This window comes from Nicotiana tabacum, chromosome 13 (assembly GCF_000715075.1).
Source record: "Nicotiana tabacum cultivar K326 chromosome 13, ASM71507v2, whole genome shotgun sequence".
NCBI classification, from domain to species: Eukaryota; Viridiplantae; Streptophyta; class Magnoliopsida; order Solanales; family Solanaceae; genus Nicotiana; species Nicotiana tabacum.
The window spans coordinates 26,955,516-27,027,604 of record NC_134092.1 but is presented as its reverse complement, the minus strand read 5'-3'; the positions used below and the strand labels follow the sequence as shown (position 1 = coordinate 27,027,604).

At 37.5% G+C, this 72,089-nt stretch overlaps 4 protein-coding genes across 11 annotated transcripts; 2 read left to right on the top strand and 2 right to left on the bottom strand.

The window, feature by feature from the left end:
* Positions 1-21,367: 21,367 nt before the first annotated feature.
* On the top strand, positions 21,368-22,413 carry LOC142168039 (uncharacterized). Its single transcript, XM_075228692.1, has 2 exons — positions 21,368-21,414; positions 21,960-22,413. Exons 1-2 carry the CDS (start codon positions 21,368-21,370, stop codon positions 22,411-22,413), a joined length of 501 nt encoding a protein of 166 aa, XP_075084793.1.
* A 5,465-nt stretch (positions 22,414-27,878) lies between these two features.
* On the top strand, positions 27,879-31,429 carry LOC107826480 (UDP-glycosyltransferase 86A1). 2 transcript variants are annotated; one of them, XM_016653467.2, is made up of 3 exons: positions 27,879-28,090; positions 29,089-29,635; positions 30,295-31,429. In XM_016653467.2, the coding sequence occupies exons 2-3, from the start codon at positions 29,098-29,100 to the stop codon at positions 31,218-31,220; spliced, it is 1,464 nt and encodes a 487-aa protein (XP_016508953.1). In that variant the 5' UTR covers positions 27,879-28,090; positions 29,089-29,097; the 3' UTR covers positions 31,221-31,429. The 2 variants fall into 2 exon arrangements, with proteins under 2 accessions (XP_016508953.1, XP_075083942.1); XM_075227841.1 differs by lacking the exon at positions 27,879-28,090 and having other exon boundaries at positions 28,981-29,635.
* A 267-nt stretch (positions 31,430-31,696) lies between these two features.
* On the bottom strand, positions 31,697-32,056 carry LOC107826475 (agamous-like MADS-box protein AGL29). The gene has a single exon (XM_016653463.1). The coding sequence runs from the start codon at positions 32,054-32,056 to the stop codon at positions 31,697-31,699; it is 360 nt and encodes a 119-aa protein (XP_016508949.1).
* A 9,865-nt stretch (positions 32,057-41,921) lies between these two features.
* Positions 41,922-45,234, bottom strand: LOC107826481 (cyclin-dependent kinase G-2). Of its 7 annotated transcripts, XR_012697964.1 has the most exons (8): positions 43,521-45,234; positions 43,212-43,347; positions 43,016-43,104; positions 42,911-42,933; positions 42,719-42,827; positions 42,520-42,626; positions 42,231-42,395; positions 41,922-42,102 (listed from the first exon to the last, which is right to left on the bottom strand). XR_012697964.1 is itself a non-coding variant. In XM_016653468.2 (6 exons), exons 1-6 carry the CDS (start codon positions 44,987-44,989, stop codon positions 42,296-42,298), a joined length of 2,010 nt encoding a protein of 669 aa, XP_016508954.1. In that variant the 5' UTR covers positions 44,990-45,234; the 3' UTR covers positions 41,922-42,295. The 7 variants fall into 7 exon arrangements, 1 of the variants encoding a protein (XP_016508954.1); XR_001657287.2 differs by having other exon boundaries at positions 41,922-42,395; positions 42,520-42,639; XR_012697963.1 differs by having other exon boundaries at positions 41,922-42,395.
* Between the last annotated feature and the right edge of the window lie 26,855 nt (positions 45,235-72,089).

Sequence of the window (72,089 nt, the reverse complement as noted above, 5' to 3'; positions counted from 1 at the left end):
TGCTTTCAATAATTTCAATCATGCACATTGAAAAAAGTTATACTTTGCCTACATTTTTTGAATATTGTATGTCATTAGTAACTTTTTCCGACTATTTTTATAGCACGACTTAGTGGCTAATTATTGGGTATTAATGTTTATTTGTAGCTTATTTATGTAATTTTTTATTTATTTTTTGTTTATGCGTATGTGCCTACATCGTTAGAAAAAATAAATTCATAACAGAACTAATTGATTATGAAAAATATATAATTCGGCAGCTTTCTAGGCGTTACATGTAAGTAAAGCTTCATCAAAATTAGAGCAAATGAGGTCACACTAAGGGTGTGTTTGGTATAACGGAAAATATTTTTCGTAAAAAATATTTTTCAAGAAAAGATTTTCTTGAAAAATAAGTAGTAATCTTACTCATTTTTCGGTGTTTGGTATGCAAATTAAGGAAAATAACTTCTCAAGAATATTCATAAATAATTTAGATACAACAAACATGAAACCATAAACTTTCGAACTAACAACTTTTCGAACCCACAAATTTCATAAACTTCTCAACCGCGAAACTTTCGAACCCGAAAACTCTATAATTTCTAAACCCACAAACTTCCAAACACATAAACCTCCGAACTCATAACCTTGGAACTCGCAAAAAATCACAAAAAATGGCAGATAACACTATTAACGGCACACGCAACCCTGAAATTCAAGGGGAACATCATCATATCGAGGATTCAATTAGTGACACTCGCAATGAGGGGAACGACGCCACACCGGTACATGACAGGAGGTACCCTCGGCAGGTTCGGGAGGCAACTCTTGATGATGCTAATGAGGAACATGTAATGGATGCAGTAAGGGTCCTGCAAGAGCAACAAACAGTCATTCTAGGCCATCTCACGCGGCATGATCAGGTTATGACGGAATTGAAACATGCGCTATCAGGTGCCTCAAATAATGCAAACAAGCGAGATCCAATTCCTCTTGATGTTCTCGCGAACCAGACGACGCAGAGAGTTGATAATAACACTCCTAGGGGCGAAGTTGGCTCCGACGGGGCTGGGTGAGTAGATACGGCCTCAACAACGAGAATAATTCGTTCAAGGATGAACTTTTGTTGTTCATGAACGAAGTAAACACCCGCATGGATAAAATCCGGGGTACACCACCAGTATTAAAAAGCACAAACTCGAAGAAGTATATTCAATTACCGTATAAACCAAGCGCAGCCCCAGAATTAATCCTGAAGCGGTTCAAAATGCCTGAAGTGCTGAAGTATGACAGAACTTCAGATTCACAGGAGCACATTACTACTTACACAACAGCGGTGAAAGGAAATGATTTGGATCCTCACGAAATTGAATCTATGTTGTTAAAGTAATTTGGTGAGACTCTCGTGAAGGGAGCTTTAACGTGGTATTCATTATTTCCCAAGCATTCCATAGATTCCTTTAAGATGCTCGCGGATTCCTTCATCAAGGCTCACGCCGGTGCCAGAAAGGTATAAGCCCGAAAGGGCGACATATTTAGGATCGCGCAGGGAGAATCTGAGTTATTACGAGAGTTCGTTACCCGATTCTAGAAGGAAAGGATGTTACTACCGGCAGTCCCGGATGAATGGGCAGCTGAAGCATTCACCAAAGATTTAAATCCGAGAAGTTCGGACGCTTTCCGGAAGTTGAAGGAAAGTCTTCTCGAGTTTCAAGCAACGATTTGGGCGTATGTCCACAATCGGTACGAGTCGAAAATAAGGATCGAAGACGATCAGGTTGGCTTTCCATCGTTAGCCAAAAGACGGGAGAAGAACAGAGAAAAAATGAAAGATGATATTGACACGGATAAATGGACTTCGAGGGGCCGGTTTTTGCCCTACGAGCGGATCGAAGGCCGTGGCAGGAGTTTTCGGATAGCAGACAAATTCACCATTGATAGAAGGACCAATCGTGGCCGGAACAACAGATCGCTGCAAGATAAAGAGATCTGGGGGTCGCGAGATTCTTCTTACCCAAAGTTATCAGGGTATAACTTCAATGTCAGTGTAGTAGAGTTGGTGTCGGCCATGAGGAATATCAAAGAGGCACGATTCCCAAGACCTATGAAATCTGATCCCAGTTAGAGGGATCCCAATTTATGGTGTGAATACCACGGCACTAACGACCACCGGACTGGGGACTGCCGACACCTCCGGGAAGAAGTGGAAACACTGTTAAAGAATGGTCACCTCAGAGAATTCTTGAGTGACCGAGCTAAAACAAATATGGTCGGAATAGGGGCGACGCAGAAACCTCGAAAGCAGGAGAAGAACCCCCGCGCCAAACGATCAACATGATCTTCGGAGGAAATAAAATTAACGGGGTCACTTTTTAGCGGCGAAGAAGACAAAAGTATCGATAACTCATAGTAAAAGGCTCTGGGAAGACGATATCACATTTACGGATGAAGATGCAAACGGATTAATGCTATCGCACAATGACGCACTGGTAATTTCTTAAAATGTGTTAGATTTTAAAATTAAACGTGTTTTAGTGGATCCAGGAAGTTCAGATAATATCATACAATGGAGAGTACTGGAGCAAGCTAAACTCACCGGAAGCATTATCCCGGCAACAAAACTCCGTGCTGGATTCAACCTCACAAGCGTGACAACTCGGGGAGAAATTTTGCTGCTCACGAATGCTGAGGGAGTAATGAAGACAACTCTCTTCGAAGTGGTAGATAAAGACATGGGGTATAACATCATCTTAGAAAGACCATGGTTGCAAGAGATGAAAGTCGTGCCTTCAACATATCACCAATTGTTAAAGTTTCCAACACCCGAGAGGATCAAACAAATAAGGAGTGATCAACCGGCAACAAGGGAGATGAATGCAATTTTGGTCTCCAGTAGCAAAGGAAAGGAACGTGCGGCATAGAAATTACCGAAACCGGCACATGCCCCCGAACCAGATGAAGTTAGCTCGGGGAAAGAAGAGTCGGAACAATACTAGGTTCCAAGGTATTTTCAAGTACCAGAAGACATGGACGCGACAAAGTCCACGACAGAAGAGTTGGAGCAAGTTGCGTTGTTCGAAGAATTCCTAGAAAGGAAATTCCATTTGGGAACAGGATTGCACCTAGAGCACATGTCTGCTTTTATTGAATTCCTTAAAATTAACGCCGATTGTTTTGCATGATCGCACGAGGATATGACAGGAATCCAGATGGAGATAGTCGTACACAAGTTAAGCTTGGATACCAACATGCCTCCGGTAAGGCAAAAGAAGCGCCTTATTGCTGAAGCAAGAAATAAATTCGTCAAAGAAGAGGTAACTCGTTTGCTTAATATTGGTTCAATCTGAGAGGTAAGATATTCGGACTGGTTAGCCAATGTAGTAGTAGTTCCTAAGAAAAATAATAAATTTTGCATGTGCGCAGATTATAAGGATCTTAATAAGGCGTTCCCGAAAGACTCATTCTCATTGCCAAATATCGATAAAATGATTGATGCCACGGTCGGGCACGAGTTAATGAGTTTCCTCGATGCTTATTCTGGGTACAATCAAATCAAGATACACCCAGAAGACTAGGAAAAGACTTCGTTTATAATGAATTTTGGTACATATTGTTACAATGTGATGCCCTTCGGGTTAAAAAATGTCGGAGCCACTTATCAACGGCTCTTGAATAAGATGTTCGAAAAATAAATTGGAAAGGCTATGGAAGTATATATAGACGATATGCTCGTTAAGTCTTTGAATGCAGGTGACCACCTGAAGTATTTGCAAGAAAAATTCGACATCCTGAGGGAGCATAATATGAAGCTTAACCCCGAGAAATGTATTTTCGGGGTCAGTTCGGGTAAGTTCCTAGGATTCCTAGTCTCACAAAGGGGAATTAAGGTAAACCCTGATAACATCAAGGGCATAGAGGATATCCCAGATCAATTGTATAACGTAAAAGAAGTCCAGAGGCTCACAGGGAGATTGGCAGCTTTGAGCAGGTTCATTTCTCGATCATCGGAAAAATGTCATCGCTTCTTCGCACTACTCAAAAAGAAAAACAATTTCGACTGGACACCGTAGTGTCAGCAAGCCCTGAAGGAGTTGAAGAAATATTTGTCAAGCCCTCCGTTGCTCTCAAAACCAAAAGAATAAGAAACGTTGATAAGCTACTTCGCGGTTTCAGAAATTGCGGTAAGTGCAATTTTAGTCTGAGAGGACGAAGGTACGCAATCTCCCATTTATTAAGTTAGTAAATTTAACAGGAACATAAACTAGCTACCTACATCTTGAAAAGTTGGTCTTAGCTCTCGTAGTCGCCGCTCGGAAGCTGAGGCCCTACTTCCAATGTCATTTGAAAGTTGTGGTGACTACTTTCACTATGATAAATATCCTCCATAAACCCGAGCTCTCGGGTAGATTGGCCAAATGGGCCGTCGAAATGAGCGAATTCGATATAGAGTATAAATCGAGGACTGCAATTAAGTCGCAAGTCTTAGCTGACTTCGTGGCCGATTTCAGTCGGGGACTATTGCCTCTGGCAACCAAGGAGGCAATAATGATGTCGGAATCGACATCGGGAGTTTGGACCTTATTTACGGGCGGAGCTTCAAACGTAAAAGGGTCCGGGCTTGGAATAGTTTTGATCATGCCTTCGGGGGAAACCTTAAGGCAAGCCATCAGAAAGATTCCCTTAACTAACAATTAAGCAGAGTATGAAGCTTTGATTACAGGGTTCGAATTGGCCCGGAGTCTTGACTCCAAAATCATCGAAAGCAAATATGATTCGCAGTTGATGGTGAATTAGGTTTACGTAATTTTTGACACCAAAGAAGAACGTATGCAACAATACGTGGTAACAATTCAGGCTTTATTGGCACGATTCTGAGAGTGGTCAATTACTCATATCCCGAGGGAAGATAACGCAGAAGCAGATACATTGGCAAATTTAGGCTCATCGATAGAAGTCCAGGGATCGGAATCAGGAACGGTCGTACAACCAATGAACTCATTCTTTGACACAGATGGTTACTATGAGGTGAATTCTACTAGTTTGGTCTGGGACTGTAGAAACGAAATAATCGATTATCTCGAGCATGGAAAGTTGCCCGAAGACCCCAAAGCATCAAGAGCATTACGCGTCAAAGCTGCACGTTATAGCTTTAAGAAAGGCCAATTGTACAGAAAATCCTTTCAAGGCCCGCTGACCCGGTACTTAGGAGCATCATAAGCTAACTATGTCATGAGAAAAGTCCACGAAGGGATATACGGTAACCACTCAGGTGCAGATTCTTTGGTACTAAAATTAGTTCGGGCAGGCTATTGCTGGCCCAATATGGAACAAGATGCCAAAGACTTCGTACAAAAATGTGATAAGTGCCAACTCTACGCACCACTAGTACATCAACCGGAAGAACCCCTACATTTGGTTATGCCCCCATGGTCGTTCATGAAATGGGGGATGGACATTGTCGGACCACTACCACCGGCCCGGAAAGGTAAGGTTTCTTTTATTTTTGATTGACTATTTTTCTAAATGGGTGGAAGAAGGTCCTTATCAGAAGATCGGAGAACACAAAGTGGTCGATTTCCTGTGGAAAAACATAATTTGCAGGTTTGAATACCAAAAGAGATTGCATACGCCAATGGGCCGCAGTTTATCGGCGCAAAAGTTACAAAGTTCCTTGAAGATGTGAAGATAAAGAGGATTACCTCTTCACCTTACCATCCGAGCACAAATGGTCAAGTAGAGTCAACAAACAAAGTGATCATACAAAATCTAAAGAAAAGGTTGGAAGCAGCAAAAGGCAACTGGCCCGACTTATTACCTGGGGTTCTATGGGCCTACCGAACAACGGCCAAGTCAAGCATAGGAGAAACTCTTTTTTCTCTTGTGTACAACGCAAAAGCTTTGATACCGGTGGAAGTAAGGGAACCAACCTTAAGGTATATCCAGGCAAATGAAGAATCGAACAACGAAGCAATGCTAATCAACTTGGAGCTGCTCGAGGAACGTAGGGACTTGGCGCATGTCAGAATGGCGGCTCAAAAGCAGAGAATGGAGCGATATTATAATCGAAGAGCCAACCTCCATTATTTCAAAGAAGGAGACTTGGTCTTAATAAAGGTAACTTAAAATACCTGGGAACTCAACGCGGGAAAGTTAGGCCCAACATGGTAAGGCCTTTACCGGGTTTCAGCTATCACTAGAAAATAATCATACGAGTTGGAGAACCAGAACAGAGACAAGTTTCCCAACAACTAGAACGTGACTCACCTCAAAAGATATTACTGCTGATAAACAACAGTCAAACGGAAAGTATGTGCTGCACTCTTTTTCCCTTCGTTCAGTTTTTGTCCCAATTGGGTTTTTCTGGCAAGGTTTTTAATGAGGCAGTGATGGAAAGCATACTACGAATACAGCAGTGATAATACCTTTCATAACAAGGCAAACGAACAAGTTTCCACTCGGGGATGATTAGATAATCTTTGCTTCGATAGCAAATTCCCACCGGAAAGTTAAGTTTGCTACCGAATGGAGGTTACGTGACCGTTCACGAGCACAAACCACTAGAGGACTGTTAGGTATTCTTTCGCTCGATAGCATGGGTTCCTAAGGGGAAACAAGATATGTTCCCGAGTGAAAGATTACCTAGCAATTCATTGGTGGGATCTTCGAAGATACAAGACTTCCAGTGTTCCAATTCGCATTCAAACACTTGGGCTGATATGAGAATATGGAAACATTGAATGCCACGTCAACCATGGAACAACAATCCGGGAACAAAATACATCATCGGGACCGGGGACTGCGAAGCCTGCCCCATAGAAACAAGTTTTACAAGACAACCACAAGTCACGACAATTTCTTTTCAGCATAGCAAAATATTTATGTACTTTTAAAAATAGAAGGAATTAAATAAAATGAAATTCTTTTGTTTTTATCTTGTTTCTTGTCTGAACGATGAGTTAATTTTGCCATTTGAAAGTTAAAAAAGTACTTCAAATATTAGTGTCGTAATGAATTGTTACACCTTGTGCGTCCCAAGGTGACGTAATGAATATTATACTTTTTAATCATGATTTAAATGATTTTAAAGTCATGATATGACTATATATGATGTTTGGATATAATATATAAGTTTTGGAAAAATCGGATTTAAGTTGCGGAAAAAGAACCGACTAAGGATTTTCCTTGTAATAAAGCTTTTTGAGAAATGCCTTCCGTATGCTATATGAGGTCTTTTTGGGACATATTATATACCAAATTGCAGGTCTACGAGTCTAGTTTCCAACGCATTAAACTGTTTGTCGATAAGACATCGGAGAAGTGAGATATCCACGTTTTTGTGAGACTGCACAAGCAGTTCGATTGGGACCCACTTGAGACGACCTTCGACTTTACGTTTTTTTTAAAGGTGTTTCAGACTCATTGCGGGTCATTTTTCACCCAAACTTCATCTAACAGCTCTCCAAAACCCTCCCTAACATATCCCAAGATCTCAAGAACCAAATGCAAGGGAAATCAACTCAAATCATCTTCAAAGTTGTTAAGGACTATACGAGGATGCTTCTATGATATTGTGGTGTGATTGAGGGCTATTATGAGCTAAGGTGAGATAGGTTTTCGAGTTGTAGATATTTTCAAAGGTATGTATAACATCTTCTTGATTGTTCCTAAGGTTAATCTTGTGTTGGTTGTGTTGTTTGAGTGAGAAACCATAAGATAGCACTTGAAAGAACATGGGATGTAGTTGTCTTTGGTTGGACTGTTTTGTGTCTAATTAGATGGTTTGTGGTGACTGAAAATTGTAATAAATAATTTGATAATGTTGCGTCTGCTGTTGTTAAGTTTTTCTATTTGTTAATTAAGTTTATTGAAGAAGAAATGATAAAAAAAAAAATAAGTGATTGGCGATAAAAATTAAGGTACTGGACGTATGGAGCTGTTTTGGAAGGCATTTTTTGGGATGTTTTGAACTAGAAATAATATAGTACATATAAGTATGATGTTCTGAAGGTTATAAACTAATTTATGGAATAAGATATGGATTCAATTTATATCTTGTTGTGAGTAAAAACGAGTTTGCCGCTCAATTTAGTTGTTAAGATAATCGGAGAAACTCATGTTGGATTATATTGTTACTGTTGCTATTGTTAGTTATAGTTGTTGTTGGGCTGTTGATGACCCTTAGTGGTCTTTGGAATATATTAAAAATAGGGGACGACTAGCCAAATACGATGGTATGACATTATATGTTAACGACAATATCATTTCACTTGTTGTAGATGAAAGAAGTTATGTTGAGCTTGGTTCAGTAATAAGGAAGAGATCATACTGGTATGTTAAAGCTATCCCGTCTTTCTTTTGGCATGATCCAAATGATACAAACGAAACGAGCAAAATACGCAACTTTCATAAATGACTCTATTCATAGAAATACTAGGGATGTCTATATTCTTGATTCCTCATGTGAATTATTATTATATCTTCTATTCATGGGTCTCAGAAAAATACATATTTGATAAAGTTTGTCCGAAAGGCATATTGATTTTATGATATTCGATAAATCTTATTAACGTATTTCTTATGTACTTCATGCATTTATACATGTACATTGATCCATGACCAGAAGACGTTATATACGCGTATATTATATGTATATGGGATGTGGGAAAAGGTTACGGCACTATATACACACCACCACCTGAGCAGCTGGTATACGTTGATGATTTTGCCCACAGTGGCTGAGATGATATGATGGGATGCCCTCAGAGGCTTGATGATGTTATGTATGAATATACCTATGCATGGTATGACATTTATACGCACATGCATGACATTATAAATTTTCATGATTCATAGAGCTATTCAGAATTACAGGTTGAGTTCTTTACCCCATATTTCTTTCATGTCTTTTATATGCTACCGTCATGCCTTACATACTCGGTACTTTATTTGTACTGACATCCCTTTTGCCTGGGGATGCTGCATTTCATGCCCGTAGGTCCCGATAGATAGGTTGAGAGTTCTCCTAATAGGCTATCAGCTCAGCAGAAGGGTTTTGTACACTCCACTTGCTCCGGAGTTGCCTATTTGATCAGTATGATTTGAATATGTATTGATTGGTATGGCGGGGCTCTGTCTCGAATTTTATGATATTTATGTACTCTTAGAGGCTTGTAGACATATGTCATGTATACGGATACTAGTATGGCATTATAGGCAGTACGTCATATTTATAAGTTAGTATATCGAGTTGGGTCACCCTATATTGAGTATTTCCTCATGTTTTATTCTACTTATCTCACGACAGCCTCTCGGGCTCATTTACCTATGATAGTATGATACGAAAGATATGTTATATTGGTATTCGGTTGAGTAAGGTACCGGGTGCCCGTCGCGGCCCATCGGTTTGGGTCGTGACAGAAGTGGTATCAGAGCAGTTCTGTCCTAGGGAGTCTACAAGCCGTGTCTAGTAGAGTCTTGTTTATGGGTGTGTTATGCACCACACTTATAAGCATGAGGCTACAAGGCATTTAGGATTGTCACTCTTTCTTTTTACTCTAGATCGTGTGGTAGAGCTCAGTTATAAGAAATTCAAATTCCTAAATTCTATTTTATTCATTATACAACAATATCTACATCGAGAAAGATAATTGGTAAGAGATTGAATATGGTTGTGGAAGAGTTGAGTAAGAGGAACTCGATTTTGCATCATGCTTAGGATGAGTAAATGTAAGGCCTTCAGTAGATTATGTGTATACTACGACGTGCGAGCTTGTTGATAAGGAGTCCTAAGGCATGAATATCTATCTACCCCTATGGTAAAAAGCAACAAGAGAATCAGAAGGTAGATACAAGTTTCAACAAGTAAAAGAAGCTAGGTGAAGAAGGATACGAGGTACCTAGTTAATGAAGATTATCAGCATTTACAATCTAGACAGAGAAATATAAGCTTTTTGAGTTACCTTCAACAATAACAGAGATATGTACAATTAGCCACACTCATCTTAATTATGCCCTATGGGAGCTAACAGATATAATTTAAGAGAAGGATGGGATATCAACATCCAAATAGGGTTAAAGTAATCCAAAATTGTGGATGAATTGTTATCATTAGCTCACATTTTCGAGGGATATTGCAAACGTATTAATGGTTCTCCTTGTGAGATACCCAGATGGCGCACTCTAGAATAGTACAATCAGATATGAATACTAGAATGTTCAGAAATTTTAGAAGATTGGTATTGTAATCTTAGAAGGGATAAATATTTACCTTTGTATGGCTCTCGTCCCTAGTAAAGAAAGAGTGTTAGGCGACCCGAAGAGCCAGTGAGTTGAATCAAGGGGGGATAAAAGTGAGAGAATATTTTGAAGAAGTTTTCATAATAAGGTGATAGACAGAAATATTAGCAGGAGAATAAGAATAAATTAAATGAAGCATTATATAAGATGTAAAAAATGGATGATAACGGTAAATCAAAATATGACAGGACTACAGATTCTATAGTCAAGTGAAGGAAAAGACAAGAAGCTACATGCCTTGAGACAATAAAAGAGTATAAGCCATAAAGTCATGTCCCCATTTCGAGAAATGAGTTGGTGACTCATACGTGATTACCAGAAGAAAAAGTTAGACCCCCGGAGTAATAATAAATAGTATGGGCTAGTGAATAAGATAAACTGAACATGAATTCGGGACCGAAGGATTTGATAATAGTTGACATCGTGAGAATCTCAGAGATCGCGTTCCGACGATAATTGAATGGACAATATAAGAATAACCTTTAAAGGTCATTCAGGAAGACGCTTCCCTAAAGCAAGCGTTGTGAGCGGAGTTAAGCTTAAGGGACTAAGTGTGCCAGTTACACTAGGTGTCACCTTTGTATGTAAGAAATTAAATTATCCCTGGTATAGAAGAGTTACCTCAAGGCAAGTAAGAGTCCGTGAAGATGTGAAAAGATGCCAAATATGAAGAGGTGAAACATTTATAGGTAAATCTTCATAGCAATAAATGTTGGTACTCCCCTAAAAGGGGGGAAGATGGTGTGATATGGTATTAAGTCGGAGTTATGTGGTTAGGGTAACTATGGAATAGTAAAGGAAGAATGTGATAGAAAGGTGAAAGGAATGAGATTGAATTTATTCAGATCCTACGGATATGATATAACTTCAGAACATTATGTAAGCATGACGACGGGGAGAGGCAGAAAGGGTTCTATCACTAGATGTTATTGATAAATAAGTGCAAATGAATACGGGATACATAAGGAGCCAGTGTGCGGGGTAAGTTAAGACAAATGATATAACCCAAGAGATATGACACAGAATATAGATATGAGAATGGACTGACGTGTAGTTAGTAGTTGATTCAAGAAGAGCCTAGCCATGGCTAAACAAGAGGATAGAACCAAATCAACAGGTTGTGCAAGATAAACATAGTGAAACCCAACATAGGGAATTCAGTCTCGCAAATATGATGACATTGTAATCCTTGAGAAATATTCAGATAAGAGTTGGGGTTGTTAAAGGTACCGTATAAGTCTTACAAAAAAAATGGTGCCACTGAGAAGACATTTAAAACCTTCAGTTCAGAATCAACCTTACGAGCACAAGGGCGCGGAGGTAAGTAATTACGGATAATTATACGCGAGTAAGAACATCAAAAAATAATTCTTTCGGGTATGCAATGTAATAAGCTCGAAGCTTTACAGGAGTCAAAGGGTCCCCCCCTAAGTCTACAAAGAAAGACTAGTTGAGGAAATAAGAAAGAAGGCTTCAACTTAAGCATACATAAAGAAGAAATGATCTTGTAACAACAGTCTCACAATAACATTGTATGCACTCCATAAGAAAGTGGCACCTATCGTGGCTAATGAGCGAAAAAAATAAAATCAAAAGATGATATTTGAGATCATATGAGTTACAGGAAATTCCAATTTTTGTGGGCAATGAGATAAGCCATGTATACATGCAACAAGTGGCAGAACGACCATGAAAAGTAATCACTTATGTTTAAAGACAACTAAGAAAGCACAAGAAGAATTATCCGGACCACAATTTAGAGTTAGCCGCGGTGATTCATGCACTAAAGATGTGGAGGCACTATTTGTATGGCATTCATGTTGATATCTATACGGACCATAATAACCTTCAGTATATATTCAAGTAAAAGGAATTGAATTTACATCAGTGGCGATGGTTGGAGCTACTAAAAGATTATGATGTTGATATTTTATGCCATCCAGGAAAGGCGAATGTCGTAGCCGATGCCCTCAGCCGTAGATCTATGGGTAGCTTATAATATTTACAGCCAGAGAAGTGTGGGATAGCCTATGAGATTCATCATCTAGCTAGCCTTGGAGTTCGATTACTGGACTCAGGTGATACCGGAGTCTATTCAGGACACGACAACATCTTCTTTAGTAACTGAAGGGAATGAACACTAGTATGAGGATCATGTGCTAGCTCATTACAGAGATACATCCCCTCAAAAGGAGAATACACCATTTGAGATTACAGGAAATGGAGTCCTCATATATCGAGTTCGATTATGTGTTCTAATGTGGCAGGGTTGCGCCAACAGGTTATGGGAGAAGCTCACTATTCTCGTTATTCTATTTATCCAGGAGCGACAAAGATGTATCATGATATTAAGGGAATATATCGGTGGGACGGAATGAAGAAGGATATAGCAGAGTTTGTTGCTCAGCGCCCTAATTGTCAGCAGGTTAAGATTGAGCATCAGAAACTCGGTGGATTATTATAGGATATAAAGATTTCAACTTGGAAATGGGAAGTGATTAATATGAATTTCATCATAGGCTCACCTCGTAACCAACGTAAGTTCGATGCTATATGGGTTATTGTCGATAAACTTACAAAAGCAGCCCATTTTTTGTCTGTCAGGACTACTTACTCAGCAGAGGATTATGCAAGGCTTTACATTAGGGAGATAGTACGACTTCATGGTGTCCCTATATCTATTATCTCTGATAGAGGTGCTCATTTTACAACTAATTTCTGGAGGTCCTTTCAAAAGGATTGGGGACTCAGGTAAGTCTTAGTACAACATTTCATCCCAATACAGATAGTCAGGCTGAACGTACTTTTCAAACACTGGAGGATATGCTACAGGCTTGTGTGATGGACCTCAGGGTTAACCCCTGATGATCATCTTCCACTTATTGAGTTTGCATATAATAATAGTTATCATTCTAGCATTCAGATAGCTCCATACGAAGCTCTTTACAGACGGAAGTGTAGGTAACCTATCGGATGGTTCGAGGTTGGGGAAACTAAGTTAGTAGGACCAGAGTTGGTACAATAGGCAGTTGAGAAGATTAAGCTTATACGGGAAAGGCTATTAGCAACTCAAAGTTGTCAGAAGTCCTATGCAGATAATCGACGACGAGACTTGGAGTTTTAGGTAGATGACTAGGTATTCCTAAAGGTATCACCGATGAAAGGTGTTATGAGATTTGGTAAGAAAGGAAAGCTTAGCCCTCGGTACATTGGACCTTATAAGATTATACGCATAGTAGGCCAAGTAGCATATGAGTTAGACTTGCCTTCCAAATTGGAATTCTGTACATCCAGTATTTCATGTGTCTATACTCCGTAGGTGTATTGGAGATCCCTCTAAAGTCATTCCAGTTGATGATGTTCAGGTTACAAAGCAGCTATCATATGAGGAAGCTTCCATTGCTATACTAGATAGACAAGTTCAGAAATTAAGAACTAAGGATGTAGCTTAGGTTAAAGTACTTTGGATTAACAATAATGTGGAGGAGATGACTTGGGAAGCTGAAGAAGAAATGAAGACTAGGTATCCTCACTTGTTTCCACTTCCGTAGGAGGATCAGACTGATACATCACAGCCTTTAGGTACGTATATGGTACTTGATTCTTATGTTAGATATCGTTATTGGTCATGTGAGGCCAATGGTGTTATTGATGATTGTGGCCCAAGGCTATATATTGTTGGGTTTGCTGTAAGACAGGTTGGTAGTAGTACCGTTATAGATGAGACTCTGCCAAAATTTCTATAGATTTCTGGGAGTTTAACATTCGAGGACGAATGTTTCTAAGGGGGGAAGATTGTTACACCCTGTGCGTCTCAAGGTGATGTAATGAATATGATACTTGTTAATCATGATTTAAATGAGTTTAAAGTCATTATATAACTATATATGACGTTTGGATATAATATATAAAGTTTTGGAAAAATCGGATTTAAGTTGCGGAAAAAGAACCGACTAAGGATTTTCCTTATAATAGAGCTTTTTGAGAAATAACTTTCATGTGCTATTTTAGGTCTTTTTGGGACATATTATATACCAAATTGAAGGTCTACGAGTCTAGTTTCCAACGCATTAAACCGTTCATTGATACGACATTGGAGTAGTGCGATATCCACATTTTCGTGAGACTGCACAAGCAGTTCGGTTGGGACCCACTTGAGACGACCTTCGACCTTACGTTTTTTTTAAAGGTGTTTCAGACTCATTGCGGGTAATTTTTCACCCAAACTTCATCTAACAGCTCTCCAAAACCCTCCCTAACATATCCCAAGATCTCAAGAACCAAACTCAAGGGAAATCAACTCAAATCATCATCAAAGGTGTTAAGGACTACAAGAGGATGCTTCTATGATGTTGTAGTGTGATTGAGGGCTATTGTGAGCTAAGCTGAGACAGGGTTTCGAGTTGTAGCTATTGTACAAGGTATGTATAACATCTTCTTGATTGTGCCTAAGGTTAATCTTGTGTTGGTTGTATTGTTTGAGTGAGAAACCATAAGATAGTACTTGAAAGAACATGGGATGTAGTTGTCTTTGGTTGGACTGTTTTGTCGCTAATTAGATGGTTTGTGGTGGCTGGAAATTGTAAGAAATAATATGATAATTTTGTGTCTATTGTTGTTAAGTTTTTCTATTTGTTAATTAAGTTTATTGAAGAAGAAATGATGAAAAACAAGTGATTGGCAATAAAAATTAAGGTTCTGGACGTATGGAGCTGTTTTGGAAGGCATTTTGGGGATGTTTTGAACTAGAAATAATATAGTACATATAAGTATGATGTTATGAAGGTTATAAACTAATTTATGGAATAATATTTGGATTCAATTTATATCTTGTTGTGAGTAAAAACGAGTTTGCCGCTCAATTTGGTTGTTAAGATAATCGGAGAAACTCATATTGGATTATATTGTTGTTGTTGCTATTGTTGGTTATAGTTGTTGTTGGGCTGTTGATGACCCTTAGTGGTCTTTGGGATATATTAAAAATAGGGGAGTTGTTGTCCGATTTTTTCTTAAGTCATACGACTAGACAAATACGATGATATGACATTATATGTTAACGGCAATATCATTTCACTTGTTGTAGATGAAAGAAGTTATGTTGAGCTTGGTTCAGTAATAAGGAAGAGATCATACTGGTATGTTAAGGCTATCCCTTCTTTCTTTTGGCATGATCCAAATGATACAAACGAAATGAGCAAAATACGCAACTTTCATAAATGACTCTATTCATAAAAATACTAGGGGTGTGTATATTCTTGATTCCCCATGTGAATTATTATTATATCTTCTATTCATGGGTCTCAGAAAAATACATATTTGATAAAGTTTATCCGAAAGGCATATTGATTTTATGATATTCGATAAATCTTATTAACGTATTTCTTATGCACTTCATGCATTTATACATGTACATTGATCCATGACCAGAAGGCGTTATATATGCGTATATTATTTGTATATGGGATGTGAAAAAAGGTTACGGCGTTATATACGCACCACCACCTAAGCAGCTGGTATACGTTGATGATTTTACCCACAGTGGCTGAGATGATATGATAGGATGCCCTCAGAGGCTTGATGATATTATGTATGAATATACCTATGCATGGTATGACATTTATATGCACATGCATGACATTATAAATTTTCATGATTCACAGAGCTATTTAGAATTACAGGTTGAGTTCTTAACCCCATGTTTCTTTCACGTCTTTTATATGCTACTGCCATGCCTTACATACTCGGTACTTTATTTGTACTGACGTCCCTTTTGCCTGGGGATACTGCTTTTTATGCCCGCAGGTCCCGATAGACAGGTTGAGAGTTCTCCTAGTAGGCTATCAGCTCAGCAGAAGGTGTTTGTGCACTTCACTTGCTCCGGAGTGGCCTATTTGGTCAGTATGATTTGAATATGTATTGATTGGTATGGCGGGACTCTGTCCCGAACTTTATGATATTTATGTACTCTTAGAGGCTTGTAGACAGATGTCATGTATACGGATACTGGTATGGCCTTATAGGCCAGTACGTCATATGTATAAGTCGGTATATCAAGTTGGGTCACCCTATATTGAGTATTTCCTCATGTTTTATTCTACTTATCTCACAACAGCCTCTCCGGCTCATTTACCTATGATAGTATGATACGAAAGATATGTTTCGTTGGTACTCAGTTGAGTAAGGTACCGGGTGCCCGTCGCGGCCCATCGGTTTGGGTCGTGACATGAACAGGAGACGTCCTCTTCAAGAGCACCATAAAAATAAGAGGGCCCTCTCTTATAAAAACCCTCATGTTAAAGGGTTGGTTCTGGAAGAATCAATGCCCGAAATCTATAATGCCATCGGGTAAAAATACACCCGAAGCCACATACGAAAAAGACACAAAAAGCAAACATACGCAAATATTCATGGAAACCCTCACGAAAAAGGGATAATACTCAGAACCAAAATTCCTCTAAGGAAAGGCATCCGAGATTACTCATAATAAAGCACGGACAGAACAACATGCTCAGAATACTTGAGCAAGTACGAAAGTTAAAGTCTTACATAAACATTCAAGCGAAAGTAAGACTCAAATGATACTTGAGCAAAAAATATATTTTTTTACAAAGACGCAACAACATGATAAAGGTACAAAAGAAAAAGAAGGAAAAATCTAAACTACAACGTCTTCGGAATCAGGAGGAAGAGAAGTATCTGCACCCCCAGGAGTAGTAGATGGTTCCACTGATGGCTCAACGTTTTCCCCAGCTTGGTCTTCGGCATCATCACCTTCCGATCCCTCTTCAGTTTTTGAAAACTCATAACCGGAATCAGAAGAACCCGGAGCGTCAGATTGCTCGGGAGTCCATATTTTATAGCCAACTCAAGCTCTCGGACCTTAGCAATTTCAGCATCAATGCCAATAATACCAGTGTTGAACTCTTCCAAGGTTTTTCTCCTCATACTATACATGGAATAAATTTTTTCAACAATGAGGGAAGCCGCTCGGCGCTTGAGTTCTTCTTTGAGCTGAGTACTTTCGGCAAAAAGGTTTTCCCGGGCGGACCTAGCCGACTTGAGACTGACGTCGAGCTCACATACAGTTGAACTAAAGAGCCTATTATTCTCGATAGTTTTTCGGTACTTCTCTTCTAGCTGGGCATGTTTCACCACCACAGCAGCAAGCTTTTCACTTTTGGAGTTTAAGGTTGCTTCCAAATTAATCACTCTTTCAGCGGAGGCAGACTCGCGCTCGGTTGCATCAAGAATGGAGTCCTGGACTTCAGACCATTTAGCCTTGGCTTCATCAAATCTAACCCTCAGCGGGCCAACTTCTTGGCTGAGGGTTATCACTTCTTGCTCGCTTTGCTGCAAACGAGCTTCCAAAACATCGGCCTTGGTGGCTCTGGTTTCCAGTTCCAAGAGGCGGAGAATAGTCTGGTCCTGTTCCACCAAAAGATGATCCCGTTCAGAAGTAAGTTCTTCCTTCTCACGAATCAGTCTTTGAAGGCCATCAGAAGCAAGAAAATTGGCTTGTAAAATAAGAAGAGGTAAAACTCAAAATGCATTCATTCAAAAGTAGGGGAAATGACAGAGGAAGAAAGAAACATACCGCTGCGGCGTTATGCATAACATTGTTCAACAAACACTCCCCCGAGAGTGTCTAAATCTTCTCCCAGTCTTTTTCTGAAGCCAAAGTCTTCAGATAGTTAGCAAGCTCCACCGTCTCGCAAGTTGAACCCGGTGGAGATCGAAAGGGTAACACTCCTCCTCATACCCCCGCAGAAGATTTTGGGGGAATATAGATTCATCATATGAGTTAGGGTTAGTTCCTCTCCAGTTTCTTGGCACAAGCGTCGAAGGCAGGCAACCGTCCTCCACACTGAAGGGCTTACTTGTGCCAAGCACACTTGGTAGCGAAGGAAAAATTCCACAATCGCGGAATCAAGCTCTCCACTCAAAGAAAACGTACCCAAAGTAAAGGGATACGTGTAAAAGTATGTAAAACCTTCCTTAGGAAGGGTCACTCGCTCCGATAAATCGGGAGCGATGATATCCAATTCATGGAAACGGCAATCTTCCTTCACAGAAGGAATACTGAAAGGGCGAATGGAAGAAGGGTACCTGCTAACAACCCATGTACGAGGGTTAGCAGAAGGAAATTTCTCCTCAAAATCCTTTGCAGTATTGAGTCTTTTTGGTATGATGGAATCTACGGTTGGAGCGACAAAGTCGTCGGTTTTATTTTTGCCTTTCGAAAAACTAGTACATTTTGAGGAGGAAGCCATCGAAAAAGAGAAAAGGTTTTTTGTTGGAAGAAGATAAAGACTCGGTATGTGAAATGAGATGAAAAAAGTTGGAATGCAAGGGGGGAAGTTGATAAGTATAAGTAAAAGTTTTGGCGGCTAAATCCTTGGCTAAGATTACCTCGATAATCGGTAAAAGGCGTGCTAAATCATGGGAAGACACGTGTTTGGGGCATTAAATGCGGAGATACAGGCGTCTAATCAACCGCCAGTGGCCTTCAAAAGGAATTATAGTAATTCCCGCCAAAAGAGTATTTCTACCAACTTCTCGGTAATACAAAGTTGTGTCATCGGAAAGCAGGGGGACTATCTGTATAGAGAAAAATACGACATGACACGTGGTCACTTAAAGGAAGGACACGTGGAACACAAGATGGAGGTGTCCACCGAACATAGCTATTCCACTTGTCACCGGAAGGAATAACGATCAAAAAAGGGGTATTAAATGCTTTGCGCCGGTAACATTTAATACAAAATATTTTACAGCATTAAGGATAATGGCCCATTACAAAGAATTTGACATTTATGTCTAGCGTTACGTCTTCATCAATGACCCTCATAATTGACATTAAAGAAAGACATGATCCTAAGACTTGCTTCCCTAAACATAACTATAAATAGAGAGCTCAGTTATCATTATAAGAGGAGGAATTTTCTGGCTAACTTACACTATATTCTATACAATATTTTAATATAATTTTATTCTCTCGCTTTTGATCTCATCATTGTTGTGCCTGAAAACTCTGTTCCCGGACTCATCAGCTCTGTCATTTCATCTACGTTCTAAGGCTAAGTATTTCATATCTCATCAGTTGTTTCGTTATTTTTTGGATCAAATTAATTCACTTATCTAGAAACCACGAACAAATTCAGTTGTACCGTTTTATGGATAAACAATTATATTAGTAAAGGTTAGATCAGGTTAATAAAATATTAGTCATGTATTTGCAATATATTACCTTGGATGTTGTTCTAGAAAATTTTACTTGCTAATTTTAAGACTTAAATAGTTTAACTCTAAAAATTTTAAAATATTTTTACTGCTCAAAAAGACAGTCTTTCTTTCTTTTGTTTTTTTATAAAGATTTCGTACTTTTTTTCTTTTTCCTACAAATTTTAATATTATCTAAGCAAAAAAAAAATCAAAAAATTCACTATTAAAAATTTTTGGGGTCTAAGCTTTACTAGCCTCCTTGAGCCACCTCTGCTCGTGGTTCTGGTACTTAGAATTTACTTGCACTATTAGTTCTTACTTTTTTTGAGTACTTTACCATTCCTCTCTATTGCGCCGTGTTGTAGGAGTTTTGCATTGTATGCAAATTAGAGCCGTTACGTTGTTTGCTTGGTTGTGCGTTTCTTGACTTGGTGGTACTAGTGATTTGCTGGTGTGTATGTGCAAGCAGTGGCGAAACCAGAAAATTCAATAAGGGTGTTCAAAGTCTATTTTTAATTAATAACAAGTAATATTTTACCTTATACGTAGTATAATTTTTCGGCAAAGACTGATCACCCTTCGGCCAACATAACTTCGTCCATGTGTGCAAATTACTCTTGTGTGGCCTTTATCGTACAGATACAGTATAGCCCGAAATATTTGCTATTTTGAGACTAACCCAATTGATAATAACACGCAAGAAAACAAGAATCACATAATCATGAATGGACAATGTTTTACCATTAGAAAACATAACCCCATTTTGTTGCTCTTTCATTTTTTCATTTAGTTTTCGTAGAGTGTTTTTCTTATTTTTTTTATTTTTTTTATCAAGACACTCAAGATCATTCCTTTTATGTGAAGGATGTTAAAATGGACATTATTTTGTCATACAACTGTGTTTTACCATTATAAGAACATATCATTAATGGTGCTTCTGCACAAGTTTTCTGCTTTTTGTTGTATGTGGAGAGTGAGCACTTGTTTCCTGTGAGGTGAGGACGTGAGGTTGGGGAAGGAGTTGCACACGAATTCAAGATTTAAGCTCTTTGGTTCAATTTTTAAAATTCTTAACATTGACCTATTGTATTTTTAAAGTTATAGGTTCATACGTATAATTTAATAAATTTTTACACAAAAATTTGCTTCGCATTAAAAGTAATGGGTTCAGATAAATCCAACACCAATACATGTGCATCTGCCTCTAGTTGCAACGTTTCAGAATCTTGGTGCTGCTGTGCAAATTTGGTGTTTTTTGCTACCGTATAAATTTGGTTTGCATGTATTTGCCTTTTATTTTATGTTTTGACTCACAATTTGAGTTCTTAATATGTATTACAGGTCTGAATATCAACAAAGCTTCTAGTGCTGTCTTTTATTTCTGTAATTTGTTTCAAGATTGAGCTCTTGAAATAATTATGCATGGAAGCCAGTTTTTACAGTGGTATATTTTTAAAACATTTGTGCATTTGTGGCATGTATAGGCAAACATATCTTCTTCTTATCAAGGTCAAACTTTAGATAAAATGTCAGAAGTTTTCAAATGTGAATTTTTGGAACTTTGGTCATATATGCCCGAAATTGTTCCAAATGGCTAAATTTGTAAATTTTTATACACTGCGACTATGATTTAAACAATGCCCCCAAAATCAGGGGAGAAATTCAAAAATAGTCAGATTTACAACTGGTAATTGAAAAATAGCCACAGTTTCAAAAGTAATCGAAATTTAGCCACTTTTTATGTAAAGATAAATCTAAACGAAAAACATCTTTTGGTACTTGGAAAAGAAAATGTAGAGGAACTTCACACAAACCGCTTCTGAAGGTATGCTTCTCTCTCGGCGTAGGTAACTAACGTGCGCCAACCATGGGAAGGAGAGCTCGTGTACCATCTCAGAAGGCACTAATGGCAATGTCAGCGTCGACGCAAGGGAGGAATTATGGAGGAAAAGTGCGAGCACTGGAATAGAATTGGGAAAAAATAGATCTGAGTTGGAAACCAATGAAATAATAACAAATAAGGCGACGGACGGGAAATTACAACAGAAACAAGCTGTGAAGCAATGGAATGAAGTAATTCAAGCAACTGCGAGCTATGAGAAATCAAATCCATCGAGTAGTGGTACGAAATCATAGGCAGATGAGGTGGAAGAGGAACTAGGGTTACCGTAGCAGAAAAACTCAATTTGGGATGACTTCGATACAGGATTTAAGTTGGAGTATGTTCCCCCTAAATTGCATGGTGAGTCTCCTGTGAGTACAATTGAATTGGAAGATATCTCTAGTGAACTTGAGTACTGGAAAAATGCAATAGTGTATTATGTACTAGGTGCATATCCCCCCTCACCCCCCTGCTGTGATTAAGGGCTACATACAAAGGATTTGGACTACACAAGGGATCAATAAGATTTCAATGCTTAAAAATGGAGTAATTCTAGTAAGGTTTGAAACTGAGACAGGAAAAATGAAGTTGTGAATGGTGGAATATATCATTTTGATAACAAACCGTTTATTGTGAAGGCATGGACTCCAGATATGGAGTTTACGAGGGAGGAGCTACTCACAGTTCTGATTTGGGTGAAGCTTCCAGGCCTTGATTTTAAATACCAGAGCTCTAAAGGTTTGAGTAAAATAGGCAGCCTAGTTGGGAAGCCATTGATGGTTGATCAAAACACACAGAACAAGGTTGGTTTGCAGTTTGCTAGACTCTTGGTAGAAGTGGCAATGAATGCTATATTGCCAGACAAAGTATTTTATAGGAATGAAAAAGGGCAACTGATTGAACAAAAAGTGGCTTATGACTGGAAACCTACGTTATGTAAATTTTGTCAGGCTTATGGACATGCAGAGAAGAATTGCAGGAAGAAGAAAGCACCTAAACCTGCTGTTCAAAAGGAGAAAGAGGAACAGTAGGTGAACAGGCAGCAAGACAAACAACCAGAGGAAACATGTGATAAGTTAATGCAGAACAATGACAAACAGCAAGTTGGAAACAAGGAGGCAACACCAAATGTTGCTTGGATAACACCTTCAAGAGTGAGCAAAAACACTCAAATACAAGGCCAACAGATTGTGAGGGCAAACACATTTCAGGTGCTAGATAAACTTGGAAAAAACAGACAAGGGGAGAAAGAAGTAGGTGGAAAAGAGGGAGGTGAGACCATACCCCATTCTCGGGATGGTTAACATGTTATGCTAGAATACAAGGGGCTTGAATGCCCCTAATAAGCAAAAGGAGGTGAAACTCCTTTGCAATGCTGAACAAGTTGGGTTAATATGTATGTTGGAAACAAAAATAAAGGAAGCAAAAATGGACCAAGTGGTCCAAACAATGTTTGGGATATGGAAGTATATTACAAACTTAGAATCTCATTATAATGGTAGGATTCTGATTACATGGAGGCAGGATTATTACAAGGTGATACCTGTGCAAATAACTGCCCAAAAGGTAACATGTGAGGTGCAATTCATTTGAGAAAAGCTTATGATATGGTGGATTAGACGTTCTTGGAGGAAGTAATGAAAGGCTTTGGTTCCCCGAGAGGTTCCTACAACTGATCATGACTTTTGTGACATCAACAAAGTTTTCTATTAAGATCAATGGTGAAGGCCATGGATATTTTGAAGGAAGAAAGGTACTTAGGCAAGTCTCCTCTATTTTTTATTTTAGTGATGGAATACTTATCTAGAACTTTGAAGTTCATGAGTGGTTTACCAGACTTCCAGTTTCATCCTATGTGTAAACAACTTAAACTAACTCATTTGATCTTTGCAGATGATCTTATGATCTTCTGTAAAGGTAACATTGCCTCAGTAACAAGAGTCGTAGAAGCACCGTCACACTTCAGCAAAACATCAAGCCTGATTGCAAACTTAGAGAAGTCAAATATTTTTATAGTAGGGGTTGATGAAGTGACTAAGGAGTAGCAGCTAAATAGGACAGGATTCACACAAGGTACATTTTCTGTAAGATACCTTGGGGTGCCTCTGTCATCCAAGAAATGGAGCAAATTGGAAAGCTATCAATTGGTGGATAAAATAACAAGTAGGATGAAAACCACATGTGCCAAGCAACTGTCCTATGCAGGAAGACTTCAAATAATCAATTCAGTGTTATTCTCCATCTATAATTTTTGGGGGGCAGTTTTCATAGGGGAGGGAGTTTTCATATTACCCCAGAGTGTGGTTAAGGAAGTTGATAAAATTTGCAGGGAATATCTATGGGAGAGTTCAGAGGAAAAGGAAAAAGTTTCCCTTATGTCTTGGGAAAAAAATTGCTTTTCAAAGAAATATGGAGGATTAAATGTGAAAGGAAGCAGACTTTGGAATGTAGCATCTGTTGGAAAATTGCTATAGCAACTGATTGATAAACAAGACTCCTTGTGGGTGAAGTGGGTGCATAGAATCTATATGAAGACTAATGCTAATATTTGGAGCCATAAGCCACCTTTGTATAGTAGATGTTACTGGAGGAAACTCAACTCCTTAAAGGATGAAATGAAGGCATGATATAAGTGCGGCCACTATTCTCTAACTTCTGGAGGAGTATACTCAATAACTAGAAGTTATACAGCTCTACTGGAAGATATGCCCAGATTGAACATAGCAGACTTATATGTAGTGTAATTGCACAACCAAAGTACAGGTTCTTTTGTGGTTAGGAGTACAGGGAAGACTATTAACAAAGGATATGCTTCGAAAACTGCATATCCAGGTTAAAGATGGAAGTTATTATTTATGTGATGCAGGAGCAGAAGAAGACATCAATCATTGGTTTGTTACATGTAGCTAGATCACAACACTTAGAGGAGCAGTTACAGTTTGGGCTGGTGTTTAAATACATGAGGGAGACATCAGGAAGACTTTGGAGAGAATAAAGATGAAGAATTGGAAGCATACCAAGAAAAAAATAGTAGCAACAATATTTGGATCAATGTTCTACCATATATGGAGGGCTAGAAACTGGAGAATGTTCAAAGGTGTCAATATAAATATAGAGGATATAGTAAGACAGATTAAGCAAGATGTTATAGAAAGAATAGATACAAAAGATAGATCAAAAAAGGCCCATACATGTAGAGAATTTCTGCAAAGGATCACTATATAATTGTAAGTAGTATTTCCTAGAGGCTTAGTTTCCACTACACCCTTCCTAGAAGGTGGTTGTGGTATTGACTGCTCTTTAGGTGTAATGATTTTGTTATAAATGATAATATTCACATTTGTTACCAAAAATAAATCCGGAAAATATTTCAGCATAATATACTGGAGTTCCAGTATAATATACCGGTCCAACATAATATGCTGGAAGTTAATACACAAGTGCTCCAATCTCCAGTATATTATGCTAGAACTTTTCGCGTATTGGAATTCCAGCATAATATGCTGGATGTTTATACACAGGTGCACCAATCTCTAGTATATTATGTTAGACCGGTCCGTGTTGCAGTAAAATAGTGGCTATTTTTTAATGACTTTGTAAACGGTGGCTATTTTTGAATTACCAGTCCGAAACCTGACTAGCCCGTGCTATTTTTACCAAAATCAGCTACATGTGCAGTACTCTATATGGACTCCAGTTGGTACGAATTTAAATTAATCGGGCGAGTGAGTTCTTAATACTAAGCTAGCGTTTCGCCATAGATTCCCAATTTTATTTTTAAAAATCTGATTTGGATGAAGTTTGGTTTGAAGATGGAAATCTGTTTGGACATAATTTTTTAAAACATATTTCACTTTTTAAAAAAAATATATATGAAATGTGACTACCCATAAGTTTTAAAAACTATCAAAATACCCAACAACTCTGAAGAAAATTCATACAAAACAAGCGAAACAAATCTGAAAAAAATTTATACAAACATTAGCAGATTTTAGCAAATTACCTTCAAATTTTGTCTTTGCGGTGGATTGCCACAGATTGGCACAACAACTTTGCCGAATGTTTTCTTCTGTTTATAGATAAGGGCAAAGCCGCATGAGTTTAATGAGGAAAAAATGGGTAGATATGAATTAGTTTGGTCATAATAACAGAAAGTGAATTTTTTTATAAAATACAAAAGTTTGGGGCAATTTTTAATTTTATTTTTTAAAACCAAACGGTAATATTTTGGGCCGAAAACATCTCTTGAGCTGGTTTTGAGATTTGTGATTTGAATTTTTTTTCAAAATAAGGATAAAATCTATAAACAAACATGTATTTGTCAAAAAAAAATTAAATTTTTTTTGTCCAAATCTATGACCAAACGAGTGCTAAATGGTTATGGCAAAAAAGAAAAAACCAATCCAAGAGCCAAGCGAAAAGGGCAAAGGCACTCGAATATCATTTTAAGTTCACCACATATCTATTTTATTTTTAAAGCACATTCGAATAGACACTTTCTTAACTGAAAAAATAAAAGGCATTGGCAGAATACATAGGCGGCCCCCTAAACTTGGCAATATTTATCACATGAACACTTAAACTAACAATAGTACCTATTGAACACTTGAGTCAATCCAAATTGTGTCAATTAGACACAAATTGCTGACATGGCATAATGTATGTAACACCTCACTGTTGAGGCGCGTGAGAGACATTATCTTCTGTTTTTCCAATTATTTCTCCTATCTCCTTCTTCCTCCTTTCTATTTCCACCATAGTCGCTGCTTACCACTGTGCAACCACCTCTACCTTCCAAATTCATTTTCAGTGACCAAAAACTTTACAGACAACACTAAAAAAAAATTAATTAAAAATCACTTAAACATTCAATAGAAAGAGGGCACCACAAAATTACATTCATCTTCCTCTATTATTCTCCGTCCCAACTCCTGCCATACTCTACCGCATCGACACCACCGCGAACCCCAAGCCCAAATCTGTCCGCTCTTTTACTTCCATCACTTCTAAGTCTCACCTTTTACCTGCACTGCCATGGATTTTGCTCACAAAAATCATCACACAGTCTCAAATAACCCGCCACCACATAAAAAAAGATCCATCAGTTCAACCCAAAACATCGGTATTATTAGATTTAAAAAAATAGCACGAAGAAGGAGATGGGTTCTCTCTGAAAATTTGAGCTTTGATTTTTCTTTTTCCTTTTTCTCTTTTTTATGCGTGAATTTGTATTACTGGTCTACTCAGGTTTCTAATCAATGTTGTCAATGGAAAATGCACAGAAAAGTATAGAGGTTACTGGAAAATGGGGGAAGGATGAGTTTAAGAGAGAAGAAGGGGTCTGATTTCCCGTCAACATTTTTCTTTGCTTTTCTTATTTTTTCGATTTTGCCATATTTTTTCCTTTTTTACGTGTTCTCTTCTCATTGGTCTGATGTGCCACGTCACGAGCAAGTGATTTACACGCATTTTGTTTGTTTGGAGCTGCAAAATTTGTGTCTAATTGACACAATTTGCATTCACTTAAGTGTTCAATATGTACTATTATTAGTTTTAAGTGTTCAAGTGAAAAATATTGCCAAGTTTGGGGGCTGCCTATGTATTCTGCCAAAATAAAATAAGCAAAAGCACAAGTAAAAGAGCCAAGTCATGTAATATTATTTATTTATTTTTACGGAAAACAGCCAAATATATTATTGTACTATCGGAAATAGTTTTAAAATATGTGAAGGAAAACTGTAACTTCACCAACCTCAATAACAATCCTACCCTACTGATCAGAATTGATAGTTTATAATCACAAAGAAGATCCACTAAAGAAAAGCAGAAAACAGTTACTACTATTATAAGGAAGAAAAAATGAGCGAGTAAAAAGAATGGTTTCCATTGACGGAGGTTAGATGGCTGAGAAAATAAGAAGAAAGGGAAAACAAATGAAGTAATGGCAATGGGTCGGGTGAGGGATGGATTTTAATTGGATCCGGATATTAAAATTGGGGATGAGTTTATATTCTTGTGATGTCATATGTCAGTTTAAATTAGATGTATATTTGGACAAAAATATAAAGGTAATATCTCAATTGAATTGATATTTAAACGGAAGGTATTTTTAAATTATTTCTAATAATATAAGGATAAAAAAGGACAGTGCGATGCATTAAGTTATTAAGTTTTCGTTATGTGTGACGTCCGAAAAAATCGGATCATAAGAATCTATTGTACACCGCTTGCTGTAAGAGTATATTTGATTATTTTCCCTATTTTTTATCGTTCTTTCGATATAACATAAAGCCAATTCCACTAGAGAAATTGGGTTGCAGATAGACTATAACACTTTTGTAGTTTACTTCCCATGTGGATGGACACATTTCCAAGCACCAATTTTCCCCTAATATAATAAAATTGATTAAGAAAACTATATATTTATCTATTTTTATATCAGGGAAGATTCCAATAGAAATCTTAAATTACAAATTCCCAAAAAAAAGAATCAGTAGTGGCTCTAATTTTTTATTGCACACACTACACACCAACACCAGAAAAGAATTACTGGTAAAGACCGAGAAGTCCTCAAAAGTCCTTTTTTTTAAGCATAGAAAGGCCTCTTCTTTCTCTCTTTTTATCTTCAGCTAACCCATCCAAGAATCTTATTTGGAAACTGCCATTTCTGCACAAAATCCTCTTTGCCGAGTTGAAAAGAGCTTACAGGTATGAAATGTCTAGTTACAGAACAAATATTTACTGGATATACTTATTTGTTTCTTATTTAGAAGACATTTCTGAGACTTGTTAAAACTTATATGAAATGTTATTTATGTCACAGAATAGATATCTCTTGAATTAAGTTTTAGTCATATTAACACGTTTTACCTTATCTATGTTGTCCAGAAGTCTTTATTTGTAAGCGGAGTGACATCGATAGCCGAGGATTCATATAGCCGACCCCAAATTGTTTAGAACTGAGGCATTATTGATGTTTGTATTTGTTTCTTGGGAGGTTTGAGTACTGTGTTACAAGTTCAAAGGCTCAGAGTACTCACCTTCTATGAGTGTTGTGAACCTGTTTTTTTCAATATGCTTTTGGATCTTAATGCCATCCCACTTGGCTTCCTTTCACTACAAAATTGCTTGAAACTTTGAAGCATCTTTTGTGTTGAGTTGAAATGACTTCTAGACACTGGTTAATCCAAGAAACACAAGAGATCTCGTAGTCAGTTGGAGGAGAAATGAGGAAAACTGAACTTGTCAAATCTTGACTAGCTTCCTACTAATCATGTTTAGTTCCCTTTAGATTTTAATTTTTACCCCTGAAAACTAACCCCTCGACGAGGGTCTACTAAAACAGTATTCACTATAGGGGTAAGATCTGCGTACTCACTACCCTTCCCAGATCTCACTTGTGGGATTATACTAAGTTTGCTATTGTTACCCCTGAAAACTAACCATATCCAAGAACAAGAAGCCAATCATTTGAATGAGGTTACTGGCATGTTGGTTTTTGGGGCCTGTTATGTCATGAGTTTAAATTCTACGCACCGACAGTACAGAAAATTTAAACAATCTTGTCAATTAAAAGATAATTACTTGTAAAATGGTAACTAACATGTTATCAAATGTTTAAACTCACTGATAGTTTCAAAAAAATTATACTGTCAGCGTATATAACATCATTTGGCTTGAGGACTAACGCTTTCCGATCACTGCAGGCACAAAAAATGGAACCAGAAGAAAACATAAAGCCACATGCCATAATGATACCAGCGCCTCTTCAAGGTCACATTGTACCATTCACTCATCTTGCAATAAATCTTGCATCCAAAGGTCTCACCATAACTTTTGTCAATACACAATCAACTCATCAAAGGTTGATGAAAGCTCAATCACTATCTGGCAGCTTTCTGGATTATGACATTTTCTCTGAGGCACGAAAATTTGGCCTTGATATTCGATACACAACGATATGTGATGGTTTCCCACTGAACTTCGATCGAGCAGGGAACCACAATCAGTTCATGGAAGGGTTATTACATGTTTTCTCAGCACATGTGGATGATCTTGTGGGAAATCTTGTCAATTCGAACCATAATCCTCCAGTTTCTTGCCTAATAGCTGATAGTTTCTATGTTTGGCCATCAGAGATTGCCAAGAAGTACAATCTTGTTAACATATCATTCTGGACTGAACCAGCTCTGGCATTCACAAGTTACTATCATATGGACCTATTAAAAAGAAATGGTCACTTTGGTTCTCAAGGTATGATTTCTTGCCGCTCTTAATAAAGCAAAATATTTCATTAATGTACATCAAAAAGGTGTCAACTATACAAAAGTGGCATAATATAAGCAGTGGCGGAGGCACAAACTTAAACAAGGAGATTCAAAGAAATACTAGATTGTTAAAATTTAGATTTGAATCTATGACCTAAACAAACTTTTGAGCCTCCTTTACCACTACACTAGAATATTTCTATACGTTAAGGGGATTCAACAGTTATATATGACGAAAAAAAGTTCCCTATTTGCGTAGTATAATTTTTAGATGAAGGGGATTCAATCGAACCCCCTTGCCTCCACCTAGCTCTACCCCTAACTACAAATATGTATTAGGGCTCAAAATAATCTCGCCATCTGTCTATATAAAATGGGATCTCCTCTCTGCGCCAAAAATGCAAGTAACCAAAGAGGTAGTTTTTGGTTCTTATTATTGAGTTCTCAATTCCTTTACATATTCTTCTTAGAGTTCAAGTTCTATGCACTGGCAGTGATAAAAAATTTACACTATCAGGTTAAGTTACCTGTCATAACACGTAATTGTTTATAGCAAAATTTGATCTGATAACCCCAAAAACAAAGTACAGTCTGCTATAACAAGTTAAATTACACGGATAGCATAAAATTTTAATTCTTTAACAGATAACCGTGAAGACACGATATGTTACATACCGGGCATTCAGGCTATTGAACCAGGAGATCTTCCTTCATACATTCAAGATCCCGAGCCATGGAGTATAATGCACCACTACATATTCAACTCACTTGAAGATGCAAAGAAAGCAGATATGATCATCTGCAACACAGTACAAGAACTAGAGTCTTCAACAATCTCAGCTTTACAAGAGAAGAAGCCATTTTATGCAGTAGGACCAATTCTCCCAAATGGCTTTACCAAAAGTGTTATACCAACAAACCTATGGGTGGAATCAGACTGCATCCAGTGGCTAAATGCCAAGCCAAAAGGTTCAGTTATGTACATATCATTTGGAAGTCTTGCAAATATTAGTAGACAAGATGTTCTTGAAATAGCTCATGGACTTCTTCTAAGCAGAGTGAGCTTTATTTGGGTAGTTCGTCCCGACATCACATGGTCTAAGGAAACTGATATTTTCCCATCAAGATTTGAGGACGACGTAAAAGACAGAGGATTAGTTGTGCCATGGTGTAGCCAAATTGATGTAATTTCACATCCAGCTATAGGAGGATTCTTGACACATTGTGGGTGGAATTCAGTTTTGGAGAGTATTTGGTGCAAAGTTCCAATGTTGTGTTTTCCTATATTCACTGATCAATTTACTAACAGAAAACTGGTGGTTAGTGAGTGGAAAGTTGGTTTTGATCTTTGCAGTGGCAGAATCCTCAGAAGACAGGAAATTGCACAGAAAATAGACTGTTTCAGTTCTGAAGCCAATAAATTAAGGATCAACTTAGAGAAAACCAGGAGGAAGCTCGAAGATGCATTATCCGAAAATGGAACTTCAGGAAGAAATTACAAACAATTAATCTGTGACCTCAAGTCCAAAATTCTGCAGAAAAGCAAGATTAACAACACAAGCTTACTTTAGTATGGGATGATCATATATAGCATATTTAGGATCTCAAATGTCATTACACACCTATTTTATTACTAGATTTAAGCTTCATTCACTTACGGTTAAAAAGAAATTTAAACATCTTGGTGTAAATCGGCCAGTATCAAACATGTTACCTACCATCTTTGCTAGTCACAAACCATGTTCAGTTTAAACATTGACATGCATTTAGCTTTTCAATGATCTGATTGTGTACATAAAACTCTTTTTTAATCTTTTCTCCTATCTTATTAAAACAATCATAGATGCATTCCTTTGAGGGATATAAGAATGTTAGATATTTGATTCGTGTTTGAGCCCGCGAAATGAAAAAAAAACATGGTCGGAAGTGGCTCCCCCTTTAATGGCCCTTACGAGGTATGAATCTGGATTAATTGGGGCTCCTATTTAGGTATCAGACATCGAGTGGGAAATCAAAAAAGACTATAAGGGCCCATATATACATATATCTATGACATAAACAAAGCTAGAAAGGACTCAGAATCCTCCATGCAAGCAAGTTTCTCTCTTGTTCCTTCCAATTGCTCCTTCAACAACAAAAGTTCTTCAACGTCGATATTTTCTAACCAATTCCGGAGACCGTTTCTCGAGGTCGTTGATCTCGAGCCGCTTATACAAACATCACCAGAACCAGATAATGGATCTATAGAACTAGAAAAGTGCCTGTCAATGGCAGAACTAACATCGCCGCAAGTGTAAGGTTTTCCAGTGGGTGAGAAAACAATAGCAGCAACACGAGCACCAGTCATGGATTCGAGTTGTAAAGTTTTCTTGAAAAGACCTTTGCGTCTCTTGGAGAATGTCACCATTCTTGATGCTTCCTTTATGATTTGCTTTATTTCTATCTTCTTCTTTCCCGTCCCATCTCGTGTTCTCCTTCTTTTTCTTTCTCTAGAAGTTTTATGCACTAATATAATATTGTAAAAAAATATAGGAATCACAACAGTTATAAAGATCGAATAATTTGCTTCAGTACTATCTAAACTGTACTCAACTGCTATTATACCGTCTGTGCATGTAATTTTAGGCCTTCTTCAAAGTATGGGTTATGCTTGAAAGTTGATAGATTTGACTTAAAGGGTTGTTATGTATGTATATTTATAGAGAGAGATGGAAAGTGGAAACAAATGCTATTTATGTAAGGATTCCTAAAGCTGGAAAACGTAGGTAGTTTCCTATTAGGAATGTTCCTCTTTTCCATATCCGTTTCCTATTGGTTAAACTTTCTTTTTAAGGATTAATATGGAAAAGGAAAAGTCAGTTTCGTTTTCATCGAAATAAGATTTCCTACAGGTCAAGGTAATTTGAAAAAAATAGGAGAGCTGCGTAATGATGGGGTGATTTGCATTGAACCTCCAATTAGCAAAACGGTGATCTCTACTCCAGAGTTATAGAGCCCGTTTGGATTAGCTGATTGTAAATAGCTAATAAGCTTCTAGTGCTGAAAAAAAATTTAAAGTGTTGAAACTGATTTTTAAAATAAGCATTTACGTGTTTGGATAGAAGTGCTGAAACTGATAATAAGCAGTTGATGTCTTTGATTAAAAAGTGCTGATAAGCTATTTTTTTGTTTAAATGACTAAAATACCCTTGAATTTTTTTCAAAAGATTATAAATTAAAAAAAATTTTGTAATGAAAATAATTAATAACGAATATGGAATGAAGAGAAAGTGAAGAAATTTATTTTGGGAAAAGTATAAAATACTTATAAGCAGAAAAGCCATAAGTTGGGGGTTACCAACTTATGACTTATGACTGATTTTAGCTTATAAGCACTTTGAGTGTTTACCAAACGCGTAGATAAGTCAAAAGGTGCTTATAAGCCAGTTGGACCAGCTTATAAGCTTAACCAAACACCCTCATAGTAGTCTCAAGACTTGAAATATAACTTCTTTAGGAAAATAAATTATCACGGCTTACACCAAGATGTTGAGATGAGCTTTATTAGTCAACACAATATGGCCTTGTGCTATGAGTGTTTTGAGAATAAGCCCAATTATGATACGAAGCAACCTACTTCCACACTCACATAGGTGAAATCTGTCAAGGGTGCTCCTGTAATTCTAACACCCCACTCATATGAGCTATAGATTTTCGTTAAGAGTTAATAAAACTCAACCTCGCAAATCATTACAGGATAAATGCACTCACACCATAGGGATGGATTAATAATAAATATAATAGTGCATATCAAAACAAGTCATTATATGATTCGTTCTTGTCATTGAACCTAGTTATAGGATCTCTAGTCCCCAGGTTGGATTTTCTCATATATGACTTATGAGTTTATGGGCTTCAAATCCCATCTCCCTCGATGTGCTCCAAACCTATTCTCTTGTTAAGGCCTTAGTCAATGGATCTGCAAGATTATCAGAAGATTTAACATAATCAACATTAATGGTACCACTTATCAAATATGATCTCACAATATTGTATTTTCTTCTTATAGGTCTGAATTTACCGTTATAATAACGATTTTGTACTCTTCCAATAGCAGTGGTGCTATCACAATGAACTAAAATAGGAGAAATTAATTTTTCAAAATAAGGAATTTGAAATAATAAATCTCTCAACCTATTCGCTTCCTCGCTAGCTGAAGCTAAAGCAATTAGTTCAGCCTTCATGGTAGAGTCAAAGGATCGTTGTTAATATTAAAAATATAAAAAACAGGATCAACATATTTTTCTATTCTAGCTCTTTCACTTCTTCTTAACTCAAAAGCATCATTTTCTTCATTTTGCAAAATAGAAGTAGAAGAACTAGGCAGATACAAAAAATATCTTTATATTTTTGAACCCCGCTATATTTATACTCAAATGAAAATTTATTTTCATGAAAATAGTATCACCTAATTCTAAAATTATATTCTCTTCAAGATTTAAAAATCTATAGGTTATACTATTAGAAGTATAATCAAGAAAAGTACAATTGGTAATTTATTTTACCCAATTTGATAACTTTATGACCCTTTAGTCTAACATAGGCTAAACAATCCCCAAACTCTAAGATAACCCAAATTTGGCTTGTGATTTTTTCATAATTCAAATGTTGTCAATTTTATTTTCTTATGAGGCACCCTATCCAACATATAACATGCAGTCAAAATAGCTTTCATCTCATAAATTTAAAGGTGCATTTGACTCAATAAGCATGGCATTAGTTAACTCTAGCAAAGTTCTATTTTTTCTTTCCGCCACACCATTAGATTCAGATGAAAAAGATGGAGTAATTTCATTAATTATTTTCAATGATCTAACAAAAGAATTAAATTTATTAGACTCATATTCACGGTATATATCACTTCTAATTCTTTTTTATTTTCTAACGAATTGATTTTCACTCAGGGAGATAATTTTTAAATTTTTTAAATGTATCACTTTTATTTTTCATTAAGTAAACATATGTATACTTAGATAAATCATCAATAAAAGTGATAAAATATCTTTTTTCTCTATGAGTTAAAATTCCTCCAAGTTTACAAATATCGGTGTGAACCAATTCTAACAATTTAATTTTTCTTTCAACTTGTGAACGAGGCCTTTTAATTATTTTGGTTTTACTACAATCCTCATACTTTTTAAAATTCTTTTTAATTATTGGAATTAATCCTAAACTACTCATAACTACCACATAATGATTATTAATATGACACAAACAGGCATGCCAAAAATTAGTAGAAGAAAACAGAACTAGAAGAAATTTTACTCATCTCAACATCCAACTTGAACATCCCATCACATGTAGGGGTGGCAAATGGGCTGTTTGGGATGTCTTTGGGCTAGTCATGATGGGCTGGCTCATTAAATGGGTTTTTGCCCAACCCTGCCCAAAGTTCACTTGGGTTAAGATGAGTTGGGTCAAGATAGCTTTAACAATGAGTTTTAACCCAACCTCGCCCAAATTGACCCAAATCTTAGCAATCTTCTCAACTTTTAAACAAGCATATATAAAAATTATCTTATGTTTTGGAATAAATGTCAATTCATGCCAAATGATTTCGTTCCTCAATTTGAATTTAGAATTTTATTTGATAGTTCTTCATCTTATAATAATAATAATAACAAAGATCAGAATAATAAAAAAGTAGCAAAATTAGAACTTTCCACCCACCCCAACCCCAAGCTTACCCCCGCGGACCCCCACCTCCACCCTAAATAAAAATATTATTTAGAGTACTTTATTTTAATGTTATAGATAAAGTATTTTCTTTTTTTATTTCAAAAAAATGAATTTTTTCTTATCATGTTGGAAAAAATATTTTCTTTTATTTCAATAAAATAAGTACTTTCTTTTCATGATGTAGAAAAAATATTTTCTTTTTCACAAAAGGAGTACATTCTTTTCATGTTGTAGAAAAAATATTTTCTTTTAATATTGTAGATAGAGTATTTTATTTTTCATTTCAACAAAATGAAAATTTTCTTTCTATGATATAGAGAAACACATTATCACAACAAAAAAAATAATAAAAAAAATTATATCAAAAAAAATAAAGGACGATATTGAGCTATTTTGTAGGTATCACAATAAAATAAAAGAAAGCACTTATTTTGTTGAAATGAAAGAAAATACATTTTCTATATCATGAAAAAAAATATTTGTTGATATGTATGAAAGAAAATATATTTTCTACATCATGAAAATAATGTACTCTAAATAATATTTTCATATATTTAGGGTGGGGGTCGGGGGTTGGGTGGTGCAAAGTACTATTAATAATATTTCTATTTAAGGTGGAGGTGGGGATGGGAGTGGGGTAGGGTGGGGGTTGGTGGGGTGGAGAAGGTTGAAAAAAAGTTTTGAAAAATATTTTTCCTTCTTTTGATACGAAAAATATTTTTCACCAATTGGAGAAAAATGAATTCATAAAGAAAATATTTTTCAAACATTTAAACTACCAAACATGGGAAAATTAGAAAATATTTTTCAGAATATGACTTAAGGTAGAACTTTAAGATTGATCATTTCAATGAGTCAAGGTTGGGCATCATCATGGGTTCATTTGGGCTGATAATTTTTGATGGGTTAACTTCGGCTAGCCCAAAACAGCCCATCTTCAAAACTGTTCCAGCCCAAATCCATTAAAACTTGGGCGGGTCAAATAGGTTTGGGCTAGTTTTGCCACCCCTAATCACATGTATACCCCTTACCCACAAAAATACCCTTTCTCACTATTACACATTGATCACTCTCAATAATTTGTTTGAAGTCTGCCTTATTAAGAAGAAAACTAGACATCAATTTTTTTTTCTCATTGAGGGAGTATAAAGTACGTCTTTCAATGTTAATACTCTTTCTGAAGTAAACTTCAACTCAACCTCTCTCGTTTCAAGCACTTGAGTTGTGTGAGAATCACCAAGCATGATGATTTTAGGTACTCCTCAAATGGAGTATATACTTTAAACCAATCTCTATCATAGCAATTGACTGTTTGCTCTAGAATAAGCCACTCATCCATCAACATTTTCTACCATGTTAATGTTTGTTATTACCGCCACAAGTGGCTCTTTGGTAACATTCGCCTGTGGTGTGGGACAACAATTTTAAAATTTGCAAAATCGAGCAATATGTCCACGCTTGCCACAGACAAAGCATGGTCTCGCAATTTGAATTTGTTGATTTTGTGCTTGGTTGTTTGCACCATTATTCTTATTGGAAGGTCTACCATAACTTTTCTTTAAAAAAATTTCTTCGGCCTCAAAGAAGTAGTTTTGTGAGTTTCAGGAGTAATATTATTTGAGGTAACTAAATTTACCTTTATAGTGACAGGTTGCAGAGTACTCTCTTCCGGTTGCATAAGTGTATCATGGCCTCTTGCCTCTTCTTCCATGCGAATCCGCATTATCAACGTCTCAAGTGAAGTTTTCTTTTGTTTGTGGCGCATAGTTTTTTGAAATTTCTTACATGAAGGTGGACGTTTATCTATTAAACCACAAACCATAAAGTTGTCTCCAATTTTAATATCCTCTAACCTGAGCTCTCCAATGATTATTATAAAGTTTTGAGCTTGGTCTACTATGTACTGATTTGTTATCCACCATTTGGAAACGAAACAATCTGCTAGCAGCATATTTTTTCACGCCTACCTCCTCGGTATCATAGTTATTCTGCAATGCTTTCCAAATTGTCTTTACAGTGGAGTAAAATCTATCATAATAATCATAAAAATTATCAGATAGACAATTAAGAAGAGAATACCGACACTTGTATGAACCATCATTATATTTTTCAATTTTCTCTTGTAGGGCAATTAGCTCATCATCATTCATGGAGGAATTATTCACTTTGCTTGGATTCTTCTCATTTAAAGCGTAAGAAATATTGAGAAGACTCAAATAAAAAAGTACTTTACCCTTCCATCTCTTGAAATGAGTACCGTTGAAATGGAATAACTTGTTGAGATCTCCCATCTTGATATTCGCGAATTTTTCAACTGTAGTCATTTGAATCTCCTTAAAATTGTTGGTGAAAATACAATTACAATTGAGAAATAAAATGAAGAAAATAAAATATTTTCAGGTTGGGGCGCGGATATCTCGTTCTCTTTAAGGAGATTCAAGCCCACTGCAGCAAAGTCTTTACTGGTCCAGCAGTAATTCTCTTTACTTGTCTCCCCATGATACAACAGCCCGATCACGTCGTATGACTCGAACAAACTCTGAACGAGTGTGGAATTTCATTCCATGGAAAAAAATAATTCATTAACCGTCGTATCCTACTTTGTGATATTTTTCATCACCAATTTTCCCTTTTAAAGTGTTGAGTTTTAATAGCTTTATTGAGCAAAATAGCATGGAATTTCATTCGTCCATGGAGATCCCTGAAGATTCAAACATTTTGGTTGTTGATTATATTACTAATTTGGCATTTGATAGTGCAAGTGACGTATAATTCAGTACTGAAGAGGATTAATGCAATCATTATCTAACATTTTGCTCATTTTGCATTTGTTGATTTATAACATTATGGTTGTTGATTATAACATTTTGCATTATCTAACAAACATTATGGTTGTTGATTATATTACTAATTTGGCATTTGTTGATTATATTGCTCATTTTGTTCACTGTTTTCAAACGTTAGAATAATTACGTGGTAACCAATCCAGTTTTAAATTTTGGCTAGCAACAAATTAATCAAAAAATCGATATGACAAAATTTTAATTAAAACTACTGATTGAACAGAACTATATACACAATAATTTGATCGAAAAATTGGTATGCATGATATTAATTTCTGAAATAACCATCGAACGGAACTATTAACGGTATACATATATCATCACATAAACAAAGCCAGAAAAGACTCAGAATCCTCTATGAACGCAAGCTTCTCTCTTGTTCCTTCCAATTGCTCCTTCAACAACAACAGTTCATTCAAGTTTTCACATTCTTGAACGTCAATATTTTCTAACCAATTCCGGAGACCATTCCTCGAGGGCGGCGTTGATCTCGAGCCGCTTATACAAACATCACCAGAACCAGATAATGGATCTATAGAACTAGAAAAGTGTCTGTCAATGGCAGAATAAACATCGCCGTAAGTGTAAGGTTTTCCAGTGGGTGAGAAAACAATAGCAGCAACACGAGCACCAGTCATGGATTCGAGTTCTAAAGCTTTCTTGAAAAGACCTTTGCGTCTCTTGGAGAATGTCACCATTCTTGATGTTTCCTTCATTATTTGCTTGATTTCTATCTTCTTCTTTCCCGTCCCCATCTCCTTTTTCTTCCTCGAGTTTAACTTCTATACACTAACATTGATTTTTTAAAAACAAATAGATAAGAAAATAGGAAAATTTGTCAATTTTGTACATGTACTATCTAAAGTTATCCTCGTTTCGTATTTGCCCTTGTTCACGTTCCGAGATCAAATTTAAAATTTCACTCCCACGGTGTGGATAATATTAGACCAAGAGTCTAACAGACGCAGAGGAGTTGCTCAATTTCGACTAGTATAAGAGGAAATTCAGCTTCAAATAAACAAGGAGAGTAAACCCTTTTCTCTAAAGTAATTATAGATAAATTTGTAATAAGCATAAATCAGTAACCTGATAAGAATAATAACTAACCTTGTCTGTGAAAGTAACTTAAAATACTCCTTTTCTCTTCTCGTCTTCTTCAAGTATGGGAGGTGCTTGACTACTCCAATTTAGAATTCTTGAAGGTCTATTGACTATTGTACATGTATATGTATATGTATATTTATAGAGAGAGATATAAAAAAAAATGCTGTTTGTGTAAGGATTCCTAAAGCTGTAAAAGAAACCGACACATTTTTTACTTGATTTTATTTGATTTTGAATTTAAGAAAGAATCGAGCCAAACCAATTACATATATACACTATTAATTTATAGTCTTTATGACCATAAATATTTTCTTAATTATTTTAATAATCTTCATATTATTAATTAATGCATTACCAATCCACACATGCATAACTTGCTTCTAAAGCAAAGAATCTCTAATTATATAAAATTACTAGATACCCCTGGCTGATAGTGCAAGTAAGGGAAATCCTGGGAAAAGTGCAGCCAAAGCTAAGGAGATCCATGAAAATTCAAACGTTGTAGCTGAGCCAATTGCGATTAAGGAGGCTTTAAGTTATCGTTTCAATCATCGAGTGCTGCCAATTATCATTGAGTCTTAACGAAGATCTTGGATGGAAAATTGCTATTATGGTTGATGATACTCAAGATTAGATTTCGACAAAATTTCCATGTTCCTATTCATCACAATTTGCGGTTGCTTATTATATTATTTCCTCCCGTCCATGACATTTTGGCCTTATTATTTTGGTTCAAAATAAGTTTTTTTTTTTTTTACATTATCAGCTTTTCAAGTTTGCCCCAATTTACATATCCCAACCATTATGCAAATTTTAATTAAGAATAATTTAGTCAAAACACTTATTTTTTTCTAGGAGTTAGTATTTTTTAACAAGTGTACCAAATGCTAAAAAGTCGCCTATTGTGGACACGGGAGTACTAGTTTGGTATTGGACAGTGCCGGAGTTGTTCTAATTCAATGCTTTGATGAGCTGCCATCGAGAGGAAAGTAAATGTAAACCTGCTCATTAGAGTTTTGAAGAGATGGCCAGGTCAAATAATCTTGAATTCTATTATTTGAGATTTATTAATATATTAGCCCCTAGGTATCCTACCTTAAGAAAAACAAATCATCATTTTTGAGTCATGACGCTTTCTCTAAACAGGTAGAATTCGAAGTGCGACTATTCAAATAGCACTGGAACATTCAATTAACCAATTCATATACTGCAACACGTTTGATTTGTAGTCTTTACATTCCGTTTCTATGTATGCCTATGCCATAGAAATAAAAGGTTTAACTAATCAGCTGGTGTTCAGATATAAGAATAAAACTAGTAGTCATACATTCCAATAACATTTTCTTTAGCTAAATCAAAAAAGAAAAATATTTAATAAAGCGGATAAACCATGATTTGCATTCTCTGATACAATCCAGTAAGGAAAAATATCCACAAATTAATTAGTCTGCCTGCACAAAATTCTACCTTATGCACAAAACAGAACACCTCCTTAAAGGATGCAAAGGATATCAAAACATGCATTACACGACTCTTACACGAGGTAAGTAAAGTACCTTTACTGCACTTGCAGATAAAATGAGAATCTGAACGGAAAATAAATTTGAAGTTTTACATATGCCAGGTCGTAGCTAGGCTCCCTCAACCTGCTTGCCTTGGCACAGCACTGACATTTCCATTTTTAATTTTACTGTAAATTGAAAATCTTGTAGACACCATTTTTTTAAAATAAAAGAGAAACAAGAAAAAGTAGATGACTAAATTGGTTATCTGGCAACCAGCCAAGACGGATAATTAGATAGCTGCCATACTTTCAAGGGCACTAAATAAAAAACAAAGTTCAAGAAAAATTGCGAACTGAACACACAAAAGGGATCCAGGAACGAGTTAACGGATGACTAATCAACCTAAATAGTGTAGGTTAACAGCTACTGAAAGTATGTTTTTTTATCGCCATTTACATTTTCACGATCTGGTGTAGAAAAATAGCGATAACAGTAGCAGTCCCTACAAGAAGGAAATCATTGCAACAGAAGCTTCTCTACACCACAAAATCACCATCAGATTTGGATACTTAAGCATCCCAAGTCACCAACATCAATATCTTTTAATTTTAAGAAACTTCACCACGATTGTCATCACATTCGACAGTGAAATTTATCAAGACCCGCACAGAATTTTGACTTCTCATATCTACCCATTCTGCCATTATTATGTCGTCTGAGATGCTAAGGGTACATGGCCTCTAAAAAGACAATTTTTGCATGCATCATATCGAATTCGTTGCAGACAGTGGTTGTGCAACTTCACCAAAGAATGCAAGTAAAAAGAACCAAAAGAACGCATGAGAAGTAAACATCACTGAAGGGCCAGGAGATAAGTGATCATATATGACATCTTCTATCACTATCCATGTATTCAGATCCAATTTTTGCTGTTCTGTTTTATATTAAGGATATACAGATCTAATAGTTACCTTTAAATGAGCAATACTTTTCTGTGAAATTCTTCGTCAATGAAAAAGCTATGTAGTGCCTTCTTCTTTACACCACCGTCTCTTGCAAACAGAATATAAAGATCAAAACATATGTAGCTAAATATACGATATAATCCAAAATACTCAGGTATCCAAATCAATTGCGAGAAAATTGTTTAATCGAAATATGTTACATACACGAGTTTCCTTGGAAACAGTTCCTTAATAGATAAACTGACTACGCCACCCAGCCATGCAAGCAGTTACATGATAAGGTTCCAGCGCCCAGTGATAGTCAACCTGCAACAAAATCTGAGACATGTACAATAGTCAAAGCATTTTTTCCGCGATATACTGTCAAAAGTGCCCTGCTAAAAGAACAACACAAGTGATCGTCAAAACAAGTTTTGCATCTTCCTTTCAACGCATGGCTCTCTAACCTTAACCACATCGACCCTGAGTATTAGACAAAACACCAACAGTTACTGCATGCTATTCAATTATCTTAGCAAAACAAGCCACCAGTCCCCAACTCCCCCTGCTGCAATTCCTTTCTTCGCTGCTCCTCTAGCGGATCTGGACTCTTCACTACTCTTCGCGTACGCCTAAAAGCAGAATAAGGTAGGGATAAGATCACCTTAAGAGATTAACAAATTCTCAAATATTTGATAATAGACAACTTTTTCCTAATCAAGTATGACTGACAATTGAAGTTCACGGGATTAACACCTGTCTTGCGCATGCTGTGCAGGGAAGGTAGGCATGAATTCTTTGGACTTGGGAAGAGGAACTTCACGAAACCACTCATGGTTCAACGCAGCTTCAGCAGTTATCCTCTGCAGTTTGTCACTACAAACAATAAGCTTTTGAGAAGGAAAGATTAGCTTAGAGCAAACTTACAAGTTCACATATGTTTGGTTATCAGTACCTGATCCGGATCATAAGTGAGTAGCTTGTTCAACAGGTCAAAACCAGCATCAGATAGTCCAGGTTCCATGAAGGATGTGGCCGGAAATTCCTTTCTTAGCAAGTTATACCTGAAACGAATAATCATGGGTTAACAGAAACATGGGAATATTTGCTGTCAAACTGAAATCGTAGCCAAGCCGGACAGCCAGACCAGAATCACTCAAAGCTGGAAGCCTGGGAAAACAGTAGCAAAATAAAGACATGAATCTCCAGTTGTCTATTGTAGGGATAAAATACAGAAGAAAATAATACTTACTTATGCTTTACAAAGTTGACTTTCACCCCAGGGAGTTTGGAAAATCCCGGCCATATCGTCTCATTTGGGGTGCCAAGGATTCTGAAAATCTGGAAAGGGAAAAACCCACAAATACATTAATGATGTTAGAAATTACATCGCCGAAGCTGTAAGTAACTCTCCACTAACTACAAAATAAAGCAGCTGGAAGAGAGACCTTGTTAAGTTGATCAACTTCTGATTTCCCATTGAAAAGCGGTTCTTTCCTCAGCAATTCAGCCATGATACAACCCAATGACCACATGTCAATAGCAGTGGAATATTGTTTCGCTCCCAAAAGAAGTTCAGGTGCCCTGTAAGAATATTAATTTTTCAATCCTTGTCACCAAAAGATCAGATAGAGAAAGAATTTAACAGAAATCTTTTTTGGCAACATACACAACTCAACAATAATATGTCCATGTACTTAAAAAAAAATCGAATAAATTAAAATCAAAACAAGTAAAAGCATTGAACTGAAACTCACCTGTACCACAAAGTAACCACCAATTGAGTATACGTTTTCAGGGGGCTCCCATATTGACGAGCCAATCCAAAGTCACAAATCTTCAACTCACCTTGGTTATTTAAAAGTAAATTTGAAGTCTTCAGATCTCGGTGAAGCACCCAGTTATCATGAAGATACTTGACACCCTCCAAAAGCTGGAGCATAAGGCATTTGACTTCACTTTGGGTAAATCGTTGTTTCATTGTCTCCATTAACGCCTTCAGGTCATGCTCCATGTATTCCATCACCATGAAAATGTTGTCAAGTTTGCTCCCTACAACTACTTCTTTAACATCTACAACTGCGGGATGGTAGAAAGAGAGGAGAATGTTTATCTCCCTTAGAGATGTCAAAGGAAACCCTTCTCGTTCCTTTTCCATTTTAACCTTCTTTAGAGCAACAATTTCTCCTGTCTTCTTATCTCTAGCTCTGTAAACAACTCCATATGTACCTTCATCTATCTTGTTAAGCCTCTCGTATTCATCCACGCTTCTACACCCCTGAAGCATGTTTACACTCCTTTGAGGAGGGAACGAAGCTTCTAGTACACCACAAGAATCATGCTCGTGTTCGTATTCTGTATCTGATTGGCTAACACTAGTATCATCATAATTACGGTCCTTATCCACATCCATGGAGTCATTCTTGTCTAAATTATTTTCCTGGTAACTATCTCTACTAGAAGACCTAATATGATCATCAGATTCTGAGGACTGCGCCCTATTTTTCTTGGGGTTCCCAAGTTCAGGGGTCAGTGATTTCCTACGCCCACCTGTTTCAGTCAACCATGACCCTAGTTTCCTACTCTTTAATCGAGGAATTTTATTGTCGTCAACTGGGAAATCATCAACATCAGTCACCCATCGAGACGCTCGTATATGCACATATTCATCATGTTCAAGTATTTTCGCTTCTTGTTCATTGCTCGATCGCACCTCAACAGGAGGCGTCAAAGATATGTGGTCAGGAAATTCAGAAGTAACTTGGTGGGAAACAGGTATAGCCTTCACCCTAAGCTGGGACTGCTCTGTATTATTATTAGTCATAGAATAGTTCTGCACCTTAGCAGCTACCAGTGAAATTGTACTAATATTTGACATTCTATTCACTTTCTTAGCATCTTTATTATCCCAAATAACGGGTGAAAATTTTCTTATTTTGCTCTGTACAGGTAGCTGGTCTCCATTGTCCGAATTGCTGGCCTGGTCATCAGAAACACTCTCGCTGGACGATGATAATTCCCCGGGCTCACGGTCACTTCTACCTGAATTACTCATCATCTCTCTTTCTTTTAAATTCATTCGTCTTAACCTAACCCCGCTATCGCCGTTACGAAATCCATCATAATTTCTCTTTGAGTAACCAACTTCCCTCCTTGAAACCTCAAATTCCAAACCCTGGCCCCTAAATTCGTCGTCTCTATATCCACCATGTCTTCCGGCAGCCATATAAATCCCCAATTCTCCTCTAAAGATAAAACCCTAACCCTTAATTCACCCAAACAAGACCAATACACCGATTCTAGTGGAAACACAACTTATATTCGAGAAAATAAGGGAATTGGAAGGCTTACTAATTGTAGAAACGGATGAAAGGCGGCGACGGTGTCTTCTTCCGAAAGGGAGGGCAACCAAGTTCCGGCCGCATAAAGGGACTTTACAGATTAGCTCCTCCTATGTTTTATACTGTAATTGAGATTGCCTCCAGATTTTTGTCAATTGTTATTTGGTTTTCCGTAATTGAAAGAAACGACCACAATGTTTCATCTATCCTCGTTTTGCTCCCCTGAATTTACAATAATAGAATATCTCCCCCACAAGAAAAAGCTCATGATTCGTTTACACTAAAAGGAACAAATTGTTATAAATTAAAGACTAAAAAGTAAATAAACTGAAAACAAGTATAGAGGGAGATTGATATTTTATTTCAACTTCAAACTGATATACATAATGAACTGAAAACTCATATATTTATAGAAGAAATGAAGCAGTTGCGAGGCTTTTCTTGAGCTGCTTGTAAGATGTCTGCATGAGTTGCTCGCAACCTGCCTGTTTAATAAGAAGTTGATGCAAATCATTTCATTGAGTTGCTTGCAACCTGCCTGCATCAGCTGCTTGTAGATAAACTTCAATATAGTACTTAACGGATAATCTTCTTCAGGAAGATTATCTATAGCGGAATAATAAATGAACATCCACAATATAATATTTTCATAACACTCCCCCTTGGATGTTCATTAAAAGATAATATGCCTCATTAAAACCTTACTAGGAAAAACCTTATGGGAAAACATTCTAGTGAAGGAAAAAGAGTACACATATTTAGTAATACGCATTGCTAGCTGCCTAATTAAAAACCTTATAATGAAACTCTGTGGGGGAAAACTTAGTAAGGAAAAAAGAGTACAACGCGTATTTTACTCCCCCTGATGAAAACTTTGTTTCAAATATTTGAGTCTCTGCATTTCAATCTTGTATATTATCTTCTCAAAAGTTGAAGTTGGTAAAGATTTAGTGAATAAATCTAATGGATTGTCACTTGAACGGATTTGCTGCACATTGATATTACCATTCTTCTAGAGATCATATGTGAAGAATAACTTTGGTAAAGTATGTTTTGTTCTATCTCCTTTTATGAATCCTCTCTTTAATTTAATTGGGCTATGCATGAAATATTGTCTTCGTATAATATTGTGTTTTTTATCACATTCCAACCCACAGTTTTTTCGAATAAAATGAATTATTGATCTCAACCATACGCATTCCGTACTTGCTTCATGAATAGTTATTATCTCAGCATGATTTGAAGAAGTAGCAACAATTGATTGCTTTGTGGAGCACCATGATATAACAGTGCCTCCACATGTAAACACATACCCGGTTTGAGATCAAGTTTTATGGGGATCATATAAATAACATGTATCTTCATAACCAATACGATCTGCACCACCTTTGTTAGCATTAGCAAGATACATAAGTGCACCAACTGCACTGAGATAGAATATTTCAAGACCAAAGAGTTCCTCATCCTCTTCTGGAGGTCGGAACAAATCCTTATTCACTTCAAGTGATCGAACACCCATTGGCCTACTTAATGGGTGCGCTTTGTCCATGTAAAAGCGTTTAAAGACACTTTTTGTATATGCAGATTGATGGATAAAGATCTCGTCTATTAAATATTCAATTTGCAGACCAAGTCAAAATTTTATTTTTCCAAGATCTTTCATCTCAAATTCTTTTTTAAGACATTCAATTGCCTTTTGGAGCTCTTCTGGAGTTCCAACAAGATTTATGTCATCAACATAAACATCAAGTATAACAAATTCTGTTGACATTTTCTTTATAAAAGTACATGGACAAATAACATCTTTTATGTATCCTTGTTTCAGCAAATATTTACTGAAGCGATTATATCACATGCACCCAGATTGATTTAAACCGTACAAAGATCTTTGTAATTTGATCGAGTACATTTCTCGAGACTTTGAATTATATACTTTAAGCATTTTAAATCCTTCAGGGATTTTCATATAAATTTAATCAAATGAGTCATATAGGTTATGACTTGCATTTAAATGGCATGACATCTTTATGTGTCTGGACTACATGCCCGATCCTCACAGTCTTTTACAATATCGTGCACTATATTGTATTAAATACATCGTCGAAGATCATTTTGTATCAGTTCTGTCACTACCCAATTTCTCTTATAGGTCGTGATAACGCCCAACGTCGCCGCCAGGCAAGCTAACAGTGATCTAACCATGTAATTGTTTCTTTTTTAAAAGAATCCAAAGTAGTTGAATTTCATTTATTAAGAAAATAAGGAGTAGAAAATTTAATAAAATAAGACGACAACCAATGTAAGAGCAAATGCAGTGAGATAAATGCTCAAAAACCATAGTCTATGAGCATGTGTTCCAAGATCTGGTGTCACAAGTGTATGACAAACTAGTAGAATATACAAAACACTAAGCTACTGTTTGAAATAGAGTAGACAGAAAAATAAAATACAAAAAAAAGACTTCGGGTGCTGCAGGACGGACTCAGAAAGCAACTTAACACTAAGCCTCGGGTTATCTGGGGTGCGCGCCGGAATGAATGCCAGATGCACCTACCTCAGATCCTGCACGATTAGTGCAGAAGTGTAGCGTGAGTACATAAACAACATGTACCCAGTAAGTATCCAGTCTAACCTCGAAGAAGTAGTAACGAGGGGTCGACATCGACACTTACTATGGGCTAACAATGAAATATAGGAATGCTAAATAAGCATATAAAATGTGGATAATAATATTAACACAATAGCAACATTGATTAAATGATTCTTTAGCTAATAGTACATTCCAAAAGTCTTCCACTAACACATACTAATTCTAAGTAAATCTCATGCAATTAAATAATTAGAACCTCTCAATTCATGAAAATAATATTAAGTGTGTTCGGGCTCCAAGCATTTAACACGCACGATTTATGCCGAGGGCGTATGACCCGATCCAGAATAATGTGTACATTGTCGAGGGTCGAGAGGCACAAACCATAGATGCATCTATTGTACTGTTGAGGCGTTCGGCCCGCTCCACAAGAAGAGAGAATACTCTATGAACATCCGATTTAAAAGATATTACAAGCCTAATACACAAGGAAGCACAATTTCTATTAACGGTCAAGTAACCCGCCAAAACTCAAAGTAAGTGAAATTCGGCCTTTACGAATCCTTTATCAAGTTTCAATATAATTTAGGTACTTAAATTAACAAGTAGAGTGCAAACAATACAAGTATTTCATGGTTTGGGTCCTAAAACTACACGGACTCTCATCACCTCGTGTGTGCGTAGCCCCCACAATTAGAAGTAAATAGTAATTTAAAGCACCTAATAATTTTGAATACCTATGGGGTAAATTTCCTCTTGCAAGGTTAGGCAAGAGACTTACCTCATCTCAAAGCTCACTTTCCGGCTATCAAAATCACCCTAAGGCCTCAATTTGGTGTCGAGCAATCCGAAGCTAGCCAAATGTTATATAAATTAATCAATGTACACTCAAAAGTTAATAATTTAGCTATTAGAGTAATTACCCAACCCAAATTGGAAGATTCCTAAAATTCACCCCTGGCCCACATGCCCGGATTCCGTAATTTTTCAAAGATAATTGTTACCCATAACCTCACTGTCACGACCCAAAATCCTAACCTGTCGTGATGGTGCCTATCTGAATACTAGGCAAGCCGAGAACCTCAATAAAACCACAATTTTATTTTAAGTTCGAAAACATAGTATTTAAATACAACACAAAAATCTCACAAATACCGATACAAACACTCCCAAAAACCGGTGTCACTGAGTATATGAGCATCTAAATGATAACAAAGTCTGACTGCTAAAAAAATAATATCTGAAAATATAGAACAGTACAAAAGCTAAAAGGAAAGAGAGTCAAGGTCTACGGACGCCAAGCAGCTACCTCGATAATCTCCAACAGATAAAACTCCGAGAACTAGCAACCGCTGTGTCCGAGAAGTATCTGGATCTGCACACGAGGTGTAGGGTGTAGTATGAGTACAACCAAGTAAACTGTAAACTGTGACTGAGTAAACTGTGACCGAGTACAAAACAACAATTTAGCTAGGGATGGCAATGGGACGGTGTGGGTTTGAGCGTTAGTAGGGCGGTGCGGGTTTGAGAGTTTGCGGTTGTGGGGCGGGGTGAGTTCAAATTTTAAAATAGAAAAATCATGCGGGACGGGGATTTAATTTTTTGAACTAAATGATCTCCACAACCCAAAATACATTGTCATCAATTCATGTGTCTAGATACAATAAATGATCTGGCTTTTCAAATTGTTAGAAGGGTTTTGAACGTAAACAAAACTAAAAAAAATTATTATATTCTTAATTGTTATGGAGTTTTAAAAATCTTTACTATTTTTTCATCTTTTTGTATTACTCCTTCTTATTTTTGTTTGCCGGTGGAATTCAATTTAAATTCATATGGAAAAAATTTCGTCTTTTATTTTTTGAATCACTTATAATTATTACCATATATAATAGCACTACTTCGTGCTATTTAATTGTTGAAAAAATCTGAAGCCATATATGGCTTGAGAGACAAATAAACAACGACCCTTCTACGTTTGAAATATATGAATGGAAAATTTAGCTTGTAAAAAACGATCTATTTTTCTTGCCACAATCATCTTTTAAAAGGAAAAGAGAGAATTTTATTTTTAAAATATTGCAGGGCGGCACAGGTGAATGCGGGTGGAGTATGGGGCGGGTGAATGTGGGTTTAAATCCTATGCGGGGTGGGTTAAAATTGTGCGGGTTCAGACAGAACCCGCCCCGCCCCGCACCGCCTGTCATTCCTAAATTTAGCAGATAATTCAACATGTACACGACCTTTGTGGGTCCCTACAGTGCCAACACATAATCTAAACATGATTTGTGGTTCAATTTCTCTACTACATGGAGAATGTACAAATAATAACAGATTATTCAACTACACAATTTCATGAAATTTGGCCAATTCACAATTCCTATGGTGCATACCCACACGCCCGTCACTTAGCATGTGCGCCACCTCAAAACCAATCATATAACACATAATCTAGGGCTCCATACCCTCATAACAAAATTTAGAACTGTTACTTACCTCAAACCGTAAAATTCTGTATTCTGCTATGCCCTTGCCTCGTGAATCGGCATCTGAACGCCTCGAATCTAGTCACAATTAATTCGATTCAGTCAATACAAATTATAGGAATTAATTCCATATAAAAATATAAATTTTCCAACAAAATCCGAAATTGTACTCAAAACAGGTCTACGGTCGCATAATCGACCGCAGATTTGCGCCCACACCTGCCCAGCTTCTGCCAATTCTGCGGCCATTATGCGGCCCGCATAGTGATTCTGCGGCCGCAAAGTGGACCGCATAAATGCATATTTCTGCCAACAATTTTTATTTAACTCCCCCACACACTGTTCAACCCAAAAAGTCCGTAACCTTTGAATTAATTAATCTACCTCGGCACCACAAAACCTTAATTTCCTTACCAAAAGTTTTCTGGGGTCGTTACACATAAATCAATATCTCGTCAACCTTTTCAGCTTAAGTTCTAAACCTTGGAACTAAGTTTTTCAAATCATTCCAAAACCTCACCGGACCCGAACCAATTGCTCCGACAAGTCAAATAATGACCGTAAAAGCATAATTTGAGCAGTAAATGGGGAGACGGGGTTGTAATACTCAAAATGATCGATCGGGGAGTTACATTCCCCCTCTTAAACAAATGTTCATCGTCGAACGGGTTTAGCTGGGCAGGTGTGGGTGCAAATCTGCGGTCGATTATGCGACCGTAGACCTATTTTTGCGGTGCATTATGCAACCGCAGAACAGGTCTGCGGGCCGCATAGTGACCGCATACCTGGGCAGAAGACGCTTAGTTCCGAGGGTCTATTTTTGCGGGCCGCAGATGCATATGCGACCGCAGATCCTGCCCCGGAGCTTTATTTTCTAGTTTTTATAACCCGACCCTATTTTGATAAATAGCCTTTGGGGCTCATTTTGAAGGCAAAAATATGATATTTTAGAAAGAAGTGAGAGTGTTCTAGAGATAGGAAAAAACCCAAGTGCTTTGTTCATCAAGATCTTGTTCAAGCTTTGAAATCCAACAAGAAATATCACTAGATCTTCACCCAAGAGGTAAGGTTCTAACCCTAGTCTTTAATTTCGAGTTTGGATAAAGATGGGTGATTGGGAGTATGATTCTTGGGTGTGAGAGTATTATTCATTCATACACGTACCAATAAGGTTGGTGGAAAGATTGTTGAGTTCAAATGGGTAAAGAATGGGTTAAAAATGATAGAAATCTTCAAAAACTTTAATTGAGGATTTGAGGGTCGAGTTGATGTTGGAAATTGGTGAAATTTGTATGGTTGGACTCGTGGTTGGATGAGCATTCATATTTTGTAACTTTTGTCGGGTTCCGAGACGTGGTCCCCACGGGCAATGTTTGAGTGCAATTTCGGATTTTGTTGGAAAATTTATATTTTCATATGGAATTAATTCTTATAATTTGTATTGACTGAATCGAATTAATTGTGACTAGATTCGAGGCGTTCAGATGCCGATTTGCGAGGCAAAGGCATAGTAGAATACAGAATTTTACGGTTTGAGGTAAGTAATAGTTCTAAATTTTGTTACGAGGGTATAAAGACCTAGATTATATGTTATATGATTGGTTTTGAGGTGGCGCACATGCTAAGTGACGGGCGTGTGGGCATGCACCGTAGGAATTGTGACTTGGCTAAATTCCATGGAATTGTGTAGTTGAATAATCTGTTGTTATTTGTACATTCTCCATGTAGTAGAGAAATTGAACCACAAATCATGTTTAGATTATGTGTTGGCAATTTAGGGACCCATAAAGGTAGTGTACATGTTGAACTATCTGCTAAATTGTTGTTTGTACAGGCGGTGCGGGGCGGGGCGAGTTCTGTCTGAACCCGCACAATTTCAACCCACCCCGCATAGGATTTAAACCCACATTCACCCGCCCCATACTCCACCCGCATTCACCCGCGCCGCCCTACAATATTTTAAAATTAAAATTCTCTCTTTTACTTTTAAAAGATGATTGTGACAAGAAAAATAGATCGCTTTTTACAAGCTAAATTTTCCATTCATATATTTCAAACGTAGAAGGGTCGCTGTTTATTTGTCTCTCAAGCCATATATGGCTTCAGATTTTTTCAACAATTAAATAGCACGGAGTAGTGCTATTATATATGGTAATAATTATAAGTGATTCAAAAAATAAAAGACGAAATTTTTTCCATATGAATTTAAATTGAATTCCACCGGCAAACAAAAATAAGAAGGAGTAATACAAAAAGATGAAAAAATAGTAAAGATTTTTAAAACTCCATAACAATTAAGAATATAATAATTTTTTTTAGTTTTGTTTACGTTCAAAACCCTTCTAACAATTTGAAAAGCCAGATCATTTATTGTATCTAGACACATGAATTGATGACAATGTAATTTGGGTTGTGGAGATCATTTAGTTCAAAAAATTAAATCCCCGCCCCGCATGATTTTCTATTTTAAAATTTGAACTCGCCCCGCCCCACAACCGCAAACTCTCAAACCCGTACCGCCCTGCTAACGCTCAAACCCGCACCGCCCCATTGTCATCCCTAGCTAAATTGACATCTAGATGTCGTTGCCTCAGATGTAGTGATCACATGTATTGTCTCAGTGTGCCATAGGGAGGCTTCTATATCATTTGACCCTAGTTCTACTTATTCGTATGTATCATCATACTTTACTCATTATCTAGATATGCCATGTGAGTCCTTAGTTTCACCTGTTTGTGTATCTACGCCGGTGGGCGATACTATTATTGTGGACCGTGTGTATCGGTCATGCGTGGTAACTATTGGGGGACTGGAGACTAGAGTTGATCTCTTATTGCTTAGTATGGTTAATTTCGATGTAATCTTGGGTATGTATTGGTTGTCTCCATGTCATACTATTATGGGTTGTCACGCAAAAACTGTGACGTTGGCGATGCCGGGGTTGCCGAAGGTCGAATGGAGAGGTTCTCTAGATTATGTTCCCCGCATGGCAATTTCTTATTTGAAGGCTCAACGTATGGTTGGGAAGGAGTGTTTTTCATATTTGGTTCGTGTGATAGATGTTGATGCCTATGCTCCTACTATTGATTCAGTACCGGTAGTGTGACACTTTTCGGATGTATTTCCTGTAGACCTGCCGGGTATGCCACCTGACAGGGATATTTATTTCGGTATTGACTTGGTGCTGGGCACTCAGCCCATTTCTATTCCTCCGTCTCGTATGGCACCAGCTGAATTGAAAGAATTGAAAGAGCAACTCCAGGAACTTCTTGATAAGGGGTTTATTAGGCCTAGTCTGTCACCTTGGGTTGCACCGGTTCTGTTTGTGAAAAAGAAAGATAGTACTATGAGGATGTGCATCGACTACAAGAAGTTGAACAAAGTTACATTCAAGAACAAATATCATTTGCCGCGTATTGATAATTTATTTGATCACCTTCAGGGAGCGAGAGTATTCTCCAAAATTGATTTGAGATCCGGGTATCATCAGTTGAAAATTCGGGATTCGGATATTCTAAAGACGGCATTCATGACTCGTTATGGTCACTATGAATTTCTCATGATGTCATTTGGGCTAAACAACGCCGAACAACATTTATGCACTTGATGAATAGTGTATTCCAGCCATATATTAATTCATTCATCGTAGTATTTATTGATGATATCCTGGTGTACTCACGTAACCAGAAGGAGCATGCACAACACTTAGGTAATAACCCTGAACCTGTAGGCAACACCAATACTTGGGTTGTAGTCAAAGCTATCTTTAGCTTCTATTGGTGGATAGTGCTGCCTCAAATCCTGATATATCTTCGCGCCACCTGGATGAATGTGTTACCCTGAACCTGTAGGCAACACCAACACTTAGGTGTATTACGGATGCAGAGCAGGCTATGTGTGCCTAATGTAGATGGTTTTCATCCGTAATACACCTAAGTGTTGGTGTTGCCTACAGGTTCAGGGTAACACATTCATCCAGGTGGCGCGAAGATATATCAGGATTTGAGGCAGCACTATCCACCAATAGAAGCTAAAGATAGCTTTGACTACAACCCAAGTATTGGTGTTGCCTACAGGTTCAGGGTTATTACCTAAGTGTTGTGCATGCTCCTTCTGGTTACGTGAGTACACCAGGATATCATCAATAAATACTACGATGAATGAATCAATATATGGCTGGAATACACTATTCATCAAGTGCATAAATGTTGTTCGGCATTGTTTAGCCCAAATGACATCATGAGAAATTCATAGTGACCATAACGAGTCATGAATGCCGTCTTTAGAATATCCGAATCCCGAATTTTCAACTGATGATACCCGGATCTCAAATCAATTTTGGAGAATACTCTCGCTCCCTGAAGGTGATCAAATAAATTATCAATACGCGGCAAATGATATTTGTTCTTGAATCTAACTTTGTTCAACTTCTTGTAGTCGATGCACATCCTCATAGTACTATCTTTCTTTTTCACAAACAGAACCGGTGCAACCCAAGGTGACAGACTATGCCTAATAAACCCCTTATCAAGAAGTTCCTGGAGTTGCTCTTTCAATTCTTTCAATTCAGCTGGTGCCATACGAGACGGAGGAATAGAAATGGGCTGAGTGCCCAGCACCAAGTCAATACCGAAATAAATATCCCTGTCAGGTGGCATACCCGGCAGGTCTACAGGAAATACATCCGAAAAGTGTCACACTACCGGTACTGAATCAATAGTAGGAGCATAGGCATCAACATCTATCACACGAACCAAATATGAAAAACACTCCTTCCCAACCATACGTTGAGCCTTCAAATAAGAAATTACCATGCGGGGAACATAATCTAGAGAACCTCTCCATTCGACCTTCGGCAACCCCGGCATCGCCAACGTCACAGTTTTTGCGTGACAACCCAGAATAGTATGACATGGATACAACCAATACATACCCAAGATTACATCGAAATTAACCATACTAAGCAATAAGAGATCAACTCTAGTCTCCAGTCCCCCAATAGTTACCACGCATGACCGATACACACGGTCCATAATAGTAGTGTCGCCCACCGATGTAGATACACAAATAGGTGAAACTAAGGACTCACATGGCATATCTATATAATGAGTAAAGTATGATGATACATACGAATAAGTAGAACCAGGTCAAATAATATAGAAGCCTCCCTATGGGACACTGAGACAATACATGTGATCACTACATCTTAGGCCTCCCCCTCTTGGGTGACCCCTAACTGGCTGAGCCCCACCTCGAGCTAGTTGGGCAGGTGGTGTAACTGTTGGTGCTGGTACCGTCGGCTGAGAACTATACTGTGGAGCCCCACTCAACAGTCTCGGATAATCTCTCTTGAAATGACCAAATTCTCCGCACTCGAAACAATCTCTCCTATGACGGAGCTGTTGCTCCTGATAACACGAGGAATTACCTGTAGAAGCCTGAGCGGACTAGGCATGGCGAGAAATCTACGGTGGTAGTGCACTGAATGAAGACTGGCATGAGTTAGCACTGTAAGAACCGTGGCTAGCTAATGCACCACGATGAGCTGGACGATTCGTCTGAGCGGACATATAAAGGCGACCCCTACTGTGGTAGGACTATCCCCCAGAAGGTATCCCACCAAAACTACCCGAACCTCGAGGCCTCTTGGCCTCCCTCTCACCACGCTCCTGGCTATGGACCACCTCTATCTGCCGAGTAATGTCGACCACCTCGTCAAAAATGGCACCAGATACCCTATCCCTAGGCATAAGCAACTGCAACTGATACATGAGGCCATCAATGAACCTCCTAATCCTCTCCCTATCACTGTGAACCAACCAAACTGCATGACGAGCCAACTCAAAAAACCTCATCTCATACTGGGTCACAGACATGCCATCCTGCCGAAGCTGCTCAAACTGTCTGTGCAGCTCCTCCCTACGAGACTGCGGCACGAACTTCTCGAGAAAGAGAACAGAAAACTCTTGCCATGTAAGTTCTACTGCACCGACCAACCTGCGTATCTCATAAGCCTCCCACCATCTGAAAGCAGCCCAGAAAATTAAAAAGTAGTGAACGAGACCCCACTAGTCTCTAGAATACCCGTTGTCCGAAGCAACCGCTGACACTTATCCAGAAAACCATGAGCATCTTCTGACTCAACATCGCCAACTGATAGAGGTCGAAGCCTCCCAAATCTCTCAAGTCTCCCTTGCCCATCATCTGCCAAAACAGGGACTACCGGGGCCTAAGCAGCTGCAACCGGCTGGGCTAGTAGTGCCCCAGGAATCTGAAGTCCCTGCAGTACCTACTCAGGAGTACGGGCAACATGGGTATGAGTACCTCCCCCGGTCTGAAAAGTGGATGGTGCGGCTTGAGCCGAAACCACCTGAGCAAGGCTAGTGCAAACTGTCAATATCTGAGCCAAAGCCTCCTATAGGCCTGGAATCGCAATGGGCACAGCTGGTGCCTGAGATGGTCCCGCCGGCTCAACTACATCCGGAATCTGCTCCTAATATAGAGCAACTAGTGGTGCTACAGGTGCTTCTCCAACTGTTGTACGAGCGACACCTCGACCTCTACCATGGCCCCGACCTCTTGCGGCCCTAACTGGTGGCACTGGTGGTTGACCATCTGATCCGGTAGTACGTTTCCTCATCATTTGTGAGAGAATATAATAACATAATTTTAGTTTCTGGAATCAACAAATTCGCACGATAGAATACAAGAAAGTGAAATTTTCCTAAGGGTTCGGCAACCTCTTGAAGATAAGTACAGACATCTCTGTACTGATCCGCAAGACTCCACTAAACCTGATCATGACTCGCGAGAGCTATGTAACCTAGGCTCTGATACTAACTTGTCACGACCCAAAATTCTAACCTGTCATGATGGCGCCTATCTGAATACTAGGTAAGCCGACAACCTCAATAAAACCACAATTTCATTTAAGTTTGAAAATATAATATTTAAATACAACACAAAAATCTCGCAAATACCGATACAAATACTCCCAAAACCCGATATTACTGAGTATATGAGCATCTAAATGATAACAAAGTCTAACTGCTATTAATAACACTGTCTGAAAATATAGAACAATACAAAAACTGAAAGGAAAGAGAGTCAAGGTCTGCGGACGCCAAGTAGCTACCTCGATAATCTCCAACAGATAAAACTCCAAGAACTAGCAATCGCCATATCCAGAAGTACCTGGATCTGCACATGAGGTGCATGGTGTAGTATGAGTACAACCAACTCAGCAAGTAACAATACTAAATAAAGAACTGAAAGTACTGACGAGCTTCATAACTAAGTCCAATTATAGTAATTTCCAACATAAAAAAGTAGGCATGCTTGTATGTTTAACAATTAAGGCCTAAATAATAACTTCATATCAAGTTCAAATAAAACATGAGATAATATCTCTCAGAAATTTCCAACATAGTGATATATGACAATTGTAGTGCAATAAGAATGAAATCAAATGCATCCTCTCAGGACCACAGTCACTCAGCCATTCCATTCACTCAGCACTCGCACTCAGTAGGTACCTGCGCTCACTGGGGGTATGTAAAGACTCCGGAGGGGCTCCTTCAGCCCAAGCGCTATAATTCGCACGGACAACTCACGTGTTGTACGAAAAACTCACGTTCTATAGTATAATATATGGATCCGCATGGACAACTCACGTGCTACACGAACAACTCACGTTCTATAGTATAATATATGAATTCGCACAGACAACTCACGTGCTTTAGTATAATATCTCACAATCAGGCCCTCGGCCTCACTCAGTTATAAATCTCTCCAGTCTTTCGGGCTCTCAATAGTCATGAAAATCAGCCCAAACAATAATGATATGATGCATCAATAATGAACAATAGAGACTGAGAAAAATAAACAAGTAAACTATGACTGAGTACAAAATAACAACTTAGCAGATAATTCAACATGTACACGACCTCTGTGGGTCCCTACAGTACCAACACATAATCTAAACATGATTTGTGGTTCAATTTATCTACTAAGTGAATAATGTACAAATAACAACAGATTATTCAACTACACAGTTCCATGGAATTTGGCCAAGTCACTATTCCTACGGTGTATGCCCACACGCCCTTCATCTATCATGTGCGCCACCTCAAAACCGATCATAAAACACATAATCTAGGGCTCCATACCCTCATTACCAAATTTAGATCTGTTACTTACCTCAAACCATAAAATTCTTTATTCTGCTATGCCCTTGCCTCGCGAATCGGCCTCTGAACGCCTCGAATCTTGTCACAATTAATTCGATTCAGTCAATACGAATTATAGGAATTAATTCCATATGAAAATATAAATTTTCCAATAAAATCCAAAATTGGACTCAAATATTGCCTATGGGGCCCACGTCTCGGAACCCGATAAAGGTTACAAAATATGAACGCTCATCCAACCACGAATCCAATCATATAAATTTCACCAATTTCCGACATCAATTCGACCCTCAAATCCTCAATTAAAGTCTTTGAAGATTTCTACCATTTTCAACCCATTCTTTACCCATTTGAACTCAACAATCTTTCCACCAAACTTATTGGTACGTGTATGTATAAATAATACTCTCACACCCAAGAATCACTTCCAATCACCCATCTTTACCCAAACTCAAAATTGAAAACTAGGGTTAGAACCTTACATCTTGGGTGAAAATCTTGTGATATTTCTTGTTGGATTTCAAAGCTTGAACAAGATCTTGATGAACAAAGCACTTGGGCTTTTTCCTCTATCTAGAACACTCTCACTTCTCTCTAAAATATCAGATATTTGCTTTCAAAATGAGCCCCAAAGACTCTTTATCAAAATATGGTCGGGTTATAAAAACCAGAAAATGAAGCTCCGGGACAAGATCTGCAGTCGCATATGCGACCGCATAATACATCTATGGCTCGCAAAAATAGACCCTCGGAACTAGGTGTCTTCTGCCCAGGTATGTTGTCACTATGCGGCTCGCAGACCTGTTCTATGGTCGCATAATGCACCACAAAATAGTTCTACGGTCGCATAATCGACCGCAGATTTGCACCCATACCTGCCCAGCTTCTGCCCATTCTGCGGCCATTATGCGGCCCGCAGAGTGATTCTGCGGCCGCAAAGTGGACCGCATAAATGCATCTTTCTGCCAACAATTTTCCTTTAACTCCCTCGCACACTGTTCAAAACAAAAAGTCCGTAACCTTTGAACTAATTAATCTATCTCGGCACCACAAAACCTTAATTTTCTTGCCAAATATTTTCTGGGATCGTTACACATAAATCAATATCCCGTCAACCTTTTCAACTTAAGTTTTAAACCTTGTAAATAAGTGTTCCAAATCTTTCCAAAATCTCACCGGACACGAACTAATTACCCCGACAAGTCAAATAATAACCGTAAAAGCATAATTTGTGCAATAAATGGGGAGACAGGGTTGTAATACTCGAAACGACCGGTCGGATCGTTACACTCACGAACTCAAATATATAATTTTAACCCAATTTCATAATTATTTTCGTGGTTAAATCCCATTTTTATCAAAACCTAAGTTTTCAACTAAACCCACAATTTCTACACTTTATATGCTAAGAATCTACCCAAAAATACATGTCTTAAACTCATCTCATATAAAAATTACTTACCTCAAAGTGCTAGGTGAAAACCCATTTTCAAAGAGCTCCAAAAGCGCCCAATAGATGAAAGAAAAGATCTAAAATTATCTAAGTCCCGACATTAAATAAATCACACCACCCTAGGGATTTTCGCTTCTGCGGATCCTGGGGCGCATCTGCAGCGTCGCACCTACGAAAATTCCATCGCAGGTGCAGTCCTAGCCCAGGCGACCTGCCTTCGCTTTTGCGGAAGCTGTGTCGCACCTGCGATCTAGGCCTGGGCAGCCCTTTCTCGCACTTACGGCCCTTCCATCGCAGAAGTGAGGCCGCTTCTGCGAAAATTCCTCCATTTCTGAGGGCCACTGACCACTCGTCCAAACCCGCTCCTGCGATTAAAAGCTCGCACCTGCGCCAATATCTCGCAGGTGCGGACGTACCAAAACCGGTGCACCGGCAGTCCCCCAAGTCAATTCCGAGTCTGATTTCTAATTTGATCCACATATGGGGGGCCCGGGACCCCATCCAACAACACTCACATATCCAACAACATAATACAGACCTGCTCGCTCTCGAAACACCGATATAACATCTAGAAGTATGAATCAGATGCCAAAACACATGAACTAAATTACTATACCCTAAAAACTTCTAGAAACACTTTCGCGCATCCGATTCCTATCAAACCAACTCGGAATGACGCCAAATTTTGCGGGCAAGTCACAAATCCACACCTGGAGCGATTATCAGGCTCGAAATCCCAAAAGGACCTCGATAACACCAAAACCTACTCCAAACCAAATTTAAAAAACTTGAAAAACCTTCAATGTGCCAACCTTCAATATTAAGCGCTGAAACGCTCCCGGGTCATCCAAAACCCGATCCGAATATATGCCCAAGTCCGAAATCATAATACAAACCTATTGGGACCGTCAAATCTCGGATCCGAGGTCATTTACAACAAATGTTGACCAAAATCAAACTTACCCCTTCCAAACCCGAACTACCCATCCCCACAAGTCATAAAACAGTAAAAGCACATACATGGAGTCTTATTTAAGGAAACGAGGTTCTAGAAAGCAACACGACCTTTCATGTTGTTATAAGTTCGCAAGCGACATAACTTGTTGAGATCTCATCACTTTTTTTATTTTTAGGTACCTGAACTTCTTCTAGAGTTTTATGAAATGTTATGTCGTGGGCTCTTCTAGAGCTTATTTCCTCCTTATTATGATCATTTTTATCATTTGCTCCTATCCTTTTAAAAGATTGTTACCTTTGCAACCAATTGGTCTACCACGCTTTATACGTACAGTAAACTCTATCCTTCAGGGACTTTAATTCTAATAGGAGCATTTGCAGCTGAAATATAATATTTTATTTTGGATCAACAAATGCTTCTGGCATTTGACTTGAATTATCTTCTGAATGAGGATCACTCTAATGATAATTCGATTCATATAACATATTTTTCAACTGCTTATTCCATTCCCCTAATGTTAGATAAACTAACATATATCCCAAATCTGTTTTGGAAAATCTATCTTTGTGCTTTGTGGTAGAGAAATTAATCATATACCACACATCAAAAGTTATTAGATAGTAAAAATATTTGGTTTCTGATCCTAAACAATTTGTGTGGGGAGGACTTATCATATATTGTTGGTCTGATGCATACAAGTATTGCTGTATATAATTTAGAAAACCTTAGACCAACACATGAAGCTTTCGTTTCATAAGCAATAGTTTAGCCATTAATGAGAGATATTTAATGTTAAACCAGCTTGGATATAAATCAGCTTTATCAAGATGAACTATCTTGATTTCATAAGCTGAAAATTATGCTCTTATTTGAGAAAAGTAATTTCAAATTCTAAACTGCAGGTTGGCAATAATCACACATGTAACCATCTCATATATGCATATATAAGTGGTTTACATGATACGTGAATGGGCCCATATTCACCTTTTATATATTTTAGAATCAGGGGTCTTAGCCCCAACATTAGTTGGTATAATCAATTTATTACGAGAACAAGCAACACAAGAGAATTCTTGAAGAATCTTCTAGTTCTTCAATATATGCTTATCAGAATTTTCAATTAGCTCATCATATTTAAACTAGATGGCAAATAAAAACTTTCATTTTATCATGACATATGCTATCATTTAGTAAACTTCTGGTTTACTATGGCATAAACTTTTGTATCAGTAAACTTTTGATTTACTGTGGCTACTTTTGTATCGATAAATGTCTGATTTACTGTAGCTACTTTTGCCTCAGTAAAAAACTTCCGGTTTACTATGACACGTGATGTAGTACAAATTGACGAATAAGGTGGGTAGCTTCTCACATACATATTTACCCCTTGTGATTGTGGAAACAGGAAGATTTTCAATCTTTCAATCAGTTGTAATCTCAGTATGATAGTCATTTGTATTAGTAAACTTCGGGTTTATCATAACATATGTTTTGACCACAATAATGACAAATAAGCTCTTCGGGAGCCTTTAACTTATTGTCCACAATCAAATATTATTCAGACATTACTTGTGTCATGTGTCTTCTAGACAACCAATTAGCTCCAAGAGCTTTTGATAAATTTTGTACTACTAAATATTGGTCAGACACTTCTGATATCATGAGAGAAAATTATAATCAAATGAACAAAATAAATAAATTGTTAAGCACCGAAAGACACTGTTTCATAATATTTTTCTGCTTGAGGAGAAAATTTTAATCGTTTTACTACTTCATGAGTAAATTTAAAATACGAAATATTGAGTATATATTCTATCAATCGTATTCCTCTTCTGTCGGTGAATTGTGATATCTTTATACTTAAGTGCGTGTTCATATTTACAAGCTTTATTAACATTGTCACATTCACTTCTGGGAATTAATCATTATTTATCAAAGTTCTCATCCTTCAGGGAATGGAACATAATTATCTAAACGTGCATAATAACATCAAATTGTGATGCTTCGAACCTCTTTTAAGATAATGCTACTTCAGGAGCAAATCAAGGCATGCATGTAATATAGAGAATATTTCTCTAGCTTATCTTCAATTGTAACTATAGAAAGCCTAAATTACTATTTTTGGTAGACATAGGTATGTACCACTTCTGGTGGTTAACAAATTTAGTTATGAAACATAGTCACTTTTGATGGTCGTACTTTGATAGATTCAAATCGAACTATGAAATTAAATCATAACGAGAATTAAGAAATATTGCCACTGCCGGTGGTTAAATATTTCGTGCAAAACTCTGGTGGAGTTAGAAACCAAAGAAAAGATTGAGTTAAATATTGCATATATGAGTCATTGCGAACTAACCTTCCTGCAGAATATTGGCATCATGCTTTTGATGATTTTGGTGCCAAAATATTTTGTGAAAATGAGATTGAAGTGCTATAAGTCACGTTCCTTACCGTGATGTACAATAATAAAATTTTCACGATTAACAAGAAAGTACACAAGTAGTTGCTTAAAAGGTTAGCTAATAAAATTGCAAAATCAAACCTTCTCCCAATAAAAGATTTCGTGGGCACATAGTCCCGACCAATAGCTTTGTGATACTATGCCATTTTAACATAGTAAGGTAATAACATACTATGCCATTCTAAGAAAGGTAAAAATCTTCCATTTTGCTAATCATTGATTTTCTGCCGATACGGGTCGAGATTCACGTAGTGATATCCGGTTGGGCACGGATATCACGACCCTTTGTTAGTCGTGTGCAGCTATTTGGTAATGCTCTCTGAAGTTTTGAGGCTCGAACCGGACCCGGAGGACATAGTCCCGATACCCCCCGAGGGCAGGTGTTTTGCTCGAGCCCCGATACGCGGGGCTCTTCGTCTGACTCTGATTCCTTACGGTCACGTTCCTACACCGTTTTCCTCACCGGAAAATCGGAATGCTCAGTGGTCTCGATTTTATTCGTATACAATTATAAACAAAAGTAGCGTAAAAAGTCATTTTTTTCAAATTTTCTATGTTATAAAAAGAAAATAACATATTTAAATTTCTCAAAAGATATTCAGATTTCATTAATTAATTTTTATAAAAAGTCGATACATTTAACTAGTTGTATTTTATTTACAAAGAATTAAACTCGGTAAGGCACATGAGTATTTTCTAACTAATTAAATATTAAAATTTTTAAGTTTAATGGAAGAAAACTATAATTGTAGCTTTTCCGGTAAATATCAGTCTCTTCGCGGAGAATTTAGTAAGTTTGATCAGAATTAGCATCATTGTAGCAAAAGGCAAAATCAATCAATATTTGACTAACTCTGATGTAAGGAGGCAGTGATATAAAAAATGTGCCGGTATAATGGTGGCCAATTCTGTTATATGTAAAATGCAATGATAGAAAGATAAACTTGTAACACCCGAAAAATTTCGAAAGTGTTTAAAATCATTAAGAAGATTGGCGGGTGCTAATTGTATTAATTCGGGTATGAATAAGACTGATTTGATGATCCAAAAGGTCATTTTATATTTTAGAACTCGAATCTTCGCTCTTAAGCCTTAAAAATCTCATTTTTTACCCTCCTCGATTTGTGTGCGCAGTCCGGACATGTTTTCGAAAAATTTTTATGTTAAAAATTGATGAAAATAAGAATTTATACCTTAAAAGTTGATTTTAGTTGACTTCGGTCAACACTTTTGATAAACGGGCCCGAATTCGTATTTTGACGGTCCCAGTGGGTCCATATCGAATTATGGGACCCGAGCGTATGCCCGAAATTGAATTCGGAGGTCCCTAGTTCAAGTTATGAATTTTTGATGAAATTTAATTATTTCTAAGAATTGATTGATGTTTGGCATTGTGAGTACCGAGTCCGTATTTTGGTTTCGGAGCCCGGTACAGGTTCATTATGATATTTATGACTTGTTTGCGAATTTTGGTGAGAAACGGAGTTGATTTGACGTGATTCAGACGTCCAGTTGAGAAGATATGAATTTTAAAGTGTTCTTGAGAATTTTATTCGATTTGGTGCTAAATTCGTAGTTCTATGTGTTATTTTGACAATTTGATCGCTCGAGCAAGGCCGTATAATATTTTTAGACTTGTGTGCATGTTTGGTTTGGAGCCCCGAGGGCTCCAGTGAGTTTCGGATAGGCCATGGGATGTTTTGAACTTTGAAAAATCTGGTTTTCTGCAGATTATGGTGTCTGGCATATCCTTCTTCGCGTTCGCGAAGGTCCTCTCGCGAACGCGAAGAGTAAAATGATGAGGCCGGAATTTCTTCTTCGCGAACGCGAAGCGATGGGGGCATTACCCTTCGCGAACGCGACAAGCCCATCGCGAACGCGTAGTGTTAGGCACTGGGGGGGAGGGGGGAGTCAGCCTTTTCTTCATCGTGAACGCGAGCAATGTCTCGCGAACGGGAAGTCCAGTGGGGGGTAGCCTATGCGAACGCGAACACTGTCTCGCGAACGCTTGGCAACCAATGCTCTTCGTGAACGCGACAGTGGCCTCGCGAACGCAATGCACACTGTCGCCCAGCACTTAACAGAATCCAAAAACGGGATTTAGCCAAAAACTTATTTTTCTCAAAAACCAAACGGTGAGAGGCGAATTTTCAAGAGCCATTTTTTCCCCAAATTGTTGCTAAGTGATTCTAAACCCTTTTCTTTCAATTACCCATTACGTTTCATGAATTATCAACCTAAAATCTAGACTATTACTTGTAGAAAATTCTAGAATGCTCGTGAATTATGACTCCTGATCCGGGTGGTAGTAATTAATACAGTTTTATAATATTCCACACTTATCATATTTCATCTTAGTTAATTATTATTATTTACTAAATGGAAATAAGGAATTGATTTAATAATTTTCTAACGTTGGCTTGCCTAGCAAGTGAAATATTAGGCGCCATCACGGTCCCGTCGGTAAAAAATTCCGGATCGTGACAACTGATAATTTGAAGGATATCAATTGATCATGATAATATATGTATGAGGTGCATTAAAAATGGTTTATGGTCTAAGTCAAGTTGAAAATTATATGATGGGACAAAATTTCAAGTGAGTTCGCACAAGACCTAACTTCAAACGAGCATAACTCTCAATATATGAAGAGTTATATTGTGTAGAACTATCAAATTAAATCCCTTTGAGTCTAGTTTCCAACGCATTAAACCGTTTGTCATTTGGATAAGTATACAGAAAGTTATGGCCATTTTACTGGACCTCTGTCATATGCGCGCCCAGATGCGCGGTCGCGTATATTTGAGACTTTCTGCCTCAGGTGCGCGGCCACTTGCCCAGGTGCGAAGACGCGCACGTAGGAACCCATTAAATACCCTCCCCCCTTCCCCCAGGCTGGGTAGAGAGAGAGGTAAGTCATTTCTTTGAGCTAGGGCTTGCATATCAAGGGGAATCCGTCCAACACCTCCCTCCCATGATCCAAGGTAATATTTTTGGAGTAATTTTGAGTTGATGACTACTCCTAAACACTTGTATTAATAAGGATTAATCTTGAAGATCCATAGATTTCCATTTAAATCCCCAAATTGGTAAAAAAATACTACAAGTTGGGATTCTCAAGAGTTTCACTATAAGAGGTATGTCTACCATCTCTAACTAATCTATAGTAATTATTTAGGTACGAAATATGTGTTAGGACTTATGGGATGGTGATTGGAAGCAATAAGTGCCCAACCTAGGTGTGTTGGTATTGTAGAGATTGTACAATAAATTAATTGATAAGATTTGTGGGTTGGGAGTGAGTTGTTGGGCATGCATGTGCTAAGGGAAGTTGTGGATGACCCAGAGACGATTGTGAGATCAATCATTTGTGTGGAAGGTGATGGTTAGGTGAAGAAATTCCATTGAAGGAGGTTGTAGAAAAATATGCACATTAGATATTTGATAAAATGTCTAAATGACTTAAAGTATAGAAATCTTGTTAATATTAGCGCAATTGGGTTGCATTGTTGTAGATTGAAATTTGTTTAGTGTGGTGGACCATAGTAGTATTATGAAGGAGCGAGTTTCAGATTTGAGCCGTCCGGAAGTGGCTTCACTCATGAAGATCACTTAAAGACTCGGTTTAGTTTCCCCGAGGTAAGTATCTTGCCTAACCTTGAGTGGGAAAAATTACCCCTTAGGCATTGAGTCTTATGTGAAAATTGCATAATTGAAAACTATGTACGCGAAGTGATGAGTACGTACTTGGTTTATATGTACAAATTATATCAGTTGAGATTCGTAGACGCCCTTGTGTATTAAATTGAAAAATTGTTGGAACTTAGTAAATCCTTGATTTGTCATGCCTTATCCTTGTTTATTGAATTTATTTTTATATGATGATTTGGTGTGATTTCCACCTTGATATTTATGTGAATCCCGTATTTTTTTTGTTGAGTTGATATTTTCTGTAGATAATTTCATTATGGATTATTCATTTCAAATAATTTATTAAATAATTTTAGAATGAGGCATTTATCTATTTGCCAATTTTTTGGATTAAAGAAGATGTTGATCCTTGATGAATTACTTTCCAGTTCATGTTGTTGAAATTGGTATTGAGTTATAAAGGCCGTAAATCATATTGAGGCAAAGTGTTAAATTGTGAAATATTATTTAGTTGAGTTGTTCACTCCCGAATATTCTGTTAAGATTCTGTGTGCACATTGTGGTCGAGCCATAGGCTCCTTATTGTGAAAAATAATGTATTGTTGATTTTTGTGGCAAGTTGTAATATTTGAGCACTTGATGTGCAATTTGTGATATGTTGTAAGATTTGGGCACCTGATGTGCAATTTGTGATATGTTGTAAGATTTGAACACTTGATGTGCAATTTGTGATATGTTGTAAGATTTGAGCACTTGATGTGCAATTGGTGATATGTTGTAAGATTTGAGCACTTGATGTGCAATTTGTGATATGTTGTAAGATTTGAGCACTTGATGTGCAATTTGTGATATGTTGTAATATTTGGAAACTTTAGGTGCAAGTCGTATTATGCTATGATATTTGGGCACTTGAGGTGCCATTTGTGAAATATTGTGATATTCATATGTATGCGGTGAGATAAAGGTGGCTTAAAACACGTGGCTAGTAGGGGAACAACTAGAAGTCATGCGATGAGATAAGGGTGGCTTGAAACGCGTGGCTGGTAGGGGAACTACTAGAAGTCATGCGGTGAGATAAAAGTGGCTTGAAACGCTTGGCTAGTAGGGAAACTACTAGAAGTCATGCGGTGTGATAAGGGTGGCTAAAACGCGGGATGCTATTTCGGGAAAAATGATTTTTTTAAAATTAAATGTGAAAGCTCCCGTGGTGATATGAGGAAATGAAAGATTGTGAATTTATTTATTATTTGGGACTACGAGGCGGTACTTCGGGAGTGCCCTTTTGTTGATATTCCTCTATGGCTGCACTTGCCTTTGGTTATTTTATTTTTCGTAATTTGTAAATTCTTATATTTTTCGTGATGTATTATTTGACTTAATTTAAAGTGTTTTGTATTTCTTGATGTATTGTGTTGACCTTGACTTGATTTAAAGATTTTAACCTTACTTTATTGAAAATAAATTGATCCTGCGGATCTTATATACATTGATATTTTGGTACGTGAGTTGTACGTGCAGTTATGAAAATAATATGGGCATGAGGTTCCGGGGAAAATATGATGATTTTATTATTGACACGTGAGTTGTCCGTGTGATTGTGATAGAAATATGGGCACAAGGTGCAGTGAAAAATATGAAAGTGGGCTGAGACCCGTAATTTTTATGATTGTGAAATGAGGTGTCACATGATGACTTTTACTTGAAAAGATATTTATTCAAAAGAAGTATATTCAAAAAATATTTATCTTGAAGAATAATATGTGAAAGATTTATATTTGAAGGACTCGATTAATTGATTGTACTTGTGTTCCTTATTCGTCTGAGCAATAATTATGATGTTCTTGTTGCCTTGTTGCCTTGTTGTTATATCACTGGTTGAGTTTGTTGTTATCATTGCTAGTTGTTTTCCAGTACTATTGTATACTGCTATATTGCACAGGTTATTTGACTAGTAAGTGTCTTGACTGTACCTCGTCACTACTCCACCGAGGTTAGTCTTGATATTTATTGGGTACCGACTGTGGCGTACTCATACTACACTTCTGCACATTTTTGTGCAGAGCCAGGTATTGGAGATATCGGACTCGGGCAGAGTTAGTGTGTTGATCGTAAGGATTCAAGGTAGAGCTGCTTGATCGTCGCAATCCCTTGGAGTCTTTCCATTTTAGTGTACTGTCAACTTTTATTCGAACAATATTGTACATTTGATATTTGAGATCATTGCATGTATTCAGTTAGAGTTTGTGACTCAGTACTACCAGTCTTGGGAGGTCGTTTGTGAATATTTCCTCTATTGGTTTTGACACCTGTATTGAAATTTTAAAAAAATGGCTTCAAAAATGTAATTGAAATCGGCTTACCTAGTCTTAGAGACTAGGTACCATCACGACGCATGTGGTGGGATTTTGGGTCGTGACAAGTTGGTATCAGAGCTCTAGGTTCATAGGTTCTACGAGTCACAAACGAGTTTAGTAGAGTCTTGCGGATCGGTATGGACACGTCTGTACTTATCTTCGAGAGGCTACAAAGCTAGTAGGAAAAATCTCCATTTCTTTCATTCCTTATCGTGCGGCATTTATTCAGCTTGAATCATATTTCTTATGTTCTTTTGCATCCACTCGTGTATGAAATTGTGCACTCGGTATCAACTATGCGCCAACTGTTCGTGATACTACATAGGGGTTATAAAGGAGCCAGGGTTGCTCAACCATTTTTATAACGTGTTTTCCAGATCGAGGATGCGGAAGTATTGAGAGATCATTCAGTTGTGCACATGGGAGTGCAACATGTTCTTACATCTGGTTGATAAGTATGATTTTGACAAGGTTTAATTAATTGCCTAATCGTCATAATCGTGGTAGGTTCACAAGGTGGATGTAGATCTGATGATAACTGGTGTTATTAGGGACTATATAGTTCGTATGAGATTTCTATTTAGTGAATGGTACATACTAGCAGCCAAGGCATTGGAGGAAGCGAGTTTAACTATCACGAGGATGACATGCGCCAAATAAATGGCTTGAGGTGTCTTATGACCGGTATCATACGAGCGATGAAGGTTAGTGTTGTGGATCATCGGATTGTGTCCTATAACTTCGCGCCAAGTGAGAGGAGTCCACTATCAACGATAACATTGTGGGGTCATGTGTTATATCAATTTTGGCTTGAGATGCATTTATGTGGTATTGAAAGGTTCTCCAAAATTTGTATATGATTAAGAGCTAAGATTTGTATGGGATGATGCTGGGACTTGCGGTATTCCCGCGTCCTTAATAATTCTACATTTCAGTACCAGCGAGGTCACAGAAATAATTTTAGAATACTCGGGGTACTACAGTAAGTTCTTTTAATGCACCACCGGCACGGGGTTCCTATAATGGTTATTCCAGTTATCTGGCATAGACTCAGTATGAGCAGCCAAAACCGCAGAGGGTTTGTTATCAGTGTGGTGATACTAGGCACATCATGAGAGATTGTCCCAGACTTGGGAGAGGCAGATTTCATCAGAATACTCAGGCTACAAGCTCTATTCCAGTTACTACCCCACATGCACAGTCAATTAGAGGTGGAGGACAAAAGGGTAGAGGGAGCCCTAGAGAGGGAGGCCCAGCCCGTTGATATATTTGATATGGTGTGGCTGAGGCCACTACACTAGATGGTGTCATTACAGGTATGATCTTGATTTGTTATAAAAGGATATTTTTCCTTAATTTGATTTGGTTCTTAATATTGAGGCGAGTCCTCCTATTATGCTCCGCTTATGGGTGAGCTTTGTAATTTTATGACCCAGTTATATGTTTATCCCTGTTGGGAGATTCGATGATGCACGCCCGTATCTATCATTTTTATTTTGTACACTATTGAGGACTATAAGTCCAAAAGTGACTTTCTATTACTCGCTACAGTGGGTTTTGATGTGATTTCGGAATAATTGATTTCAATTTTATGAATTATATGCCCTATTGGTATGGGGGTTCATTATGTGTTGTAAAAAAAAAAACTGTTTACGGAATTTATTAAAAAGAAGAAAGAAAGGGAATGGAAAAATCTCAGTTGGTACAATGTGCAAAATATTTGTGATTCGGAGTTGAGGACGAGATCCTCGCATTTTTATATGATGTGAAATATTTAAACTGGGCTACAAACCGCGGTGGAAGTTATATAAGGACGAGGTCCTTGTGGTGAAAAATTTATGAGTTTAAATTCTCCCTTTGTAAAATTAAATTTATACTATAGTATTAATAGGGAGTCATGCCGGTTAGGCTTATTTGATAATTTTGTATGTATTTTCTGTGCATATTTAGTCATATTCGTGTTGTAAATATTGAGTTTTAGCCTACGAGATAAGTGCCCAGGTGGCGTTAAATGTGACTCGTTAATTAGGATAAATAATTACGAGGTCTTCATGCCTCGCGTGTTGCTGTCAATGTTGTGAAAATTTTGAAATGAGATTTTGGTTAATATAAGATTAATTGAGGATGCTGCAATTAATTATGAACAACTATTATGACCAGAGATGTGATTATGGGCATACGTATAATGTGTGTGTAGGCACGAAATTGCTACTTGAGACTAACACAGTGTGTTAATATGGGAAATTAGGCCTTATGAAATCTGAAGAGAATAGGCCAAACTATGAGTAGGATGTTTCCTATTATTGTCCTCCATGTATTCGGTGTTTCATGTATCTATGTTGAAGAAAGTAGTTGGAGACCCGACACTCATTGTTCCGGTTGAGACTATTGAGGTTAATGATAAATTGACTTATGAAGAGATTCTAGTTTCTAATATTGATCGACAAGTCCGAAAGTTGAGAAATAAAGAAATTGCCTCTGTGAAAGTGTTATGGCAAAACTAGCAGGTTGAAGAGGCCACTTGGAAAGCCGAGGAAGAAATAAAGGAGAAGTACCCTTGTTTGTTTGAATAGTCATGTATTTATAAAGTTGAATTCTACGAAAATGCTAAGAGTTACCTTTTATGAATTATGTATCAACCGTATAGTTGATGTTAAAGGTGTTCCTTTTTGGTAGTATACTGCTCGTGAGGCCACGGTTGGCATTGTCTTAATGTTATGTTGCGTCGTTGGTTCATCTATATGTTGTTAGGACTGGTTTTGGTGATTCTCTGGCTGGTGGTTAGACCCAATTGCAGAGGATACTCTGCTGAAATTTCTGAAATATTTGTGCGTTAGCCA

Excerpts from the sequence above, each read along its gene's own strand:
- LOC142168039 (XM_075228692.1), top strand. The coding sequence starts at position 21,368 with ATGGGAAGGAGAGCTCGTGTACCATCTCAGAAGGCACTAATGGCAAT. Across the intron at positions 21,415-21,959 it reads CAGAAGGCACTAATGGCAAT|GAAAAATGAAGTTGTGAATG; the intron begins GTCAGCGTCGAC and ends AAACTGAGACAG.
- LOC107826480 (XM_075227841.1), top strand. The coding sequence starts at position 28,996 with ATGTTTAAACTCACTGATAGTTTCAAAAAAATTATACTGTCAGCGTAT. Across the intron at positions 29,636-30,294 it reads TGGTCACTTTGGTTCTCAAG|ATAACCGTGAAGACACGATA; the intron begins GTATGATTTCTT and ends ATTCTTTAACAG.
- LOC107826475 (XM_016653463.1), bottom strand. The coding sequence starts at position 32,056 with ATGGTGACATTCTCCAAGAGACGCAAAGGTCTTTTCAAGAAAACTTTA.
- LOC107826481 (XM_016653468.2), bottom strand. The coding sequence starts at position 44,989 with ATGGCTGCCGGAAGACATGGTGGATATAGAGACGACGAATTTAGGGGC. Across the intron at positions 43,348-43,520 it reads GTGGTTACTTTGTGGTACAG|GGCACCTGAACTTCTTTTGG; the intron begins GTGAGTTTCAGT and ends ATATTCTTACAG. Across the intron at positions 42,627-42,718 it reads TCACTTATGATCCGGATCAG|AGGATAACTGCTGAAGCTGC; the intron begins GTACTGATAACC and ends GACAAACTGCAG.